Raw genomic sequence first — 72,089 nt, forward strand, 5'->3', positions numbered from 1 at the left:
TGTGTATAAAAATGCATTGGATTTCTGAGCATTGATCTTGTAACCTGCTACTTTACTGAATTCACTTATGAGTTCTAAAAGTTTTCTGGTGGAATTTCTAGGTTCCTCTAAATATATAATCATGTCACAGCAAACAGGGATAGTTTGAGTTCTTCTTTTCCAATTCGTATCCTTTAATTTCTTTGGTTTGTCTAATTGCTCTGGCTAGAATCTCAAGGACGATGTTGAATAGAAGTGGTGAAAGAGGGCATCCCTGCCTTGTTCTAGTTTTTAGGGAGAATGCTTTCAGTTTTTCACCATTTAGAATGATATTAGCCATGGGCTTAGCATAGATGGCCTTTACAAAGTTAAGGAATGTTCCCACTATCCCTATTTTTCCTAGTGTTTTGAGCATGAAGGGATGCTGTATTTTATCGAATGCTTTTTCTGCATCTATTGAAATAATCATGTGATTCTTAACTTTAAGTCTATTGACATGGTGAATTACATTTATTGATTTCCTGATGTTGAACCAACCTTGCATCCCTGGGATAAAACCCACTTGATCGTGGTGCACTATCGTTTTAATATATTTTTGTATGCGATTTGCTAAAATTTTGTTGAGAATTTTTGCTTCAATGTTCATTAAGGATATTGGTCTGAAATTTTCTTTCCTCGATGTGTCTCTGTCTGGTTTAGGTATCAGGGTGATATTGGCTTCATAGAATGAGTTTGGGAGGGTTCCCTCCTCTTCCATTTTATGGAATACTTTGAAGAGTATTGGAATGAGCTCTTCTTTAAAGGTTTTGTAGAACTCGGTTGAGAACCCATCTGGTCCCAGACTTTTCTTTGTTGGTAGACTTTTGATGACCTCTTCTATTTCATTGCTTGAAATTGATTTATTTAAGTCGTGTATATCCTCCTCGTTCAGTTTAGGTAATTCATAAGCCTCCAGAAACTTGTTGATGTCTTCGAGGTTTTCTGTTTTGTTGGAGTATAGATTTTCAAAATAACTTCTAATTATGTTTTGTATTTCACTAGTGTCTGTTGTGATATTTCCTTGTTCATTCCGAATTTTAGTAATTTGAGTTCTCCCTCTTTCTCTTTGTTAGTGTGGCTAAGGTCTTATCAATTTTGTTTAATTTTTCAAAGAACCAACTATTTATTTTGTTAATTTTTCCTATTGTTTCTTTTGTTTCAATTTCATTGATTTCGGCTCTGTTTTTAACTATTTCCTGTCTTCTACTACTTTTGGTGTTGCTCTGCTCTTCTTTTTCTAGGGCTTTGAGCTGTAGTGTTAAGTCGTTTATTTGTGGATTGCTACTTCTTTTGTTGAATGCGCCCCATGAAATAAATCTTCCTCTAAGTACTGTTTTCATAGTGTCCCAGAGATTTTGATATGATGTGTGTTTGTTCTTGTTTACTTCTAAGAATGTTTTTATTTCTTTCCTGATGTCTTCTGTTATCCATTTATCATATAATAGTGTATTATTTAATCTCCAGGTATTGGAGAAGTTTCTGTTTTTTATTCTGTCATTTATTTCTAATTTCAATCCATTATGATCTGATAGAGTACAAGGTAGTATCTCTACTTCTTGTATTTGCTAGCAGTAGCTTTGTGGCATAAAATATGGTCTATTTTAGAGAAAGATCCATGTGCTGCTGAGAAGAAAGTGTATTCTTTCTTTGTTGGATAGTATATTCTACAAATGTCAGTTAAGTCTAAATTGTTGATTGTGTCATTAAGATCTATGGTTTCTTTATTCAATTTTTGTTTGGAAGATCTGTCCAGTGGTGAAAGAGGTGTGTTAAAATCGCCTAGTATTATTGTGTTGTGGTCTATTTGATTTCTGGAATTGAGAAGGATTTGTTTGACGTACGTGGATGAGCCAATGTTCGGGGCATAGATATTTATGATTGTTATGTCTTGCTGATTTATGCCTCCCTTATGCAATACGTAATATCCTTCTTTATCCCTTCTGACTAGTTTTGGCTTGACATCCATATTATCTGAAATGAGGATGGATACTCCTGCTTTTTTGCTGTGTCCGTGTGCATGGTATGTTTTTTCCCATCCTTTCACCTTTAGTCTATGGGTATCTCTTTCTATGAGATGAGTCTCTTGCAGGCAGCATATTGTTGGAGTTTTCTTTTTAATCCAATCTGCCAGTCTATGTCTTTTTTGATGAGTTCAGGCCATTAACATATGGGTTATTATTGTGATATGATTTGCATTCCCAGTCATTTGACTCATTTTTGTTTTTTGACATGATTTGGCTTCTCCTTTATTTGGCTATTCCTTTCGGCTAGTTCCTCCCGTTGCTGATTTGCATCATTGTTTTTCATCTCTTCCTCATGGAATATTTTGCTGAGAATGTTCTGTAATGCGGCTTTCTTTTTGTAATTTCCTTTACCTTTTGTTTATCATGGAAGGATTTTATTTCGTCATCAAATCTGAAAGTAAGTTTTGCTGGGTATAAGATTCTTGGTTGGCATCCATTTTCTTTCAGGGCTTGGTAATGTTGTTCCAGGCCCTTCTAGTTTTTAGGGTCTGAATTGAAAAATCTGCTGATATTCTTATTGGTTTCCCTCTGAATGTAATTTGATTCTTTTCTCTCGCGGCCTTTAAAATTCTGTCTTTATTTTGTATGTTAGGTATTTTCATAATAATGTGCCTTGGTGTGGGTCTGTTGTAATTTTGTATATTTGGAGTCCTATAAGCCTCTTGTACCTGGTTTTCCATTTCATTCTTCAGATTTGGGAAATTTTCTGATATTATTTCATTGAATAGATTGTTCATTCCTTTGGTTTGTTTCTCTGTGCCTTCCTCAATCCCAATAATTCTTAAATTTGGCCTTTTCATGATATCCCATAATTCTTGTAGATTCTTTTCATGATTTCTTATCATCTTCTCTGTTTGGTCAACTTTATTTTCAAGATTAAATATTTTGTCTTCAATGTCTGAGGTTCTGTCTTCCAGGTGTTCTATCCTATTGGTTATGCTTTCTATGGAGTTTTTAACTTGGTTTATTGTTTCCTTCATTTCAAGGATTTTTTTTTTTCAGTATCTCTAACTCTTTATTGAAATGAATTTGCTTCCTGTATTTGCTCCTTTAACTGTTGATTGGTGCGATCATTTAATGCCTGCATTTGCTCTTTCATCTCCTCCTTCAATGCCTGCATTTGCTCTTTCATCTCCTCGTTTGCTTCTCTGATTGTTTTAATTATGTACATTCTGAACTCCCTTTCTGACATTTCTTCTGCTGTGCTGTCATTTGATTTTATTGATATAGTATCTAGGTGTGTTTGGGACATTTTCTTCCCTTGTTTTCTCTTATTGGTCAGATGTCAATGGGACTCTGAGATATTGCAGATTTCCTCTATTGGCTTATAGTGTCCCTGTAGTTTTCCAGTTGTCACCTCCCAGCCTTCAGTAGCCTGAATTCTTGGAGGAACTTGAAAATGCAGTGCTTCTGAACAAAGCTGCCCCTATCCCGCTACTGGTTCCAGGGCTTGGAGCTGGCTCTGTGCAGAAAGGCTCTCACTGGGGAGCCTGCTCCAAGAAACTGACCCTGTGGGAGGACCCCACCACTGGAGTGAGCAGGGCTACCTGGGTAAGTCTCTAGCTGCCCTGTCCTACTCTGATAAGCTGCCCCTATCCGTGCCTGCCACCCAGGCCAAGCTTCATCTGGTGGGGGAGACTCACCCCATGGCTCTATTTTAGTCTGTGTCTCTCAGTGCCTCCCCTTCTTGAATCCTGGGTTCTGGAGCAACTGGAGATGCAGTCACCCTCTGGTCCGCCATCTTGGATTGCCCTGTGGAAAGATCCCCTCTAAGAATTTTTAATCTCCTCCCTGATGTTTTTTGTTATCTATGTTTCATTCAATAGCATATTATTTAGTCTCCAGGTGTCGGAGTAATTTCTCTTTTTTATTTTGTCATTGATTTCCACTCTCAGTCCATTATGATCTGTTAGAACACAAGGCCATATCTGTATGGCGGTTCTTTATCAGGTATATCTCTGCATATTCTTGACTTTGTCACACAAAGCAGGTATTAATTTTAATGGATTTTAGTTTGCCAATTTTATTTTTAGCAAGTTGTAATTTTATGTTATCTCTAAAACTTCATATCCATACCCAGTGTCATCTGGGTTTACTCTATATCATCTTGTAGAGTTTCATAGTCTTGTATTTTACCTTTAGTTCTGTGATTGATTTAAGTTAATTTCAAGTAAAGGTGTACAGTTTCAGTGTAGATTCATTATTTTGTGCACAGACGTCTAGTGGTACCAGCTCCATTTGTTAGAAATATTAACTTTTTTTCTTTGTATTGCCTTTGTTTCTTTGTCAAAGATCTGTTGGCTGTATTCATATTTCATTTGGGTTGTTTGAAGTAATTTCCACTATCAATGATGCACTATCTACATTTGCAAGGCCTTTCTGTGGATCAAAGACAATAATGGACTTGTTTTACAAATATGATAGCACACTAAGTCTCAGTGCCTACAGTTGTTTTTAAGAAAAAATATATTTATTTATTTTTGTTCCTTTTAGTTATACTTGACAGTCATGTATGATTTGACTTATTTATATAAATGTGGAGTATATCTTATTCTAATTAGGATTCCAGTCTTGTGGTTTTACATGATGTAGAGATTCACTGTGGTGCATTTATATATGTACATAGGAAAGTTATGTCAGGATCATTCCTTTTCCTTTTTCCTTTCCTATTCCTTTCCTCCCTCCCTTTCCTTCCCCTTTGTCTAATCTACTGAACTTATATAGTCCCCTCCTCCCCTTGCTGTATATTAGCATCCACATATCAGAGAGAACATTCAACCTGTGGTTTGGGGGAATTGGTTTATTTGTCTTAGCTTTATAGCCTCCAGATCCATCCATTTATTGGCAGATGTCATAAAGTCATTATTTTTTATGGCTGAGTAATATTATATTGTGTATGTATAGCACATATTTCTTTATCGATTCATCTCTTGTAGGTTACCTTGGTTGGTTCCATAGCTTAGTTATTGAGAAGTGAATTGCTATAAACATTGATGTAGCTGTGTCACTGTAGTATGCTGATTTTAAGTCCTTTGGGTATATACCAAGGACTGGGATAACGGGTCAAATGGTTCCATATGTTCTGAGGAATCTCCATACTAATTTCCAGAGTAGTTGTACCAATTTGCAGTCCAAACAGCAATGTATAAATGTACTCTTTTCTCCATATCCTTGCTAACATTTCTTGTTATTTGTATTCTTTATTGTTGCCATTCTTACTGGAAGGAGATTAAATCTCAGTGTAGTTTTAATTTGCATTTCTCTAATTACTAGAGATGTTGAACATTATTTCATATATTTGTTGATCATTTGTATTTATTCTTTTGAGAGGGTCTGTTCAGTTTTTTTGGCTATTTATTAATTGGGTTATTTATTTTTTTGATGTTAAGTGTTTTGATTTCTTTACATATACTAGAGTTTTTAATGCTTTATCTGAGGTGCAGGTAGCAAAGATTTTCTTCCAAGTAGCAAGATATAAAATTAACATTCAGAATATGTCAATTGCATTCCTATACACCAATGATGAATTAGCTGAAAGAGAAATTAAGAAAACTATGCCATTCACAGTAGCCTGTCCCAAAAAAATAAAACCCAAGTATCAATCTAAAGAAAAGAGCACATACAGTTCTAAGACTCCAGTTGAATCTCAAAATTTGCTAAGTGAAATAAGCCAAACCCAAAAAAAGAAAGGCCAAATGCTTTCTCTGATACGTGCATGCTAATTCACAATAAGGCAGGTGTGGGGGGATGCTAGGGATCAAGACTTGCATAAGCAGTTACCAACCTTTTTGGCAGATTACAGGTTGATAACAGAAAGTGAAAAATTAACTGTGTGAACACAGAAGGTGACAGTTTCTCAGACAGCAGAACTGTCTTAGAGACCACAGAAGAACATCCTGTTCACAGAGCAGAGGAAAGGAGGATGGGGCCCCAGAACCCAAGTGGCCTGAAAGGTGCACAACATGCAGGCCTCCTCCAGGGGGCAGGGCAGAGCCCTAGTCCCTGAGTGACCTGTTTGGAGTGTCTGTCTCTGCAGAGAATGCCACATAGGCCTCCCTCCAGGAGATAGGGTCCAGAGGTATCACTCTAATAAAAGAGGTGAAAGACCTCTACAGTGAAAACCACAGAACACTAAAGAAAGAAACCAAAGAAGACCTTGGAAGACAGAAAGATCTCCCATGACTGCATGACTGATGCAATCCTACAATACGTATAATCAGAAAAATGAGAAATTATACTCCATTTACGTATGATTTATCAATAAATGCACTCTACTGTCACTATAACTAACTAGAACAAATTTAAAGAAAATTTTTAAAACATTCAAAATATCCAAGTGCAGATATATGTAGTTAGACTTTATTTTCCAGTTACAGAAATAGGACTTTCTTCAGTCATTCTCTCTTGTTGGTCAACCTCATTATGGTGTGTCTTTGCCAGCTGCTTTTGCTGCTGTGATCAAAAGATGTGACAAGAACAATTTTAGAGAGAACAATTTATTTGGTCCTCAAGATTTCAGAGGTCTCAGTTCATAGATTTCCAAATCCAGCTCCATTGTTAAGGACCCAAGTGAAGCGGCACATCATGGGAAGCAGGTCGGAAAATCATACCAGGAAGCTGAAGGAAACTCTGCTCACTAGAGACAAAATATATACCCAAAGGCACACTCCCTGGGGCACACCTCCTCCAGGCGCCCCCTACCTGCCTGCAGTTACACCTGGTAAAGCCCTATCAAGGGATTAATACATTGATTAGGTTAAAATTATTATAACCCAATAATTCACCTCCAAATTTCTTGCATTTTCTCACACATGAGATTTTTGGGGAAACATATCTAACCAGAGTTCAGTGTGATCAAAATGTGTCTAAAAAATTATGTAATGTTTAAAATGTATTTGTCTCCTAAGATACTTTACCTGTTACCTCCTACCCTTTTCTATTTCTAGTCTTTTCCTATTTCTATTCCTAGTCTTCACACCCAATGGGATGGGACTCCATTTTGCCAGTGCTTTGGTCTCAGCTGGTTGTCATTGAACTAAGGGGTCAATAACTCACTAATGGTGTGATATGCATGTCTAAAAGAAAAGTCAAATATGTAACCAATCATAAATCTGTATATTTAAGTAATGTATTTATTTTAAAAACTTGACACCAAAAATATAAAGAACCCAATCAATAAATGGGCTAAGGAACGGGGCAGACACTTCACGGAAGAAGATATACAAGTGATCAACAAATATATGAAAAAATGCTCATCATCCCTAGTAATTAGATAAATACAAATTAAAACCACCCTAACATTTCATCTAACTCCAATTAGAATGGCTATTATCAAGAACACAAGCAATCATAAGTGTTGGTGTGGATGTGGGGGAAAAGGTATACTCATACCTTGCCGGTGGAGTTGCAAATTGGTTCAGTCACTCTGGAAAGCAGTATGGAGATTCCTCTGAAAACTTGGAATGGACCCACCATTTGACCCAGGTATCCCACTCCCCGGTTTATACCCAAAGGACTTAAAATCAGCATACTACAGTGATGCAGCCACATCAATGTTCATAGCATCACAATTCACAATAGTTAGTGTCGGGGGCTGCAGACCCCATCCTAGCCTGGCTTGAGGATTTCAGTGTGGCCCTGATGCAGGACATCAGTGTAGCCCTGATGCTGAGACAAAGAATTGCAACAAACAGCTGACATTGCTTGAAGAAGGAGCCCTGGTGCTGAGCCAGTAGGCTGACACTGATCAAGGACTGTACCCTGGCATTAAGCCGGGGCAACATAGATTGCAACAAGGACTGTACCCTGGCATTGAGCCGGGGCAACACAGACTGCAACATCAAGAACTGGCATTGAGCCGGGGCAGCATGATCTGCAACATTAAGGACTGGCACTAAGCCGGGGCAGCCTGGTTTGCAACATATGACTGATACTGCTGTAAGAACTGGCCCCGGCACTAAGCCAGCAGCTGATGCTATCTAAGAAAGTGGCCCCGGCATTGAGCCAGGGCCAAAAAGAACTACTTTGATTTAGACAAAAGTGACTCGTGCTTGCATGCGCCCTTTAGTTGCTCTGATTGTATTATATTGTAATCTTGCTCTCCCCACATATTCTATAACTGATTGTTCTTCTGTACCTTCTTGTATCTGTGCCCACTATGTACCTTTTTGATATGTAATACTGTAATCTTACTATTATACTCTGTAACCTGATTGTCTCACAATTCATATATATATAACTGTAACTGCCTTGTAAAATCATCATCATCATCATCATCAGAGAACCAGAGGATGATCAGAGGAGAAAGAGAGAAGAATAAAGAGCTCTGATGAACAATTGAGGTGTCGTGTTTCTCTCTGCGGGCAGAAGGAACGCGACAAGTTAGATTGTGGGACCAACCGAGATGTCCTTCAATTGATGAATGGATAAAGAAACTGTGGTATATATACATAATGAAATAGTACTCAGCCATAAAGAAAAAAAAATATGGCATTTGCTTTTCAATGGATGAAGTTGGAAAATATCATGCTAGGTGAGATAGGCCTCACCCAATAAAACAAAGGAAAAATGTTTTCTCTGATTAGTGGATGATTATACATAATGAGGTGGGGGTGGCAGGGAGGGAAGAGAAGAATGGAGGAAATTGGGATGGTGTAGAGGAAAATGGGGTGGGAAGGGGTGAGGGACAGAAAGATAGTAGAATGAAACAGACAGCATTACCCTCTGTACATGTATGATTACATGAATGGGGTGAATCTTCATCATGCACAACCATAGAAATAAAAAGTTGTACCCCATTTCTGTAATGAATCAAAATGCAGTCTGTAAAAGCAAAAAAAAAAAAAATTTAATAAAAAATAAGGATTTTTTCACTAAAGGAATGACCAATTGTAATATAATTGGATATAATGTGGCAATCTACACCGAATTACGATTTTAGGCAAGGGATTCCTCTGAGCACAACTCCATTTCACTAAATGTGAGCACATTTGTGTGCAGCTCTGTACAAAGCTTGCATTTTGCTTTCTCCTCTGACAGGAGGGTCTCTGCTCTGGGCCTGTGAGCGCTCCAATGCTTGTGGGCTTCTTTCCTACTCTGTGAGTCTAGTGGCGAAGAATCCAGGAAATCTTTTATTACAGGTTTTTAATTATTTTTTAAGATATTTATCTTCTGACTGGGAGGAAAGTGGTGCAGGCATTGAGGTGTTTCTGCTTATAGTGTAATTAAAGCATATTCCTATCTCTTAGGAAGCTGCTATATCAGGAATTTCTCTCGTTCACAAAATTGTGATTGATTTGCTCTTCTTTTTTTTTTTTTTTTTTTTTTTTTTCTTTTTATTGTAAACAAATGGGATACATGTTGTTTCTCTGTCTGTACATGGCGTAAAGGCATACCATTTGTGTAATCATAAATTTACATAGGGTAATGTTGTTTGATTCATTCTGCCATTTTTTCCCTTCCCCCCCTCCCCTCCCACCCTTCCCCTCCATCTATACAGTCCTTCCTTCCTCCATTCCTGCCCCCCTCCCTAAACCCTACTCCAACCCCAACACTAACCCTTCCCACCCCCATTATGTGTCATCATCCACTTATTAGCGATATCATTCTTCCTTTGGTTTTTTGAGATTGGCTTATCTCACTTAGCATGATATTCTCCAGTTTCATCCATTTGCCTGCAAATGCCATAATTTTATCATTCTTTATGGCTGAGTAATATTCCATTGTATATATATACCACATTTTCTTTATCCATTCATCAATTGAAGGACATCTAGGTTGGTTCCACAATCTGGCTATTGTGAACTGAGCAGCTATGAACATTGATGTGGCTGTATCTCTGTAATATGCTGATTTTAAGTCCTTTGGGTATAGGCCAAGGAGTGGGATAGCTGGGTCAAATGGTGGTTCCATTCCAAGTTTTCTAAGGAATCTCCACACTGCTTTCCAGAGTGGCTGCACTAATTTGCAGCCCCACCAGCAATGTAAGAGTGTACCTTTCTCCCCACATCCTCGCCAACACCTATTGTTGCTTGTATTCTTGATAATTGCCATTCTAATTGGGGTGAGATGGAATCTTAGGGTGGTTTTGATTTGCATTTCTCTTATTACCAGAGATGTTGAACATTTTTCCATATGTTTGTTGATTGCTTGTAGATCTTCTTCTGTGAAGTGTCTATTCATTTCCTTAGCCCATTTGTCAATTGGATTATTTACATTCTTGGTGTAGAGTTTTTTGAGTTCTTTATAGATTCTGGAGATTAGCGCTCTATCTGAAGTATGATTGGCAAAGATTTTCTCCCACTCTGTAGGCTCTTTCTTTGCATTGCTGATAGTTTCCTTTGCTGAGAGAAAGCTTTTTAGTTTGAATCTATCCCAGTTATTAATTCTTGCTTTTATTTCTTGTGCTATGGGAGTCCTGTTGAGGAAGTCTGGTCCTAAGCCGACATGTTGAAGCTCTGGACCTACTTTTTCTTCTATAAGATGCAAGGTCTCTGGTCTGATTCCGAGATCCTTAATCCATTTTGAGTTTAGTTTTGTGCATGGTGAGAGATATGGGTTTAGTTTCATTCTGTTGCATATGGATTTCCAATTCTCCCAGCACCATTTGTTGAAGAGGCTATCTTTTCTCCATTGCATATTTTTGGCCCCTTTATCTAGTATGAGAAAATTGTATTTATTTGGGTTAGTGTCCGTGTCCTCTATTCTGTACCATTGATCCACCTTTCTATTTTGGTACCAATACCATGCCGTTTTTGTTACTATTGCTTTGTAGTAGAGTTGAAGATCTGGTATTGCAATACCCCCTGCTTCGCTCTTTCTGCCAAGGATTGCTTTAGCTATTCTGGGTTTTTTATTCTTCCAGATGAATTTCATAATTGCTTGCTCTATTTCTGTAAGGTACATCATTGGGATTTTAATTGGAATTGCATTGAATCTGTATAGCACTTTTGGTAGTATGGCCATTTTGACAATATTAATTCTTCCTATCCAAGAACATGGGAGATCTTTCCATCTTCTAAGGTTTTCTTGAATTTCTTTCTTTAGTGTTCTGTAGTTCTCATTGTAGAGGTCTTTCACCTCTTTTGTGAGATTGATTCCCAAATACTTTATTTTTTTCGAAGCTATTGTGAATTGGGTAGTTTTCCTAATTTCTCTTTCTGAAGATTCATCGCTTATATATAAAAATGCCTTCGATTTATGTGCATTGATCTTATATCCCGCTACTTTACTGAATTCACTTATGAGATCTAAAAGTTTTCTGGTGGAATTTCCTGGTTCCTCTAAGTATACAATCATATCATCAGCAAATAGGGATAGTTTGAGTTCTTCTTTTCCTATTCGTATCCCTTTAATTTCTTTGGTCTGTCTAATTGCTCTGGCTAGAGTTTCAAGGACGATATTGAATAGAAGTGGTGAAAGAGGGCATCCCTGCCTTGTTCCAGTTTTTAGAGGGAATGCTTTCAGTTTTTCACCATTAAGAATGATATTAGCCATGGGTTTAGCATAGATGGCCTTTACAATGTTAAGGAATGTTCCCACTATCCCTATTTTTTCTAGTGTTTTGAGCATGAAGGGGTGCTGTATTTTATCAAATGCTTTTTCTGCATCTATCGAAATAATCATGTGATTCTTGACTTTAAGTCTATTGATATGGTGAATGACATTTATTGATTTCCTGATGTTGAACCAACCTTGCATCCCTGGGATGAAACCCACTTGATCATGGTGCACTATCTTTTTAATATGTTTTTGTATGCGATTTGCTAAAATTTTGTTGAGAATTTTTGCGTCGATGTTCATTAAGGATATTGGTCTGAAATTTTCTTTCCTCGATGTGTCTCTGTCTGGTTTAGGAATCAGGGTAATATTGGCTTCATAGAATGAGTTTGGGAGAGTTCCCTCCTCTTCTATTTTCTGGAATACTTTGAGAAGTATTGGAATGAGTTCTTCTTTAAAAGTTTTGTAGAACTCGGCTGAGAACCCATCTGGTCCTGGACTTTTCTTTGTTGGAAGGCTTTTGATGACTTCTTCTATTTCATTACTTGAAATTGGTCTATTTAAATTGTGTATGTCCTCCTCGTTCAGTTTAGGCAATTCATATGTCTCTAGAAACCTGTTGATGTCTTCGAAATTTTCTATTTTGTTGGAGTATAGATTTTCAAAATAGCTTCTAATTATGTTTTGTATTTCGGTCGTGTCTGTTGTGATATTTCCTTGTTCATTCCGAATTTTAGTGATTTGGGTTTTCTCTCGTCTTCTCTTTGTTAGTGTGGCTAAAGGTTTATCAATTTTGTTTATTTTTTCGAAGAACCAACTATTTATTTTGTCAATTTTTTGTATTGTTTCTTTCGTTTCAATTTCGTTGATTTCAGCTCTCAGTTTAACTATTTCCTGTCTTCTACTACTTTTGGGGTTGGTCTGTTCTTCTTTTTCTAGGGCTTTGAGCTGTAGTGTTAGGTCATTTATTTTTTGAGTTTTACTTCTTTTATTAAATGCGCTCCATGAAATAAATCTTCCTCTAAGTACCGCTTTCATAGTGTCCCAGAGATTTTGATATGTTGTTTCTTTGTTCTCGTTTACCTCTAAGAATTTTTTAATTTCCTTCCTAATATCTTCTGTTATCCATTCATCATATAGTAGCATATTGTTTAATCTCCAGGTGTTGGAGTAGTTTCTGTTTTTTACTCTGTCATTAATTTGTAACTTCAATCCATTATGATCTGATAGAATACAAGGTAGTGTCTCTATCTTCTTGTATTTGCTGACATTAGCTTTGTGGCATAATATATGGTCTATTTTAGAGAAGGATCCATGTGCTGCTGAGAAGAAAGTGTATTCGCTCTTGGTTGGATGGTATATTCTATAAATGTCTGTTAAGTCTAAATTATTGATTGTGTTATTGAGATCTATGGTTTCTTTGTTCAATTTTTGTTTGGAAGATCTGTCCAGTGGTGAAAGAGGCGTGTTAAAATCACCTAGTATTATTGTGTTATGGTCTATTTGGTTTCTAAAATTGAGAAGGATTTGTTTAACATACATGGATGAGCCACTGTTTGGGGCATAGATGTTTATGATTGTTATATCTTGCTGATTTATGCTTCCCTTAAGCAGTATGAAATGTCCTTCTTTATCCCTTCTAACTAACATTGGCTTGAAGTCCACTTTATCTGAAATGAGGATGGATACTCCAGCTTTTTTGCTGAGTCCATGTGCATGGTATGTTTTTCCCCATCCTTTCACCTTTAGTCTATGGGTATCTCTTTCTATGAGGTGAGTCTCTTGCAGGCAACATATTGTTGGATCTTTCTTTTTAATCCAATCTGCCAGTCTATGTCTTTTGATTGATGAATTCAGGCCATTAACATTCAGGGTTATTATTGAGATATGATTTGTATTCCCAGTCATTTGGTTCATATTTAAAATTTTTGACACATCTTGGTTCCTCCTTTATTTGACAGTTCCTTTAGGATAATTCCTCCCTTTGCTGATTTGCTTCTTTGTTTTTTATCTCTTCCTCATGGAATATTTTGCTGAGAATGTTCTGTAATGCTGGCTTTCTTTTTGTAAATTCTTTTAGCTTTTGTTTATCATGGAATGATCTTATTTCATCGTCAAATTTGAAGGTAAGTTTTGCTGGGTATAAGATTCTTGGTTGGCATCCATTTTCTTTCAGAGCTTGAAAAATGTTGTTCCAGGCCCTTCTAGCTTTTAGTGTCTGGATTGAAAAATCTGCTGATATCCGTATTGGTTTCCCCCTGAATGTAATTTGGTTCTTTTCTCTCACAGCCTTTAAAATTCTGTCTTTATTTTGTATGTTAGGTATTTTCATTATAATGTGCCTTGGTGTGGGTCTGTTGTAATTTTGTGTATTTGGAGTCCTATAAGCCTCTTGGACTTGATTTTCCATTTCATTCTTCAGATTTGGGAAATTTTCTGATATTATTTCTTCAAATAGATTGTTCATTCCCTTGGTTTGTTTCTCTAAGCCTTCCTCAATCCCAATAATTCTCAAATTTGGCCTTTTCATGATATCCCATAGTTCTTGGAGATTCTGTTCATGATTTCTCACCATCTTCTCTGTTTGTTCAACTTTGTTTTCAAGGTTAAATATTTTGTCTTCAATATCTGAAGTTCTGTCTTCCAGCTGTTCTATCCTATTGGTTGTGCTTTCTATGGAGTTCTTAATTTGGTTTATTGTTTCCTTCATTTCAAGGATTTCTGTTTGGTTTTTTTTCAATATCTCTAACTCTTTATTGAAATGATCTTTTGCTTCCTGAATTTGCTCTGTTAACTGTCGATTGGTGCGATCATTCAATGCCTGCATTTGCTCTTTCATCTCATCATTTGCTTCCCTAATCATTTTAATTATGTACATTCTGAACTCCCTTTCTGTCATTTCTTCTGCCATGCTGTCGTTGGATTTTATTGATGTAACATCTAGATTTGTTTGGGGCATTTTCTTCCCTTGTTTTCTCATATTGTTCAGGGATCAGTGGGTCATTAAGATATTGCAGATTTCCTCTATCAACTTATAATGTCCCTGAAGATTGTTAGTATATCCCCTCTTATCCTTCAGTAGCCTGAAGTCTTGGAGGAGGTTGATAATGCAGAGCTCCACGAAGAAGCTGCCTCTCTAGGGTGGTGACCCTCAGGTGGCGTATATTCCCTGCTAGTGGGCAGAGGTGTCTCCACTTGTTGACCAATGGTCATCCAACGGGGAAGTAGGCTGCGGGCTGAGGCAAGGCCTGTTTGTGCCTATGTCTCTGACTTTACTGTCCCTGTGGGAAAACCTCCCCTGGCCGGGAAGAGTCACTCGGTGGGGACGTCTCGCTAGTCAGTTGCCCTCCTAGAAGTTCCCCTCAATCTACAACTACCCCCTGGGCTGGGCTGTCTTCTTCTGCAACGATCCCAGGGGCCCGGACCTACGTCCTGGGCCTGGGAGCCTCACCCTTCGCGGGCGAGTCTCCTTAGGCTGCCTCTCCCAGAGAGTCTGCCTGCCGCCCTGGAAACTTCGCTCCGCCCCTAGGCGTGTCTCTGTGCGGCTCTTCCAGCAAGAAGCCACCTAGCTCCTGGGACCCTGCTCTGCACCAATCACCTGGCTATGGAGCCCCTCCCCTGAGCCACCACCTGGAGCCCCGTACAATAGCTTGGAGACACAGAGACCCGCCACACACCTCCTCCTCCGGACAGCCGCCCGGTTTCCGATGCAGTCACTAGGAATCCAAACAACTCACTTTGGGTCTCCTCCTCCCACCAACCACCCGTAGCCCTAGGCAGTCACTCCAAGTCCAAGTGACCCGCCCTGTTCCTCCTCCTCCTCCTTGGGGTAGCCGCCCGGGTGTTCAGGAGCGGTGGCTCCGAGACCAGGTGACTCACCACGCTCCTTCTCCAGGCAGGCCACCGGTGTTCCGGAGCGGTTGCTTTTAGTCCAATCAACTCACCACTCGCCTCCTCCTCTGGCAACCGCCTGTGGTTCTGATGCAGTCACTCCCAGACTAAGCGTCCCACCGCTCTCCTCCTCCAGGCAGGCCACCAGTGTTCTGGAGCAGCTGCTCCGAGTTCAAACAGCTCGTCACACAGCTCCTCCTTCGGCAACCGCCCACAGCTCTGATGCAGCCACTCCCAGGTCAAACAACAAGCCACGCTCCTCCTCTTCCTCCGGGCAACCTCCCGGCACTCAGGAGCGCCCACTCTCAGTTCAAACAGTTCACCACGCAACTCCTCCTCTGGCAACCGCCTGTGGTTCTGATGCAGTCATTCCCAGACCAAGCGTCCCGCCGTGCTCCTCCTCTTCCTCCAGGCAGTCCCCCGGTGCTCAGGAGCGCCCACTCTGAGTTCAAACAGCTCACCACGCAGCTCCTCCTCTGGCAACCGCCCGTGGCTCTGATGCAGTCACTCCTAGACCCAAGCGACCCGCCGGGCCTCTCCTCCTCCTCCGGGCAACCCCCCGGTGTTCGGAAGCGGTCACTCTGGGTCCAAACAGCTCACCACACAGCTCCTCCCCAGGCAGCCGCCCGGAGCCCCAGCGGCTGCTCGAGTCCAAGCGCTATGCTGAGCCGCCTCCTCTACGATGATCCCAGTTGTCCGTGTTTACCGCTCCAGTGGGGGGAGGGGCGTCTCGCCGAGCAACTCCACTTCACAAATTCCCTGCGTTCCGGGGCTACCGCCCCATCCGGGACGCCTCCCCAACAGGAGAGACTCACCCGGCAGCTTTGAGTTGGTCCCAAGTCTCTCACTATCTCCTCTTCTGAATCCTGCGTCCTGGAGCAGCGCGAAATGCAGCCGCCCTCTAGTCCGCCATCTTGGCCCCGCTCCTGATTTGCTCTTCTGACTTGGGAGATATATTTTGTTTTCCCTCAATGGAGCATGAGGAAGTAATCCTTGAAGAATGAGGAATTTATCAGACTTGTTCTGAGGTAATCAGACCATAATAAACATACTTATCCTGAAAGCTTATTTATTAACTTTTGTCATCTTTGAAGTGAAATAAAACGCACTAATTATTGTTATTTGGCTCACTTGTCTCCATTGATTGAATATAGACAACTATTTTCCTATTTTGTTTTGTCTCTGTTCACACATTGCTACCACTACTGGGAATGTTTTGTAAGATTTCAGTCTTCTTTTAAATTAGCATCTTGATTATGAACAAATGATATACAAAAGTGGAGAAAATATGCTACCATTAATATGTATTGGTGTTCTTTTGTTGTCAGTATTTCACTAAGGCTACCATTAAACTTATTAAAAATATGAAACAAAACTCTCTATAATTGCTAACGTTCATGTCATATACAAAGAAATATATTACAGAGGGAAATTCATAAAAAGTTGTGAATGAACATGCTGAAGGAAGTGCAGAGAATCATGATTTATTAGTGAAATTAGTAATGCTACAATGGGACTTGAATGTTGCTAAATTAATTCCCTAGAAAACAGTAATATATGATGCCATTTATTATTACAGATGACATTTCAAAATCTACTTAACTGAAGGTAAAAATAAGTATCTTTCCTTAACATGTAAGCTCTTGGGGTGGGGTACTGGGGATAGAATCTTGTGCCTCATACATACTAGGAAAGTGCTTTGCTCTGTGTAAACTTATTTTTGAAGTCATGAGCATAATTACTTTATATTGAGATTTTTGGGGGCAGAAAGTTGAGAGCAACATTTGATAATCTAGCACGTGCAAGAACATCCTGAATAACTTTCATTTTGAGTCAACAAGACACATGAGTGTTCTTTAATGGTGCAGGTAGATTATGAAACACAGTTACTGTTTTCTTAGGTGGTACCACATGTATGTGCTGATACAGTGCTGAAAAGACAGAAAACCAAACTTTTGTTCACAAAATAAAGGTCAAATCATCCTTCTTACACAGACAAAAAAAGGGACAGACTTCCTAAAGATGCAGTTTATTTTCATTTAAATCAATGTCATTTTAATACCTTAATAAAATATATGTGTACCAACTTCTCTGAAGAATAGATGAGCAGAGATCATGGAGAACTTATCTTTCTGATTAATTTACAAATAATAAGTTTGAATAGCATAACAGAAAGTGATTAAAATATTTCAGTTTAATATATGAACTACTTGGATATTGTTCTGCCAAGTCAGATTAAAGTATAACAGAAGCTGTGTTTTTTATTCTTATGCCCTTTAAGATTCATGAAATTTATAAAATGTACTCATCTATCAAGTCTACCTAAGGCATATATAGATATGAAGATACCTAGCATTCTAGGTAGGAACAAAGTTATTTAAAACATACAATAATTCCAACTAAGTGATTAAATACGTATACTCATGTGGAAGAATTGAGGTTATAAGTAAGCTAGAAAGTCAAATACATGACTTGTAGCCCTTTAATGTTGTGTGTGCATTGGCATATGCTCAGGTTACAATTCAGAGAGTATGAGCCAAATTGTTCAGAACCTACACTGTATAATCAAACAAAATTAATATTAAAATTAAAAACAAATATTATGAATATAACATTTCCAACAATTATCTTTTTATTTTGTTTACTCAATAGGGACTTCTTGGGATTTTATTATTTGCATGGGTTACTTTTATAATTTTGATAAAAAATAAGTTTTATCATGCTGTGCAATGTCATATAATAAATGAAGAGTCTTAGAATCAAGTCATCTTCTGAAGCCTTCTTTAAACCTGTATTTTCATAAAGAATTTTATTACATATCTGATCTAAGTCTTCTTCAGTTATTCACAATTTGGAGACAATAAGCAAAGCATTTAAAAGAATAATATATATAAGATGTTCAAACAGAATAGGCAGTCAAGCATGACAAATGCATTAATTATATCATTTAGTTATAGTTTGGTTTTTTTAAAAGAGAAAAATGACCTGTTTATTCTCCATCTTTCTGTTTTAGAACTTTTGTTGTTTTATGACAATTTCAACCCATTTAATGTATAATCCTGGGAGAAATAAAATAATTATGTATATACTTGACACTTTTAAAAATATTTAAAATGCTGAAATGTATATTTCAATATTCTTGAGAAATAAATGATATAAGTAGTTGAATGGAACAACAGGACTGCACTGATTTTTTTTGAAATATGTTTGTTGTCTGTTATGTGTTAGCCACTGTGTTTTATATTGTATTTGAAGTAATTAATATGCTGAGCTCACTTTCCTGAGATTATATTCCAGAACTTTACACAAACGGTAAATAGTAATTTAAAAAATATGTTTTAGTCCTTGGGACAGAGATAACTTGAAAAGATAGCATTTGGTTTTATTTATATATTAATTTATTTTATTATTTTATTTTAATTAAATTAATGAAACCTAAACCAGTTATTCCCTATGAAGTTGATAACTTTTATTTTAACCTTTCTTCATTTTTTCTGGTTTTTTTTCCCCCATGAGCATTTTGCTGGAAAGCTAGGATAAGGAAAAAGTAAGAATGAAGTTGCCATTTGACAAAGTGTTAAGAGGAATATTTGAGGTGAGGTGTTGAGGCAAAGAATAAATTTTTAAAAGTGGCATTATGATAATACTCAAAGGAAGGTTGAAATGTTACTGATTGGGATGGACATGTGAGTTAGTTGAACCAGTTTTAGGGTCTTCTTCATATTATTAGTGACATAGGAAGATTGGTACAATAATTTCCCCCCAAAGAAGGATCTTTCATATATCGATTTTAGGGAAATAAGTCACAGTATTTCTGTTGGATCAGTAAACATTTAATTCCTTGAATTATGTTGAATTTATAATTGCATCTGGAGACTAGAATAAATTGTAGACAAAAAAAAAAAAAATCCCTGAATTAAAACCTATTTTATAGGATTTTCAATGTGAAGTATATGCAGTGAGTTTTGGGGCATTAAGTCTTTCCCTGGGAACTCATGTAATAGCGCCCGAGTCTCTTCATAGCAATTTTCATCTCTTTATTTCTCATTGTATAAATGGCTGGATTGAGGAGAGGTGTATAAACAGAGTAAAATACAGCAAGAAATTTGTCCAACCAAGTAATGTTGAGTGGACACACATAAATGAAGATGCAGGGCACAAAAAAGATCACTACCACTGTGACATGGGCACTGCAGGTGGACAGGGCCTTAGATGCACCAGTTCTAGAGCTCTGGAGAACACTGAGAAGAATATACATGTAGGATATCAGCAAGAGGATAAAGCAGGTTATGCCCACAACCCCACATTCAACATTCATTAACATGTCTAAATTTTTGGAATCCATGCAGGCCAACTTGATTACCAGAGGCATATCACAGAACAAGCTATCTATTTCCCTGAGGCCACAGAAAGGCAGCTGTGCAATCACAAATAGGTGACTCATGGCGTGCACAAAGCCTATAGTCCAGGAAGAAACCACCAGCCCAGTGCACCTTTGCAGGCTCATAATGGAGGAGTAGTGGAGTGGTTTACAGATGGCCACATAGCGGTCATAGGCCATGACCACCAGAAGCACCATCTCATTTGCTGCAATGAAATGGGCAAAGAAGATCTGGCACATGCAACCTGCAAAGGAAATGATCTTGTTCTCCCTGAGAAAGTCTGAGATCATTTTAGGCGTGGTGACTGTGGAAAGCCACATATCAACAAAGGACAGGTTGGCCAGAAAGAAGTACATGGGGGAATGGAGATGAGGGTCAGTGATGATTAAGGTTACAATGACAATATTTCCAGATACAATGATCAGGTAAAGTATCAAAAATATCATGAAGAGTAAGACCTGCATACTCCATGAGTGGCCAAGTCCCAGAAGCACAAATTCTGACACTGTGGACTGATTTCCTCCATCCATTTCATTCAGTGTGCCCTCTGAAATAACCTAGAGAGGAGGATTGATTATTAAATAGTAGAATGAGGAAGGGTATTTAACTTTTAGAATTTTATATGCACATGGAAATGTATCACATCTGAAATTAGAAAGTATAATTGCAAGGCGAAATCTTGGTTAAATAGGAATTGCATTATGCTCTAAAGAGAAGCTAATTATAACTTTCTAGGACAAGAAGAAGGATTGTCATGCAAATGATTTACTGGGCAAGCACTCTCCCAAGAAGCCAGTAAAGAAAGCAGAACAGCATTATGAAAGGATTAAAAAATGATGGTAATTACCTGAAAAATAGGTCCATCCCCCAGTACAGAGAAAAAAATTCTGAGTGTGGCACCAGCAATACTATATAACAAAAATTAAGTCATATACTTGGGAAAGTGATGGGAAACTGACTTTGAAATTCATTAGAAATTATATGATAGAATCTTACCCTTTCTTGTAATCTGTGTAACAACTATTTTAAGCCTCAATGGAACCTCTACTGTGGCATCATAAAATTAAATTTTTAGTTGTTCCCTCAAAAATAAATGTTGGGTCGACGGGAAACTCTAGTAGTAAATACCTCCAAGGCCGAGTAATCAACACCCTGGCATGATGATCTGGATGCAAACCCAGGTGCATAATTTATCATTAATAAAATTTTTAATAGAGTTTAGTGAGCTGAATGGATTAGAAAAATATTACTATAGATGCAGAAATGTTTTAACCAAAGTGAAGGCATTTCAGACTTGGGTTCTAGCTTGATGGACTCTGCAAGTTCCATATAACTTAAGGTTATCAGTAGAAAACCTTTGTCTTCAATTATGTCAATGAATTCTATGAAATTCCTACACTTTGAAATATTAGTCTTCTGAACATGAAAGTTAAAAATATCATGTATCTGGCTGGCTGTCTATCATCTATCATCTATATTTTATTTGTAAGTTAGGGGTAAATTACATACATATGTAAGTTAAGTACATTTTTGGTAGAGCTGAGTGAATGTGAAGTCATACCAGTGAATACCAAAATTCATCACTAAATATTTCTTACATTGATGTCTGAGTAAAATGAAAACTGTTTTCAAGCTGAATAGTGGAAAAATAATCACCTCTTTTCTTTTCCCCTTCTTTCATCTCTTTATTATTATTTAATTTGTGTGTCTTATCTTCTTTTATCCCTGGAAATCTCCAGGATGGGGCTGAGGACAGCATGAATAATAGAAACCATTACCTTTTCATGAGAGTTATTATCCCTTCCCTGTTTACAGAGGACTTAGAAGAACAAGGATAGAAAGAAGAATGAACAGAGGAAGATGGAAGAAGAGCACATAGAAGGAAGAAAGGCCATTCACCTAAAGGAAATAGGAACACAACGTTTGCCAGGGAAAAGGAGATGTAGCATACTAGTTTCATGACTTTTAAACAAACATTTTCAGTAATATTCACTCAAATTCTAAAGACAACCAACTGATATTTTCACCAAATACATTTATGCCTCCTGAAATACTTGAACAATCTGATCTCTTTATCAAACTTAATTTCTTGTCAACAATAAATTTTCCAGTATACATTTTCAAAACTAATTCTATCCCTGTTGTAGTAAGTCACTTATGTGATAATTAATGGAAAAAGTATAATTTCAAATGTGTTTGAGAGAATAATTTGCTAAAGGCTGACCATATTTTTTTAAAAAAATATTTTAAAGAAAATTAGCTTTCTAATTGTTATATCCAAAATATTGGTGGACAAATTATATTACTATATTAATATTAACTAATATTTGGTAGATTTAATAGAATAACCTTAGATTTTTATGATAGATACTACTGAAATCTCTGTCCCTTACTTGTTGACCTTACAGCCTGTAGCAAACCTACTTCTGTTTCCATTTTCTTACCCATAAAATGATCACAGTCAACCTAATATGTTTCATAAAGTTAAAGGAAATATGTACAGAAAACAATCTCAAGTACTCACTATGTTAATAAATATTAGTTATTTCCTTTAACTTTCCTTGATAGTGGATGTCGAAACCATTCTGTTTCCAGAGATATGGGCAACACTTTTATAGCTCTGCTGAACTCTGTTAGTAAAATATATACCGTCACCTTTCTTGAAAAGACATACTCCTGTTATTTCCTCTAATCTCACATTCTTTTATTCAGTAAGTGTAAGGTATACAAATGTGATGGGTGTATTAGACATGCTGCTGACTTTCCAGGAGCATAATAACTGCTTCACCTTTCACTTTTTTTTTTTTGGTCCAGAAGGGGCTTTTAATATTTTAGAGAAGCTAAAGGCAATTGGACATTCTATTAAAGCATCTTTGGAATTCTTGTCTTTAATTTAGAAACAATATTTATGAAAGGGACTAACAGCTCTGGGGTTAATAAAATTGAACATTGGGAAAGGAGACAGTTTGAGTTATTCTTTGGGGAGTGTTCAAATATAGCAACAGAAAAAAAATGCAACAACAAAGTATTTGTTTCTCATTAGATGTAATAAAGTTTTTTTTTAATTGGTCCATAAAGTTTTTTAACTATGAAAACTGTAAACTCTGTGATATTCTCAATATTTGTATTTTTACAAGAATATATTAGGACTTAGAAAATTTAGTAGGTTGCCTGAAATATATGCTCATGAGGTACACAGAACTACTCCAGTGGCTCATAATGCTGTCCTTTGTTCTAAGGTTATGACTTTTAATCCTATGACTTCAGTTTTATATCATTTCTGATTAGGTTTACAATCCGTTTTACTTTTCTCTCTCAGCTAAATGTTATCTTACCTACTATGCACTCTCTAATATTAAACAAACAAACAAAATCTTTACCCTTCGAAAAGGCAGGGACCATTTGAGCAAGAGTAGCAGGAAGCTGCTCATGTTGATTAGCAAGCAGATAACAGTGATCTCCTTAGGTAGATCTGAACATCTGTGAGGTAGTGCATTTTAATGGTGTGTGCACTGTTAATATCAGTAGGAACAGAATACTAGGAGAAAACCCATAATTTGTTTACTGAAAATATCAGAAACTAAAGAAGGTATTTTCAACTCAAGGTATAGTGTGCATCTTTAAAGAAATGCATAGAAATGTTTTAAGAATTAGAGCACAAAATCAGAGACATGAGATGACTTACTAAACCCCAATTTTTGCTTCTATCAGATTCTCTTTTCTTCTTCTCTTCTGAGGTGTACTTGTGATGACATTCATTGCTGGGTGGAGACTGTGGAAGTGCTCTTCCTCAGCATGACCTATATTCACCACTTGAAGCTGTCCCTTGGGTGAAATTTATCTATTCGGTGCTCTGAACAAAACAAAATGATGGAAATAATTATCTTGAACTTCTCCTGGGGATTTCATGGTTAAGAGTGATAATGAAATGTTGCATACTCTTGAAGTCAGAACAGGAGGCAAGTTAAACCCCATGTAAATCAGTCCAATGCTAAACACATTAGTGAAGCTTTAAAACTATGCAGTCAATCAATAAATACTAAGGAGATATCTTCTGCAATCTTGATCTCTAACTCTACCTATATAATAATATTTAATTCAGCTTTTATTTCTAATTGCAAGGGAGATCATATGCTGGAGAGTGTAATACGTGACAACAAACAGAAAACCATGATATGATGCAGTGTCCTCTTACATGTCAGGATTTTCTCAGTAGATTCCCAGGGAATCTTGGTCAAATGTCTGGTATCTTTTAATTTAATCTGTGATTATGTGAGATATTGATTGTTACAAATTGGATGTAAACTTATTAGGATATCTTAAGGTTTTAAAAAGGACATTCATGTGAGTTTAAAATTCATTTATTTTAGCCTATTAGTAATAACTACTTTATCACAGTACATTCACTATAATAAACTGCTCATGTTTAACATATTTAGTTTGGTAGGTGTGGACACATGTACAACCAGGAAAAGATCATCACATTCTAAATGGTGACATGGCCTCAGCCCCAAAGCTCCCTTTGCAGCCCCTCCACTCATCCTCCCTCCACAGAAAACCTCTTACCTGTACCCTATTACTATTTTTGCATATTCTGAAGTTTTATGTAAATGAAATCAAGTAGAATGTCTTCTCTTTTGAATCTGACTTCTTTCACCCATCATACTAATTTGGAAATTTGTCATGTATTGTTTGTATCAAGAGAATATTCTTTTTTTTTTTTTTTATTGCCGAATGCTCTTGCACTTAAAAACCATAATTTTGTTACCCATTCATATGTTGCAGGACATTTGTGTGGTTACCAGTTTAGAGATTTTTGCAAATACAGTGCTATCTGGATTTGTGTACAATTTGAATACTTTGTAAAATTACTTGAGACTTGGTTTATTTGACCATAAAAATAATTTTCAAATAGCTGTGCACTTGAAAGAGTAAGAGTATTGTGACATTTTGGTCACACTGGCATGTCTACATTGATTTTTATCAAATTGGTTGATCAGAGATGAATCTTTATCTACATAAATCAATTATCGAGTGGGTGATTTTAGTTCTTTTTTTTTTAATACAAAATTTTGTGTGTGCCTCTTTCTCTTTGTAGTTCTAAACGTTCGCCACATACTTTGAAGCTCCATCATTAGAGACAAACATGATTACATCTGATATGTCATCCTGAGTAACTGACTGCTATGCCCATGTGAGTTGAGTTGCTTTGTCTCCGGTAATATTCCTTTACATGAAATATACTTTACATGTTATTAAAATAGTCACTGTTTTTAAAAATATTTTAATAGTATAGGTTTTTTCTTTCTTTCATGCATTCCTTTGTTATTTTTTTCCTTTTCTCCAAAGGCTGTCCTTTCCCCATTGTTTGTTGTAGGTATCTTTGTTGAAAATAAAATAACCAAAAATGCATGGAAATCTTTTTGTGCTCATTATTCGGTTCTGCTGATCTATGTGTATGTTTTTATGCCAGCACCATGCTTTTTTGATCATCACAGATTTTGAAATTCAGTAATGTGATACCTCCTGCTTTGTCAATTTGATTAAGATTGTTGTGGTTCTTCAAGGTCATTTTGGATCCAAACAAATTTTAGGAAGTTTTTACCTATTTCTTTGAAAAAAAATATTTTTTTGGAATTTTGATGTGGATTATATTTAATCTGTAGGTTTCTATCAAGAATGTGGACATTTTAGTAAGATTATTGCTTAAAAGTATGAATACTAGATATCTTTCTCTTCATATGTATTTTCAACACAATCTTTAGCTCCTTAGTTAAATTTATTCCCTAAGCATTTTATTTTGTAGCTATTAAAATTGAGGTTGTTTCCTGACTTCCTTTCCAATTTATGTGGTTAGTATATAGAAATAACACTAATATATATTGATTTTGTATCCCGCAATTTTATTAATTTCAGTTATAAGATCTGACATTTTTTTCAAATAAACTCTGTAGGATATTATATGTGATTTCATGTCATCTGTAGAGACAATTTAGCTTATTTCTTCCCATTATTGGTATGTTTTATTTCTTTCTCTTGCCTAATTGCACTTGCTCAGACTTTAGTACTATTATATGTGAATAGAAATGGTAAGACTGGGAATCCTTTTTGCTTCTTAGTCTTAGCAGAAATACTTTACACTTTCTATCAAGCTAAGAGCTTATGATATATGGCTTACTTTTTGCGTTTTTATCATGAAAGAATATTGAATTTTGTTAAATGCTTTTTCTTCATGTATTTATATGATTATGTTATTTCTCTCCTATATTGTTATTGTGCTGAATCTTTTATAGGTTTGCAGATGTTGAACTATCTGTGCTTTCTTAGGATAAATCCCTTTGTTCAGGTGAATGATCAGTTCAGTGTACTGTTAAATTCAGTTTGCTAATATTTTGCTGGTTTTTAAGAGATATAGTTTCGTCAGGATTATTATTCTGTAATATTATTTTCTTTTAGTGGCTTTGGTATCACTGTAATGCTTGCCTCAAAAATGAATTTGAAAACACTCCTTTTTAACAATTTTTTGGAAAGGTTGACCAAGATTGATATTATTCCTTCTTTAAAATCTCCAGTAGTGTAACCATCAGGTTCAAGGTTTTGTTTGAAGGAAGACGTTTTATTACTAACCTAATCTCCTTGCTCACTATTGGTCTTGACAGATGAACCTGCTTAGGTGTTCATTGACAGATGAATGGATTAATAAAATGGGGTATATATACACAATGGAGTATTACTCAGCCATCAAAAGAATGAAATTATGGCATTTTCTAGAAAATGAAGTATTATTTGTTTCAATAATTTTATGAAACTTTATTGATTAATTTTAATAATTTTGGTGGAATATTTTTGATTTTACATAAGAATATCATCTCAAGAAGTGACAATTCGACTTCCTTTTTCAATTATGCTTTTGTTATGCAAAATTACTCTGGGCATGATAGATTTTCAATCATTGCCTAATATTACTCTGAGAAAACCTCAAATTCAGATCAATGTTAGACTCAATATCAGGTTAGTCCATTGACTTATTATATATGTTTTCTTTAAGTGTTGAGGAATGCCTCTTCTATACCTAATTTATTCATAGGGTTTTTCATGAAGGGATGAATTTTTTCAAATGCATTTTTGTACATGTCGAGATGATTGTACAATCTGGCCTTCATTCTGTTGATGTGGTGTATCACGTTTATTTATTGTGTAGGTGGAAACCTACTTAAATCCTTGGGGTAAGTCCCATTTCGTCATGGCAAATAATTTTTAATGTGCTATTGAATTCAGTTTGTTAGTATTTTGTTGATGATACTTACTCACAACTATATTCATCAAGAATAATGGCCTATAATTTTTGTTGTTGTTGCCTTATCTGGTTATAGTCATTAATTGAAGCCCAAACCAATAATGGCAAAGAAATGAGAAGAAAATGAACTTGAAAAACTATAAAAAATATCCAGAATAATCTTTGACCAAATAACTGTGTGTATGCCATGGGTCAAATGAGTTGACATTAAAATAAACTATTGTGTATATTTATTTATATATACATATAATTTTATATGTATATAATTTTATGAGTACACATACATATCTATATTTATATATATCAATGCATTCAAATATATTATGTCTCTATTATATATCTTTATATATACATAAATCATATCAAATAATATTTATATCAGATCATAGAAAAACATTAATTATGGTGAAAGAGGATCTGAATCACATGTGCCAAAATGTTATAAATTTGAAAAGGATAAATATTTATCAATATCTACATTTAATTCTATAATCAAAATTGATCTTAAGGAATAGATACTCTTATGCCCAGTGTTCCCCAGGGGCTCTGTTCCCAGGTTCCTCAATTCATTTTTTTGAGAAAAGAATTTAGTTTACAATATACCATGTACATGTGGCTACGAATACATCTTTAGCTGTAGTTACTGTGGCTCACATATTGCATAAGACACAACGGCAATGAAGTATTGATGAAGCCTCTAAGGGATTATCAGGTCTTTAGCGAAAAATGGACATTTTGAATTTGATATCAATAGGCCTAGAAAGTCAGTTATAATATCCATGAACTACAGGTCTAAATTTATTAATTTAGTATACTTTATTACTTCATGAATTTCTTTATGCATCTTAACCAGCTCGAATCTTCCTATTTTGTTGAGAGGTGGATGCCTGAAATGCACTGAAGCTTCTTCATTAATTTTTATTCACAGGATGGATTAACCCAAAAGTAATGTTCTTATTTTCAGAGAGAAATATGAGAACAAATATGAGTATAAATTTAATAGAAATATGAATAAAAGAATAACCCAAATTGTGTTATGTAGAATTTTCTAGGTGGAATTTCTTAAAGAAAGGAGTGTGTGCTTCATGTCAGTGGATGACAGGTGCTTTATGGATTCTTACCACACCTAAAACTTGTCTGCTTGCCTTGTTAAAAAAATAAGCTTATCACAATTAATGAACACAAAAATCTAAATAAATGTGTACATGCCTACAAGTTCAGAAGAATCTATGCAACTTTAATTACTTTTAGTAATCTAGAGAATTTAATTGCAAGATCCATAATTAAAAGTGGACAATTTTATATTTAATTTTTATGTGAAGAAAATTAGTATTAGACACTTCTAGACTAAATATATTTAATGAACCAGTTTTTCTACTTTATTCTTTATTCCAATTAAAGAAATAATTTACTAATTTATTGATAAATTTGAATTTGTTAAAATTCAATCTGAGTTGAAATTTTAATGGGAACATTTATTCTTTCAATAAAACCAAATATCATAAAAATACAATAATGGAACATCATATTAAATAATTTCAGTGTTCAATATGACTGTTAAAAAATTACAAATAAGACAAATAAATACCAAGCTATGCTGAAGTGTAATTTACATGAGTTTTCCACTAATACCATTCATTTTCATGGTTGTTGTCTAGAAAGTGTGTCTGAAGTTGATGCCCTGGGTCCTCATTCTGCTCATGGCTGATTTCATCTCCCGATTCCTCAGAGTGTAAATAATAGGGTTCAGTAAGGGTGTAATAACTGAATAAAACACAGAAAGAAATTTATCCATTGAAAGACTGCTAAACGGCCAAGTGTAAATGAAGATGCAGGGCCCAAAGAACAGAGTTACCACGGTGATGTGAGCAGACAGTGTGGACAGGGCTCTGGAGAGCCCACCTGAGGATCCACGTGGCACAGTTACCAGAATGACAGTGTAGGAAATGAGCAAGAGTGTGAAGCAGGTGAAGGACAGGAGGCCACTGTCAGCAATTACCAGCAACTCCAGAACATAGGTCTCAGTGCAGGCAAGCTTTATTACCAGGGGAAGGTCACAAAATATATCATCCACCACATTGGGGCCACAGAAGGGCAGGGTGACAGTGAAGACCATCTGGCTCATGGTGTGCACAAAGCCAACAGCCCAGGACAGCAGCACAGAGCCCACCAGCACCCTGCGGCTCATGATGGCTGTGTAGTGAAGAGGCTTGCAGATGGCGATGTAGCGATCAACAGCCATAACTATGAGAAGAGTCATCTCGCTGCCCCCCAAGAAGTGGAGGAAGAACATCTGAGCCATGCAGCCACACAAGGAGATAGTTTTCTTCTCCCTGAGGAAGTCTGTGATCATCTTAGGGGTCGTAATTGTGGAAAGGGACATGTCCAGAAAGGAGAGGTTTCCAAGGAGGAAGTACATTGGTTAGGAATGAAGGTGAGAGTCACAGGTCACCGTGATCACAATGAGAAGGTTTCCTGCCATGATTGCTGCATAGGCCAGCAAAAATATGCAAAAGAAGAAAATTTCCTGTTCCCAAGTGTTGGTGAGCCCTAGCAGAACAAACTCAGATATCATGGAGCTGTTCTTCACATCCATGCAGGGGAGTTTTCAGGAAGCCTTTAAGAGGAAAATCATCTGAAAAAAAACTGATAATTTAATCTGGGATAGTTTTCAGCAAATGAATATATAAGAAGTAAATATTGGTTTTCTATAGGAAGTGAGAAAATGGATATTTATAAAAAAATATTTTTAATTAATACAAGTGCTATTGATGTTATTTTCAGCCAGAGAGGCATAAAATATGAGAAATTTATTTAAAAATTCCATACATCTTGTTTGCAGACATAGATTGTCTCTACACATTTATCATTTCTATTGTGAGTTCATGTGTTCATGCTCCATGGGTGCAGTTTGGTTGATGATGAAAAGAAGACAAATGGCTAATGGTCAAATAAGTGATTTTGAGTTGCTAAGAGCATAATCATTGAGCTTCTTGAAACCCAAGTGTTTACTCTTTTTCCTCTGTCTAATGTATCCAGATATGTACATATGAGTTGAATTACATACCCAACTCAGCAAATTATTTCAATTTAGTTTCCTCTCTTGGTGATCCTATATTCCCACCTCTCTCTTTCATTGTACAAAGATAGACCAATCATTTCACTTATTTCTGAAGATTTAAACTGAGGCATTCTGTCATATGCTCTTGCCCTTCTCTAAATAATTACACATCTCTCCTAGGAAGTCCCTATATAATAACATTAATCTTTTCAGGATTCAAGTCTGGTGTTTGTTTTTTGTTTTTGTTATCTTATGGAGCAGGTGTGTGACTACTGCTTTGGTATGAGCAAAACTCCTGACCTCTCCTTCCAGTCCTCTTGCTTATTTTCATGAATCAGTTGTACTGGACTCCTGAGTGGGTTTTTTCATTTCTGGTACCTTTGTGCGCCCTGTGTGGGCAATCTCTGGATGACCTCCAGGCATTTTCCAAGTAGTGTTTCTTTCTTTTTTTTCTCCTAAAAGCTGATCTTCTCTTCTTTGTAGCCAGTCCTTTCCCCTAGTGCTTCACACCTGAGTGAGCTGACTCTGGAGTAGTACTCTGGTTCATTAATCCTGACATTCACATTCTCTGTTTCCACAACAATCTATATTGTCAGTTCACTTCTATCTTACTTTTCAATTTTGATAGGGATCTTTTTGTTAGTTAGATGTAAAGGTGGCAGTTTTGGTTGGTCGATAACTCCCAGAAAAGACGCTCTGCAGATCCAGGTCTCACACGAGGAACTTTTATTCAAGCGGACAAAACGTGTCCGCTCGGGGGAAAGGGGAAAGAGAAAAGGAAGGACAAGATGGTGCACGGTTCTTTGTATTGGAATTTCACGGGCTGGGAGGAACCAATCACGGAGGAGGATTATTATAGACTGACTGATGGACCAATGACATATTGGAACGTAATGTGGGAGGCAGGAAGGTTACAGCGATGTAAGCCGGAAATTCCTGTAACGGGAAAGGTGGGCTTAACGGCAGATTGACAGGTGGATTTGGGAAGCTGGATTACCTAACATTCCCCCATTTCCTTTTTTATAAAGAAAATAAAATTTTTTGGGTACATGGATGAAGGTCAGTCTTCTGTAATTACTTCCTGCTGGGGTGTGGACGTAGAGCTGGTATCATTGTGACAGGGAGAACTGGAGACTTGATAGTTTCTCTGGAGGCACATCTGCAGCCAGGCTCCAATTTTTGTGAGATCCTGATATTTCTGCAATACAGGTTGATTAATTGACATGGAAGTAAAAGACAGGGGGTGGAAGAACTGAGAAGTTGTTCCCATAACAAGGCTTAGCAAAGGCTGGAGAGGACAGGCCTTCATTTGGGAGTTTTAACATTGTCTAGGTCATCAGGAATGTGAACACAACTTTTAGTACTAGCAAACATAGATTAAGCCTATTTGTGTCTGTAGGCCTTAAACTGACTAAAAACTTCAGATTCTAGCAGTTTCTCTTGATAGTTACTATTATTTTTAAATGCCCAAGAATGGCTATACTTTGGTTTTAACTGATTTGCTAGGTGTTTAAGATCAAACTGGTCAAAGTGACCTGTTCCTGTCTGTTAAAGAGTCAGCTAAGTTTCCACAGGGGTCACTCATAGAGAACTTAAGAGCAGTTTCTTAGCTCTATTAGTGCAATGGTTAGGCAGGGTCTTTTCGATGACGTGACTTTCCTTGAAAGCACCAGGGATGTCTCCCTTTTTCTATGACCCTCCTCTGCAGCAGATGCACTGAGTCGCTTTTTCTCTAGCAGTCTCATCAATCTCCTTGCTCAGGAGGTTGTGTGACCCAGAGTTGCAAAGCTCTTTGGAGAAGTCCTCTTGTTTCCTGGGTTCAGGCTGACTTTGAGGGCAAGACCCAAATATGGAGTTTTTTTCTTGGCCTCTGTATTTAATTTCTATCTTTAAGTTTGATCTTAACCACCAAGCAAGTCAAGTCTCACCAGTCATAAAGTAAGAGTACTGGGCTTTAGCTTTAATGTCTATAACTTTACAGTTATTTACCCCCTTTTATCTAATTGGGGTTTACATTATCTGTTCTATGGGTGATGGCTTACTATTCCAAGTTAATTTACGGTGTTCACTCTTGAAGCAGTACTTCTGAAAAATACTGATCAGGCAACAATTAGAGTTTACAAGGAAAATACAAAATAGAATTACCAACAGTAAAACATTCAGTTTGTGCAATAGCTATCTTGAATTTTGGCTGAGTCCCATTTTTTGCTATTGCATATTACACTCTCTTAAATGTCATTTTACATATACCCTATTGTTGACAGATCCTATAACAGAATATTAAATGATAGGGTTACCATTACAGACAAGTTTCATTTGGAGAACAGCAGCTTGATAAATTTTCTGCTTTAAAGGCTTGCATACCTGGAAAATATGAACATATTTAATATACAAAGAATAATCTTTTTAAGTATGTTACTCCATGGAGTAACCTTATAAATTAATCAGATGTCTCTAACAAACACATTTGAGTAATCCCATACATGTTGACTCCAATTCACTCATCTTATTGTAGAAAAACCAAGATATTAGACAAGTGTACCAATAGTATTTGATGTCTCTTTTCTGTTGAAGAAAATTTCTAGAAAAGTTGATGTTAGACATTTTATAAATATTAATATTTTATTAGTTTGATCACTTAGAGACTTGTGAGTTAATTTTAAGGACATTTTACTTTTATTAGTATACCCAATTTAAATTGAACCTCATTAAATCACGTGACTTAAAAATATTTGGATCCATTTTTAAAAATTTAATTTTTATGCGCGCTTATTTTAACACAAAAGTAAAGGCCTTGTAATATTTATCTCCATTCAATGTAGCAGATGTTCAAAAATAACTCAAGTTGGATAAAAAGAACTGATCAAAAATCATTAACCTAGGTCTGTAGGATCAAAATTGTGAGCTCAAAAATATAGCATTTAAGAAAAACAAAGTCCTGGAAGAAAAATGATAATGGTTATTAATTAAAGCATGAGAAAATGAGAAGGAAAGTAAAGGTGAAAGGGAGAAAAGTATTCTGAGTTGTAGCCCAGGAGAAATTTAAAATGGACACTTTTTTTTCCTTGGGTTTGAAACTGGTCTCCTACTGAGCCTTTCTTCATTTACATTTCAATGTAACCCTTGACTGAGATCTGAATCTGAAAGGGGCTAATATGTTCTAGCAGAAACTTGATGTTTAGGACCTTTTAATTTCTTGAGTCTGTAGGGAGAGCTAAGATAAGAAAGTAAAGATTTGAAAATAAGGAATTAGCCAAGAGAATGTGTTCAGGTTTTACTCCCTCCATGTCAGCCTCCTCCAGTAAAGGAGCTAGAAAGTGTGTACGAGACCGCATGGTTGGGGAACTTGGAGGGCTGAATGAAGAAGCGGAAGGAGAAACAGAATGAGGTGAACTCGGAAGGGAAAGAAGGGTTAAGAGGTGGGGGAGAAGCCAAGAGAGGTTTAGCAAGAAAGAAAGGAAAAACAAGAAGGGGAAAAGTTCCTTTCCATTCACCGGGTTGCCCATATATGTACTTAGTTATAACTAGCATAATTAGGCATACAATTTTACTTAGTATAAAGCTAGAATTTAGGGTGTCATAAATAGACCATTCTGACTTACTATCTAAAGGACAATTTAGCTCTGATTCAGGGAATAGGTAAAGGGGTTTGAGATGGTTTAATAAACATCTCAGGGGCGAGTTTGCTGGGTTGGATGTTTTGAACTTCATGGTAAGCTGAGACCCACCTGGGTAGTGGATTTGGCGTCCCAGAATCCACGGTACCAGGCAACGAGAGGTTAAAAACAATGATTAGGTCGTCACCCGAAATCACTGTTTAACCGGGCAAAAAGCCGAGAGAGAGTTTGAAGACCTGGCCAGGGTTTCGGGAGGGAGCCGCGAGAGGAGGGGGAGAAAAGCCGCAGAGTGGCGAGAGGGACTAGCAGCGGCAGAAGTGAGTAAACTTCAAACTCGAGAAAGAATCACAGCACCATAAAATTCAGACATCCACCCAACAACTAAGACCAATTATGAGGACCAAGGAGGTACCCCCACACCTCGGCGATTGAGTGGCAGGAGCCACGAGGGGTGAAGCCGCAGGGCGGCGAGAGATGAAGCCGCTGGGCGGGCAGCGAAAGGCTGCGAGCCGGTGGAAGGAGCTGGGGATTGGCTGCTTTATAATAAGGAGGGGGCTGCAGCGGACTGCAGGTGGAGGTGAGGGTAGCCGAGATGTGTTTTAAATGGTCAGGGGCCTGCCTAAGGGGAACTCACCAATTTTGGAGTCCAGTGTTGTATGCAGAAAACTGGGCATCCAGGTAAATGGAAGGTGAGCCTGAATCTGTGGGCGCAGGAGAAATCTGATGGGGTTCCGCTTGCTTAGTCAGCGGAAAAAAACACCCATCCCGGGTTTCGGCACCAGATGTTAGTTAGATGTAAAGGTGGCAGTTTTGGTTCGTCGATAACTCCCAGAAAAGACGCTCCGCAGATCCAGGTCTCACACGAGGAACTTTTATTCAAGCGGACAAAACGTGTCCGCTCGGGGGAAAGGGGAAAGAGAAAAGGAAGGACAAGATGGCGCACGGTTCTTTGTATTGGAATTTCGCGGGCTGGGAGGAACCAATCACGGAGGAGGATTATTATAGACTGACTGATGGACCAATGACATATTGGAACGTAATGTGGGAGGCAGGAAGGTTACGGCGATGTAAGCCGGAAATTCCTGTAAGAGGAAAGGTGGGCTTAACGGCAGATTGACAGGTGGATTTGGGAAGCTGGATTACCTAACACTTTTAGTCTCTGATTTCTTTTTCTTTTTATTTCTTATTCCTTTAGAACTATTACTAATACCACACACAGACAAAAATACAAGCACACCCAAACACAGGTGCAAATGCACATACTTGTGCCACGTCGTGATTCTGGAGAACCAGAACAGAAGGCAGAAATTTATTCTTACTGTTCATTTTTTGGCTTAGTAGTTCATCAACTATTCAGAAAACATTGTTTAGCTTAAATTTCAGAATGAAAAACAATTTAAATCTCAGTCCTGGCCTCAGCATTTACAAGGGAAATGTACTTTTAACTCTTTTGAACATTGATTAATTTTTCCATATAATGAATATAATATCCACACTTTAAATGCAGATTATTAAGAAGCTATAAAGCTAACATTGATTATCTTTTTATACTTCATTGAATATATATAAGCATGTGTATTCATGATATTCACATCAATGAATGAATCACAAAAATAAATTTTTAGTTTAATGTGTAAAACTGGAAAATCATGAAAACAGTACTTATTACTCCAGTCTTTTAAAATTGTTAATAATCATATTTGTATATTTTATGGGCAAAAACTTTATAAACATTTAAGAAGTATGTTGTAAAAGCATATTTTAAAATCTTCAGAGCTCATACTAACTCTAAAAGTAGATGAACTCAAATCATTAATTATTCATTATAAAAATTTGCACATATTATCAGGGATGAAATATTTTCAAAAGTATTTGCATTTTTCACTCATTCATAGATAAAGTAGAAAAACAAAACAAACAAAAAAACCCAGACCTTCCTGTTGTAGTATGTGTTATAAAGATATCAGTAAACTGAAAAGGTGTGAAATGCATAAAATTGGGTCAGAAAATGTTTGGCTTTGCTCTGGCAGAAGCTACTTCTAAAAATAGGATGAATGGCCTGTTAGGGTAAGATGGGGGCTAGCTCATTGAATGCTTTTCTTGTGGATATAAAAGAACAATCACCCAGCACCGCAAAAAAAAAAAAAAAAAAAAAAAAAAAAAGAACAATCACCTCACTGTTTTAAACTGTAGTCTCTTGCTTACAGAACAAAAGCTATGGGATCTCCATTACTGCGTGTCTATGTTCAGTAGCCAATACATTTCCACAGAAGCACTTACGTAGCACAATTAGTGTACAAGGAAATGTGCAATGGGCAATTTTTAAATTAGAATATGTATTACATGTTTTCTATTGATCATGTGATTTTGCTATGTTCCCTTTTCATGAAATTGTTAAGTCATAAATGAATGAGATAATACTAAGGTAATATTCATTTAATATTAATAAAATTTGGGGAAATTGAAAAATCAAATATACTGAGAAATTATTGCTATGAATATTTTTCCTTTAAAATAAAACAGTTGTATATTCATTTACTAGACGAGGCTCCATATTACAAGTGCAGAAAGACTTCATTCTCAAATATTGATAAAATCAAAAAAGCAAGAAGATAACTGTTTTAAAATGGATGTATTAGCAGTAGAATTGGACATTCGTATTTATGGAAATATTATATGACCAATAATGAAAGGAAGTGTAGACTTGAGAAAATAAGAAGAAACTGATTTGGATTAATTAGCTCACATATACCTATAACTTTTTAAAATTAAAATAAATACTCAGTGAAGGAAACTAAAACACAGATAAATAAATGAGTCTTGATTTTCTTGATGAAATGTTAGATTTATCATATATGGTAACTTAGCCAAGAAAGAACCTAATTTGCCATTATTTTACTGTGTTAAAAATTATTTTGCCCCTTTTGTCTCCTGTAGAGTAAACTGACACAAGTTTATATTCTGAAAATTCAAGCTCAAACTATAAAATGATCCCAAGGACTGGGAGGCTCCTTACCAGAGAGACTAGAGGTTTTTAACTTCCTTTTGCAACTAGATACCCTTGTCCAGATACTAGTGGATCTAACTTGCCTTTTACTGTTTCCCTTGTGAACAGAATAATATGGTTTTCATTCAGTTGCAAGCTCTACGTAAAATGTCTTATCTTTTATTAAAGCCCATAATTGTAAGGTGTTTTCAGCACTGCTATTTAAACCTACCAATTATTGCTGAGGAGCTGCTTCTTCAAAGACGTGTAGACACAAAGAAGTTCTGAAGAAATATTGGCTATCATTTTTTTCCCTCAAGAAAATATATGGCAATTGTTTGCAGCTTAAAAATGTTTTTAAGAAGGAGACAGGAAGGATGTACATAAAAAGGCAGACTGGTGGCCCACCCCCAGGGGAAATATGAAATAAACATGTTGGTTTTCCCTTGAGTTCAGAGCAAGGACTTCCTTCTTATTATGTAAGTGGATCATGAATTCACCAAGTTTATCAGTCATGCAAACTTTTTCTAAAAAGTGCTTTCTCTGGGAAGCACTGATTGAAGTTGTTTGGTTAGTGTACCTTGAGAATATGGACAGAAAATAAACCTGTCATAGATGATGGACTTGAGGAAATATAATTCTCTTAATTTTATCTCATAGATATGAAGATTTATAATCAATATAATAATTGCATGCTTTATCTAAGTAAAATTAAAATATATATATAGTATCTACACTGAGTAAAACTTATAAAAAATTCATAAAGTTGACCGTTTTTTAACATAGAGAAAAATCTCTTTTTGCCATTCAAGGGAATTGGGAGTGGGGAGAAGTTCATAATTTTGAATAACTTGTATTGACTGACCTTTATTAATTAGTAATAATCAATAAATTAGTAGATGTCAGCAGTCAACCATTGCAAAAATTTGTAACTTTCATAAGTTCTTTACAATTATGTTGAATTTCATAGTGCCTTGATGATATTAGAATATCATGGAAGGTGAGTCTAGTATAACTTTATCATACAACTAAGTAATTAACAGACAAAATTCTAAAGGCTAATGATACATGAATCAAGATGAGTTCATTTGTTAAATGAATTGTTCAGTTTATTTTTATAGGCAATTCTGCTATGATTTTCCAATAACTATAGCTTTTGGAAAATAATAGAAAAAATTATGGTGGAAAACATTACAAAAACACATTCTGCATTCAATTTTAAAACTCACAGCAGACACTGCTAACAAATTTCTCACTCTGGTCAAGTCTCAGAGTATTTTTATTAATCATTAATTGTCACACAAAATTATATATATATTTATGGGGTACATGGATGTATTAATACATGTATGCATTGTGTAATGTTCAAATCAAGATAACATATTTTTCTCCTCAAACACCATTTACCTGTGGTGAAAACATTAAAAATCCTTTATTCCAGCTTTTAGAAATTTATTACACATTTTTGTTATGCCTGGTCACTTAGTATACAATAGCACCCTGGAACTTATGTTTCTTATTTAACTATAACTTTTACCAGTTAGACTACCTTTCCCCATTTCTCCATTTCGATAACCTCCCTAGACTCTGTTAAGTACCATTTTAGGCTCAACTTCTATGAGATCAACATTTTTTGAATTAATATATGAGTGAGATCATGCAGCACTTTTTCTGTGCCTGACTTATTTCACTTAACATAAAATCCATATTGCTGCAAATCAGAGATTGCATTATTTTTATGTCTGATTAGTATTCCATTATGTATGTTGTTCACATTCTCTTTATTCATTCTTCCATTAATGGACATGTAATTTGATTCCATGTCTTTGGTATCATAAATAGTGCTTTAATGAGCATGGGCACAGCTGTCTTCATAACATACTGATATCATTTCCTTTGGATGTATACCTGGTAGAGGGATCCCTGAATCATCTAACAGACTTATTTTTAGTGTTTTGAGGAAACTCCACACTGTTTTCCTTATGGACGTGCCCATGAACAATGTGGAAATGTTCCCGGTTCTCAACATCTTCACCAGGACCTGTTATCTTTTGCCTTTTTGACAATAGTCATTCTTACTGAAATGAATGGTATCTCACTTGACTTGAACTAGGTCCATAATGAAAATCATATAACATTAATTAAAAAAAATTAGAGAAGACTTACAAAATGGAACAACATTCTGTGTTTATGGATTGGAAGAATCAATATTGTTAAAATGTCCATACTATTCCAAGCAATCTACAGATTCATTGTAACTCTTATCAAAATATCAGTGAAATCCTTCAAAAAACTAGAAAAACAATCCTAAAGTTCATATGGAACCACAAAAATTCTAAACAGACAAAACAATCAAGAAAAATAACAAATTGAGACATCACAATAACTGACTTTAAAATATACTATATATACCTTTGTAATCAAAACAGCATGATTTGGACATAAAAACAGACACATAAACCAATGGTCTGAGAAACTAAAACTAAGAAAACTGAGAAACTAAAAGTAAGCCCACACATCTACAGCCATCTGGTCTTTGACAAAGGTGTTAAAAACACTGGCAAAAGTTCTCTTCAATTAATGATGCTGCGAAGATTGGATATCTTTTTGCCAAAGAAGGAAACTAGTGTAAGGGAAATCCCACGGAACCACGCTGGACACAGGAAATCACATAAGGGAGTTTATTAAGCAAACAAAGTGTCTCCCTGCAGGGTAAGAGAGAAAATGAGAGGAAAAGAGAAAGGAAAGAGAAAGGGCACACACTAGAGAGAGTGGAAAGCCAGGAGGATAGAGAAAAGTGAGTAGGACAGACAGAAGGACGGGAAAAGATGGCGGGGAAGCTATAGTAAACAGTTGAATTCCGCTGGGCTAACAGGGGACCAATATCGGAGAAGGATACTTGCAAGCTGACTGATGAACCAATAGCTAGCTAGGATGTTCACAGATTGACAAGTGGTTGGGAGGCGGGGAAAATGACTGCAACTGAATGAGCGGGGGAGCAGCTTTATACATTACAACTAGACCACTGTCTTTCATCATTATATAACTCAAAATGGATTAAAGATTTAAATGTAGGACCTAAACCTAAAAAAGTATGTGAAGAAGAAAAAATAAAAAATGGGAAATGCTTCAGGACATTGAAATGAAGAGGAATTTTTTTTTTTTTTTTTTTTTTTGGATAAGATCCCCGAAGTTAAAAAAAAAAAAAAAAATGGAACAAAAAGTACTTGTCATGTAAATCTGCAAGCCCCTCCTCCAACTGGGTGTAAAGTTCAAAGAATTTCCAGATTCTTTGTGGAGAGAATGTTTTAGACCATAGCCGCTCTCTGGACCCTGCAATCAAGAAACCTGCTTCCTGAAAATTCTTTGGATGTCGTCTTTTCTATCCTACTTCAAACAACCAAGCTCTGGAATAGGATAAAGTATTTCTAAGCTACAATCTGACAAGAGGTTACATTCAGAATATATGAGAAACCAAACACCTCAATAGCAACAAAACCAAATAATCCCATTTAAAAAATGGCCTATAGACCTTACTAGACATTTCTCAAAAGAAGACACACAAATAGCCAACAGTCCTATTGTTAGCACAAAAGGACTGGGCCAAATGCAACTTCATAGATCATCTCAGCTGTTTACTCAGGAACGCAGTTTCATGCCTCTGATGGATCCACTTTCCTGGTGAAAAATGAGCCACTGAACAAAGGAGGGGACTGGGCTTATACTGGTTACACTAAGAAGTGACTTAATTAATGAGCATGTTAGTTTAGACACTCAGGAATTTGGGGTCTGTTTTACTGGACAAAATGGGAGGGAGGCTGGGGTCAGCAGTCAGTCTCTGGGATTTCTCTTGCTGGGCCTAATGGAGGGCTACGACCAGTGGTTGGTATCTAGAAAAGGATTTGTTTATGGAGGAATTAATGCTTTGGCCTCTTCCAGAGACTGCCTTTCTAGGTTTGACGGACACCTCCTCCCAGGTTTTGTTTTGTCACTGGGAAGGAATGTATTGGAAAAGGAGTACTGCAATCAATGCATGGCTTTCTTTTTCACTCTCCTTTCCCAGGTCTCACTATTTTGGGATTTCTCATTTTCCATATCCAATATGTATGAGAAAATATTCAATATTGCTAAATGTCAACAAAACTAGTTGTACTAAACTAGCCATTAGCAATTAGTATTGCTATGAAAAATATCGTATTTAAATTTTTATTTGCTTTGAATATATATGCCATTTTTAGTGTCACATTTCCATTTGAATAGGTCATTCTAAGAAAGAATAAATTGCTTAATAAAGAAGTTAGAAATATAGTGTGTGCAGAAATTAGTTGTCTAGAGTTGATTGCCCAAGTCAGTTATCAAACATGGCATTTTTTCCAAAATAAAGCTGATTTTTTTTCATATTGTGTTTGGAGTTATTTATTTGCTTATTTCTTTTATGTTGACAAATTATAGTTGTATGGGCTTATGGGTTAGAAAGTAAGGTTATGATTATTTAATTCAACATGGAGTGATTAAATCAAGTTAATTAATATATCCATTGCTCTAAGTATTTAACATACCTTATGATGAGAACATTAAAAATTCATTCTCATAATTATAATGAGATGTGTGAAATCTAGTTATTAACTATATTTGCCAAGCTATGTAGTAGATATCAAAAGAAAAATGTCTACCATTCCTCTGATCTTCCTGAGGTTGTGTGCATTTTGATTATCAACTCCCCATTTCTTCCACCCTACCTCAACCTAGGTAGCCATTATTCTAAACTCTGCTTCTAAAGGATCAGTTGTTTTAGAGTCTACATACAACTGATAATAATTGCTATTTGTCTTTCTGTGTTTGGCTTTTTCAATCAGCATAAAAGGTATAGTCTATGGCCAAACTAAAGTAAAGTAAAATACTCAAAAGGAAGAGGATAAGGAAGGAATATATATAAGTTGGAATTTAGAAGTACATTATTCTGTCAAATAAAAGATGTCACCCCAGAAAAGACTCTGGAGGAGTTTTACCTAATTTTAGGTTTTTTACTTGCCTTTATAAGTACTCATTGTAAAGTTTCAGTAAATTTACTATTCATCTCACTTCATAAATTCAAGTCCAGGCTGATTAACTGAAATGACCAATGACCTATTCTCTCTGCTTTGACTTTTGTCACATTTATTTCATTTTCTGCTTAAGTGGATAGAGTTATATCAAACTTAAAATTATATGGAGTCCTTTATTTATTTATTTTTTGGGTACCAGGTTTTGAATCCGGGGCACTTAACCACTGAGCCACATCCCCAGCCCTTTTTATATTTTATTTTGAGACAAGGTCTGGCTAAGTTGCCTAGGGTCTTGCTAAATTGCTGAGACTGGCTTTGAACTTGTGATATTCCTGCCTCAACCTCCAGAAATGTTGGGATTACTGACATGCAGGTACAAGCATACGGAGTTTGGTGGCATACACCTGTAATCCCAGTGGCTACTGAGACTGAGGTAGGATCGCAAGTTCAAAGTCAGTCTCAGCAATTTAACAAGGACCTGTTTCAAATAAAATAAATAAACAGATAAAATGGCTGATGATGTGGCTCAGTGGTTAAATACTTGAATCTCATTCTCAAGACCCATTTGTATGTTTACGTTTCTGATGTTGAAAATGCATCCACTAGAATTGCCTGTTTTGGTGTCTTTCCTTCCATATGGTATCTCAGCAGCAATCTTTCTAACTTTTATTTATCAGTCTCCTTCATAGACCCCTGTCTTGAAGAAATACCTACAAGCTATTTCTCACTCTACAATTCGAGTATAGACAGGTCCTTCTGCTTGGAATGCTTTTTTTCCTCTTGGAGGAGGCACTGAAGGGGTGCTGCAGAGGGTGATGAACATGATGATGTAGAAAATGGCAAGAGAGTGAAGCAGACCAGGGACAGAACCCAGTGTCTAATTCTGCAGGTTTCATATGCCTAGGGCTTATCCATCTCCTCTCTGGGTTCACTATACAGGTAACTCTGCCCTTATCATCTTCCACAGGGCAGGACCAGAAATATATGATTAACAATGTACCTATTGCTTAGAAAACAGTGTGGTACATAGTAAATATTTTAAAGCAAAATGTTTCACGAATGACTGAATTGAGTTAAAAAAATTTAAAAAACGTCATTTTGGGGTATAAGAAGAAAGGGTAAAAAGGACATCATTTTAAATTTTAATTGATTATGTATTCTTAGAGAACTATTTGTGCAACAAAGCAAATGTTTGAATTTTAGGTTTTTTTTTTTTTTTTTTTTTTTTTTTTGTTTTTTTTTTTTTTGCTTAAGACCTCTCTAAATTGCTGAGTCTAGCTTTGAATTTGTGATCCTGCTGCTTCCACCTCCTAAGCAACTGGGATCACAGGTGCCTGCCACAATGAGCAAATGTTTGGCATATTTATTTCTAAATAAGTTTGTATGTCTATTAGAACCACAGAGTAAAAAAAATTCCACAAATCTTAATTTAATGCTGAACTTTACCAAATAAAGTTTGGAGGTTTCCACAAAGTTAACAGAGTGTTAAAAATATCTTTTTAAGCTTGCACAAGGTAAAAAACATAACTTTAAAAAATATTTGAAAAACATCATCTTCTGTGTTATATTAAAAGTGTTCTAGTTTTACATATTGGTTCTTTGAAACATTATACAATTTTTATATGGAGACATTATGTTTATACATTGCAAGTATTTTAAGTCAAGCAGGTACATGACAAATGCATTCATATTGAGGCATTTTGTCTGCATTATGAACATTTCCATTAAAATCTTAAATAAAAATATCTTAATTCCAGTAATTTGAAGGCAATAATATTGATGACATTTTACATTTTCATTTTAATTATTTGAACATATATTCAAGAATAAAAACCTGAAAACAGCAGAAGAAATACACAAAATTTAGAGATCACAAGCAGTATTTAAGTGTCCAGACAGGAAATAATATTCCGACTACATAATCTCTTAATGGCTCCCTTCATCTCCTGATTCCTCAAAGTATAAATAATTGGATTAAGGAAGGGGGTGATGATAGTGTAAAACACAGACAGAAACTTATCTACAGAATAACTATTGAATGGAAAAACGTAGATTAATATTGCTGGGCCAAATGAAAGAATGACCACAGTGATGTGAGCAGAGAGTGTGGACACAGCCTTGGAGGAGGCACTGGAGGAGCGCTGCCCCAGGGTGACGAACATGATGATGTAGGATATGGCCAAGAGAATGAAGCAGACCAGGGACAGGAGCCCACTGTCTGCAATCACCAGCAGCTCCAGGTTATAGGTGTCAGTGCAGGCCAGCTTGATGACCAGGGGAGGTCGCAGAAGATGCTGTCCACAACATTGGGACCACAGAAAGGCAAACCCACCGTGAAAACCATCTGGCTGGTGGTATGAATGAATCCCACTGCCCATGAGAGCACCAGAAACCCAATGAGCATCCTGTGGTTCATGATGGTCTGGTAATGCAAGGGCTTGCATATGGCCACATACCTGTCAATGGCCATGGCTATCAAGAGAGACATCTCACCACCCCCAAAGAAGTGCATAAAGTACATCTGTACCATGCAGCCCCACAATGAGATGGTCTTGCGTTTTCTGAGGAAGTCTGCAATCACTTTGGGAGTTGCTGCAGAGGAAAAACATAAGTCAAAAAATGATAGATTTGCCAGAAAGAAATACATTGGTGAGTGAAGATGGTTATCGAATATCACAGAGATTATAATGAGGAGGTTTCCCACTATAATGGCTACATAGACAAGAATGAAGATAGCAAAAAAGAGTAACTGAAGTTCTTGAGAACTGGAAAGTCCCAGCAGGATGAACTCAGAAACATTTGAGTTTTTGTTTAAGATAGCCATTTATCCATTTTCATGAGTTTCTTAGATGTTATCTGGAAGGTGGAAAAAGCATAAAAAAATGACAGGGACTAACAAGACACCAAGAGTAATCTTTATTTAACCATCTTATTTGTTATTTAGGAAGCCAACCCTTCTGGTAATGTGACTGCTTTGTAGATATTCCTTGGTATTTTGTAGTCTGAGTTATTTCACAGGACAGAAGGCTAGCAGAACTGGTGGATATGGTTCCACTTAGATCACATTTGCCCTCTGGTTAATATGAGATAAAGTCAGTAGGACATGTGAATAAACCTTGTCTGTTTTCATGTTCTGCTCCAGGCAGACTGTGGATGAATGCTTAAGTTTACTAGAATGACAGAGAAAGTCTTTGAAAAGAATCAGAGGAATAAATTTTCATATATGAACTCCTACAATATGCACTATGGTTCCCTGAAGGAAACTAATAAGATGCTATGCCCATATTGTTGATATAAAGTTAACAGTTGATACAGTTATAGTGAATTGAGATCAAACCTAATTGCTATGAAAGGTTAAAGTTTTAGAGCCAAATGACTCAGATTGATTCTCGAAAGTATATTAGCTTATCCCACATATTCCTAGCTCTTTAGTTTGTGTATCTGATAAGATAAATGTGTTATCTGTGTATAACACAGATAAATGTATTATATGTGTATTCTTATGCAATTGTGAAATTGGATTAAAGATCATTTGTGTCTGATATCACTGTTTAATACATTTTTTACCATGTCCTGTTTGCATAGAAAAAAACAAAATCATGGTCATTAAAACCAGGATGTAGTGAAGTTGACTCCTAGAGTCATGTTCAAAATTCCCCCTCAGGGAGATTAAGGAGTGAGGCAAATCATTAAACTTTGCTAAGGTAAACTAAAAAGGAAATAAAGTGTATGTGTTGTTTGACCCGTGTGACATCTGTTGCTGCTTGTCCTCTTTGTACCAAGTATCTGCACAATGATTTTATTTTAAGTTTGTTTAACTTTTAACGTTTTCTGGCATGGATATAAATCATAAACCTTGTGTTAGTAACTGAGGAGGACTCAGCTAAGCTAATCTAATTTAAAAAATATATAGACACTCACATTTAAGAGACTAGGTCAGTAAACAATCTACATCAGTCCAATTAGTTCAGTGCATCCCCAGTTTGGACCCTGGTTGCTCCGATTTCTGAGTTGTGTTCTTATTGTCGCTCAGTTCTATGCCTTTATTGCCTTTGTCAGGGTCTAAACACAAACATAATGTAAAATCATAAGAAATGAAATCAAGCACATATATAAGTTTATACATTTTAACCGTTTAAACACAGTTTAAATTTTTAAAGTATCATATTTCTAGCTACTATAATGAACATTAAACTATGTGCATCATTCTATGGATAGTTAACGTAATGAGGCAAACATTTTATCATTAAAAATAACCTACATTCTAACCATTGTTTAACCATGTTTGTGAAACCACCATTTGGAGTAGCTTGAGAACTTCTAAGGTAATAGAGTTTGAGAACAGAAAGCTTTCAATAGTTCTTTCTCGCAGCTGGGAATTTTCACTCTGCTTTGTACTCTTACAGTAAGGCAACTGTGCTCTTTCAACTATATCTTCTGGACTTTTTTTTTTTTTAATTAAGTATGCACATAAGTAAATTTGTAGGCACACATGAATCTGGCAAAGATGGAGTACCTGATAAGTATTTCTGTCATATTCTTCACAGCTTAATAGGTTTGTTTGTTTTTTCTTTTTAATTTAGTTGTAGATGGGCACAATACCTTAATTTTATTTATTTATTGTTTTTATGTGGGGCTGAGGATAGAACACAGTGTCTCACATGTGCTATGCAAGTGCTCTACCACTGAAATACAACCCCAGCCCCTTAATATGTTTTTAAATTTGGGGCATTTTTAGATTGTTGTCACAGGGAAATAAAAGCTTTTCATATATCCCTCTCTGTAATTATTTTTAACATTTTTTAAAAAAATCTGTGCTTTGTAATTATACATAATAGTGTTATTCATTATGCCATAGCATATAACACAATTTAATAAATGTAATGATAGCATCAATATTTTATGAGGCAACATATTATGATTTTCCAAGCCATGGGTCAGGCATTTTATCTTTGAAGTTTTATTATTGATCCCTCTTAAAATGATGTCAACCCAAGAGACAACAAAGTTACTTTCTCTATATCATGTAATCATCCAAAGAATAAAATAATTCTGTCTAATCAGTATTGCTGAATAAGTCAAACTAACATAGATCTCTCATCTCTAAAAGAAAGACTTATTTGATCTGAATTGCTAGACTATTTTCTCAACTCCCATACACATCGTTATGATTTTCATATTTTTCACCTGATTTTAACAAGATCAAATTATTTTAATTTTAATTTCCTCATTCCATCTCTTATATCTGTTCTGATTTGAGCATTGTATCTTTATTATTTATGGACACATTTAATACTGTAAATGCATGTAGTGTGATAGATGTAGTAAGTAGTTTGAGTCACATATATGAGGATTTTGTAACCTACCAGTTTGAACTTGGACTTGGAAAGTAAAACCATTAGGAAATCCTGGATGCTCAATCTTCATCATCCAGTGAGTTTATTTTCTATTCTGGACTTGCAAAGGGCAACAGTATATAAATGTATCCCTGGATAGAAGGCATGACGGAGAAATCTCATTTGATTGCTATTAGATTCCTCAGAGAATGGCAGCAAAAAAGCAATGGGGATTGTTAAAATAGACCATTTGACATTACAGAAAATGAGACACCATTTCTCCCCTATCAAATTGGTAACTCATTAAAGGCAAAAATTAGTACTCAGGGGGTGTTGGAATAGTGTCACTTGAGGCAAATAATACGATTTTTGTATGGTGGGTATTATTTTATTTTTTACAATAAGTATCAATAATTGTTACACTCATACAAGATAAGTGATTTATTCTAGATTATTTTAATTCTGAATGTTACTGAAAGTGAGCTTTTTCATATTTAAACTAATCTTTCTGAGATTGATAAATAACAAACTAATAAATTTTCATTATCGTAATTAAATAATAATTGATTCCTCTAAAATTGTGCAATGTTTCCTTTATCAATTTTTAAATTTACTGACAGATAAGGTTCTTCTTTGAGTTTATCCACTTTCTTCTATTTTTGTCTGTTATTTTTTGATAAGCTACCATATATTTCATTCTCAGTCATTGCATTTTTTTTTTTTTTTTTTTTTTGCGGTGCTGGGGATTGAACCCAGGACCTTGTGCTTGCGAGGCAGGCACTCTACCAACTGAGCCATATCCTCAGCCCCAAAGTCATTGTATTTTATAGCACATTTTAATGTCTGGAAAGACCAGCTCACATACTGATCTAGTCATTTAAATTTTTCTTAGATATCTCAATATTTCTCAATGAATAATTATTTTTACATGTAATTTCTTAAGATTTTCAATCATTACAACATTAGACTTACAATAAGTGTAAAATGAAATGAACAACTGCAAAACTGAGTTTTTACATCCAGAAAAGATTTCACTGGTCTTTAAATATTAATCTTCTTTATACTTCATGGAAGATTTGTCATTTTAATTTTCTTATAAATACTATGTGGTATATTTCATATTTTGTTGTTATATTTAATGTTATTTCTTAATTTATATTACTTGCAAATGTTATTATACATATATTTAAGTATTCAATGAAAAAATTATTAGATTATTAATTAAAATCTCTCTCTTTTTTTGAGTGGATGTGATGGGGGAATGGATTTTCACTATGTTGCCCAGGCTGCTCTAGAACTCCTTGGCTCAAGTGATCCTCTTGCTGGTAGAGTGGCTGGAATTTCAGGCACATGCTACCATGTGACTGAATCTTGAGCACATTTTGTCCAGTAGGTCACTTGTGTTTTTAGGTTAAAGATAAAGCAATCTACAAATATTAAAATAGCTTTCATATTATTGTATCATTGCCTTATTCAATTAACTAGAAATTTTTAGAAAATATTGAATAGCAGTGATGATTAATTCTCTATGGTAGAAATTGCTAGCTTTCCAATCATGATTTGTCCTTCTTCCTTGATAAATGAAACCAGTTTATTTGGAATCAATGAACTATTTACTTCAGTGGAGTCCCAAACCCTGCCCCAAAGAGCCCTATCTTACCCAGTCAGGTCAATAGCACTTCCACTTTCTCACAAGAGACCAGGTTAGCAATGTGCATAGACCATGTGTCAGAGTCTGTTACAGAGTGTCTCCTGACCACTCTCCCTTTTGCCTTAGTAACAGACATCTGAATTCATTTAGAGCATATTTTATCACCTTCTTTGCAATTAGAAATGGCAAGTTACCTGAAAACAATATTATTGAGTGACTATGTGCTGAAAATTCAGTATAGGACCTGGCTTAGTAGAGACTTACAGAGACTTAGATCCTTTACCTCCCTCCAGCTCCATATTCTCTCTGACTTAGTGAAAGCAAGTTCACTGTAAGTATTTAAAATGAAGAAATATTGTTACTCAACTGGTAGAATGACTAAGATTATCAACAGGGTATGTACCGGGTGTCCAAAGTTTATCATCTGATAGCCACTACCATATCTAAATTGCAGAGGCAAGAGAAGTAGTTTTAACATAACCCACACTGAAGATATGTGATTACACTGGGTCTACTATGCTATTCCAGGATAATCTCCTTAGTTTATAAACTCAATCACATCAGAAAATTATTTTTGTAATAATTTTTGTAAAATATCCACAGGTGTGGGGATTAGAATATGAACTTTTTTGTGAGGTTATTATTCTGCTTAATTCAGTTTATGTGAAAAGTTGAAAACACAGTGATTCTTTCCACCACAAGAATTGGAGCCCTGGATCTGATACAACTGCTTCTTCAGAGACAGTGTGTTCCAGTGGAGGTGAGAGGGGCAGGGAATAGAGATACTCCTTTCTCACTTCCTATCACCCTTCATTTATCTGTCTGTGACTCCCAATTGTGACTCTCAGGAAGCTAGGGACCATCTGGGCACTGGAAATTCAGTCTTCATGGATTAAAGCTTCTTGTAACAGAGCAAAGCTGATGGAATGAAAATTGAAAATAACAGGCTGGAAGGCAAATGATTTCAAGATGTTAAACAGTTCTTTTATTTTTCACTATATCTAGAATATAAATGAAAGATGTGGAATTCCTACAGACATTTTGTGACATTGAGAATAGAAGATACATGCTATGAGAAAAACAAATAAAAGGAGTTTTCAGTCTTTGATGACTCTCTGGGTCTATAATACAAATATTGGACTTACCTGAATTCGTGAAACTATGGATTTGCTTCACACTAGGAAATAAATCTAGTTTATTTATTACTCTAATCAGAGTTGATTAATAGCAGTATAACATTTATGAATACTATGTGCTATGTGGGTTATGGATGTGTGAGGTACAGTCACCTAAGATGTAGGTAAGTAGAGTTTTCAATACTCCCATACATGAGATGGAAGAAAAGCAGTATTTTCTCTTCCAACATTAGGTAACTGTAAATGGTCAAGTTTGAGGACAAAACCCTCATTTTTTAATAAAATGCAGGGTATTTCCACATTTATGAAGTTTTTTGCAGTCCATTCACATCAAGTATGCCCTAAAATTTAAGGGCAAAGTATCACAATTTGCACCTCAATCGATCCACCATTAAGAAGGCATGATGTCTGGTGACCTCCTCATGACCTGAAGGCAGTATATTCCAGCCTGGGAATATTGCTCTTGACCCTTTTATTGAATTGGAGGGCCAGGTTTTATTGGAAATTAGTTCAGGAAAGGAATCTTAGAAGTTTTACTACACAGTAAATTAACCTTACCAGTATAGCCACATGTCTAGGCAAAATCTATGGTACTAAAGTTATTTTTACTAAGAAATGCACCATTTGTAAATTTTGACTAATCCTAGAAGGATAATCCCAATGTAGATCCATGGGATTATGCACCCTGACAGTGCTATGTACAGCAAAGAACTATACATGACTTGACAATCAGCTCCTGGGTTTCTGTTATGCTCTAGTACCCCTACCATTTGACTATGGATTATCAATGGATCATAGGCTCAGAGCTTACCGACATGATGTAGGTTCTGTGATAGTAGTATCCGCTAGAGAGCATCACAAAAGAGCTACCAAATAGCCAAGGAGACACAGAGATTAAGCCACTTGACACCACCTGCTCTCTTTATAACAGCCATAGTGACAGAAAGAGAAGATAAGCAAAATCCCTACTGATCATGACTGATCTTGCTTTTGGTCCAACAAGCATTCAACTGATTACCAGCAAACACCAACCCACACCACCTGTCTGGCACCATTCCTTGAAAAGACTGACAAACCACTGAAGAACAAGTAGGTTAGACTGGTCCATTGCATTCTAGTCGAGACAATGATTTATCTTCACAAAAATCAGGTTATAACTGGTTATGTTTATCTTTTGTGTCTATAGTGTTTTTGTTATAATCAATATCTAAGGGCATATGTTGAAAGAGAGTCCTTCTATTACCATCAAATCAAATCAACCTATTTGCAGGAAAGGAAATTCAACAGTGGGTCAGTTATCATGGATGTACTTGTCCTTTCACTTTCTAAGTAACAGAATATACTGATGTAATAGCACGTTAGAATAGTCATTTATAGACACAGGTAAAATATCATGTTTTACATAATATCCTGCTATACTGGAATGCCATCATCTAGGATTGGGTGTAAACTCAATCAGTGGTAATTATATATTACTGTGTTCTCACAAAGATTCTATGGGCTTTGGAACAAGCTCAATTATCATCACTCTCTATAACCCACTTAGGTTTCAGCTATTTACACCTCTGTCCACAAACACATTTACACCTCTCTCCACAAATACAGAACTTCAGGTCTTATGGCATTACAAATTCTAGTTCTCATACTTTCACTAGTACACATAGTAAATTGTGTATAAACTTCAAATTATTGCTTACACTTCATGTTTTCTATCATATATACACACACACAAACATAGCTGCTGTAATAATAGAGGCAGGGCTGGAGATATAGCTCAGTTGGTAGAGGCAACACAACTCTCAGATTTCAAGTGTTGCATGGGGATGGGAATGCTAAGGTGGTCCAAGTAGACAACATTCTGTGCTCCTGACAGTAGGATTGAGCATTTTTCAGTTTCCGATGGCTATGCAATAACTGAGCTGCATGAGAGAAAAGAAACAGTGTTACTCTACCTGAAAGTTAGAGTGCAGGGGTGCAGTGGGGATATCAGAGAAATGCCACAGAGTGGCATGCATAGAGACCTAGCATGGGCTTATAAAGGAGGTAATGATGCACATGGTACCTACCATCCCATCTTCCATATTAAGACCAACCATAAACCAAGGAGGACATCCAATGGCAAGGAAAGAGTAAGTAAGAATGCCCCACTATTTCCCACTATTTCCAAGGAAAAATAAAGAATTTACTGTAGAGAAAGATGTGACCCTTACAACGCTTAGCCCAGTTTTGGAAGCTGCTGCATTATCCCATGAAAGATCCCAGTTCACATGGTGCCACCCCATTCAGTATCTGGCTACACAGAACCATCTTGAGACCACACTGATCTGAAGAAATTGTTAGATGAACCCACCCACCTTCCTGTCCCTCCCCAGTAAACAGCTGAAGTTACTTCCCACCCACTCACATCCGCAGGGAGCAGCTGGACAGCCTACCGTGAATGTATTGAGCTATTGAGTTTCACAAAAGTGTCTGCACAGTCCTTAGACACAGATGGATACTCCACCTGGGTACATTTATGCAGCTCAGTTATTGCATAGCCATCGGAAACTGAAAAATGCTCAATCCTACTGTCAGGAGCACAGAACTTTGTCTACTTGGACCACCTTAGCATTCCCATCCCCACGCAACACTTGAAATCTGAGAGCTGTGTTGCCTCTACCAACTGAGCTATATCTCCAGCCCTGCCTCTATTATTACAGCAGCTGTTCCTTGCCTGCTGGGGCCTGAGAGAGTGGCCATAATACCAAATGAACCAGGGAAATTGTTGAATGCTCCCTACCCACAACTATCTCATGCTGCACACAGAGATGAATTCATTTTGCATAAAAAATCTGCTTCTGACCCTAGTCCACTGAGATGCTTACTGTTATCATAAATAATGATTTCAGATGGAGAAACTACATGGAAATCACCGTTTTGTTCACACCTGGAACCAAAGCTTACATCACTTCCCAGTTGATATTACAGAATTCATCACCAGGGTAAAGTGTTTTACTATAAAAGTCACTGTATAGAATTAGTAAAGGCAAATATCAATATAGATAAACAAGAAGCATGAAAAAGAAAGGTAATATGACACCTGCATGGAATCACAATAATAGTCTAGTTACAGACCCAAAAGAAAAGGAAATCAATGAATTGCTTAACACTTGAAAATATTCATTTTAAGAAAACTCAATGATGTACACAAGAATATGGAGACATAATTCAAAGAAATTAGGAAAATAATTAATGATTAGAATGAACTAGTAATTATAAGACAGAATCCAAAATTCTTGGAAGTGAAGAATAAATAAAATAAAATAAAAATAGAGTTGTGAACTTAAACAACAGACTAGATCAAACAGAATAAAGAATTTTTAAATTTAAAGACAGGATTTTTAAAAAAATAATGTAGTCAGACAAAAAATTAATGAGAAGGGGAATTCAGATTTGGGGGACATGAGACTTGATGAACAAACATTTGCATTATGGAGATTCTAAAAGTGGAAGAGAAGAAATGAAAACATATTTAATTAAAAATCTAAAATATTCCTGAATCTTAAAAAAGATAGAGATATCCAGATGCAGATAACTTACAGGATCCCAATTAGATTTGACCACAAAGATTGTCCCCAAGGCATAGTATAATCATACTGTCAAAAATTAAAAGCAAAGGCAGAATTCTAAAAATAGAGAAAACTGTCAAGTGAATTCTAATGGAATCTTCATTAGACTAAGATGAGCTTTCTCTGTGGAAACATTACAGTCTAGAAGAGAATGCCATGGTATATTAAAAATTCTGAAAGAAGTAACTCAACCAAAAATATTATACCCAACAAAGTTAACCTTTTGACATCAAGGAGAAATAAATTATAACTCACATATGTGTAACTGGAGAGAATTCACCACCAGACTGTCCTTACACCAAACTTAAGAACATTCTATTGCTGTCTATAAAAAATACTTCACCAGTAAAGACACACATAAACTAAAACAAAAGAATATAAAAAGGGATTCCATGCAAGTGGAAATAAAAAGTTAGCAGGAATAGCTATACTTCTACCAAACAATACAGATCTGTAGTCAAAAAATGACAAAAGAGAATTCCTATATAATGATAGGGAATCAATACAAAAAAGGAAACAATAATGTAAATATACATATATCCAATACTGGAGTACCCAATTTTATGAAGAAAAGATTATTAGATGTAAGAGAACAGATATGTTTCAACACAATTAATAGTTATACATTCATAATGGAAAGATCATTCAGAAAAAAATCAACAAAGGAACATCAGAGATAAACTATATGGTAGACCAAGTGGACTTAACATATATTTGCAGAATATTTCACCAGTAGCTGCAGAATATATATTCTGGTCAGCAACTGAGACATTCTCCAGCATGACCAATATGTTAGGTCACAAAACTAATTTTAATAAATTAAAAAGTGTTGAAATCATATGTCTTCTCTGACCACAACAGAATCTGTACAATTAGACATTAACGAGACATGATTTACAAATAGTACAAGTACCTGGAAATTAAATAATGTGCTCTTGAATGAACAAAGACACAATAAAGAAATTGTTAAAAGTTAAGAATTTTCTTAAAAAAACAAATAAAAGGAAGTACAGCATATCAAAACATATGAGAATGCAAATGCAGTACTAAGAAAAACTTTCAAAGCAATAAACATGCATGTCAAAAAATGGAAATAGTTCAATTAAACAACCTAATGATGAAACCCAAGGGATTAGAAAAGCAGAAAAAAAAATTCACAGAAAGAAAATAAATTAACAAAGATCAGAGCAGAAATATAAAAATCCATAAAGAATATAAAAGATATCAAAGTGGAAAGTTCTTTTAGAACAAATAAACAAACTTTAGTTAGATGAATCAAGAAAAAAAGAGATTACCTAAAAACGAAAATACTAAAACAAATGCAAATAAATACAAAGGAGAATTATGGACTGCTATGAACAGCTATTTGTCAATACATTTGAAAACCCAGAAGAAATGTATGAATTTACATACATATAACATAGTGATATTGAACTGTAAGGACATAGAAAATGAACAGAGCCAATAATGAGTACCAAAATTGAATTAGTAACAAAGAGACAACAATGAAAAACCTAGAACTGGATGCTTTCACTGCTGAATTGTACAAAAACTTCAGAGAAGAACTGATATCAATTGTCTCAAACTATAAGCAAAAAAAAAAAAAAAAGAAAAAGAAGAAACTCTTCTAAGCTAATTCTATAAGCCTATCCTCCCTTGATAGCAATACCAAGAAAAAAATATAACAAAAAGAAAACTATAGACCAATATCTCTAATAAATATAGATACAAAAATTCTCAAGAAAATTCCAGTAAACAGAATCCAATAGCACATCCAAATCCATGATGCTGTTGTATTTTCCTTGAACATTCATGGTAGAACATACAAAATTCTATGAAGGTATCACAGACTTAAGGAAAAAGTCATATTATTTAAGAAAAAAAGCCATTTATTAAGGAAAAAACCATATTATCTCATAGATGCAGAAAAAGCATTTGGTAAAATTCAACATGATAAAAATAAACCTTCAAAAATGTTATATCTAGAAGGAATATACCTCAACACCATAAAGGCTATATATCTCAAACCCACAGTCAACATCATGCTGACTGGAGGAAACACTGAAAAAAATTTTTTTTCTAACATCAGGAACAAGACAAGGGTAGAATGGTGGTTACCAGAGGCCGTGGAGAGTAGGGGTAAGAGGCATGGGGCAAGGTTGATATAGCATAGGAAGCTACAGTGAGATAGGAGCAAGACGTTCTGTTGTGCTATTGAATAGTAGTAGTATGACTCTAGACAACAATAATGTATTCTACACTTTTTGAAGTGTAGAGGAAATTGTTTTGAAAGTTTTACTATGAAGAAATGATAAATGAGAATATGAATGTCTTTACCCTGAGTTAAAAATTGCACAATGTATACATGTATCAAACCATCCCATGATACCTTCTTAATATGTACTATCAGTTTTTATGTATCAGAGAAAAGATAATTTAATTACAAATCTCATCAGTGAAAAATGGTAAAAATTAATGACATAAATAGAAAACTGCAAGAAGAAATAGACAAATGCCACAAAAGCAGTTAAATAGCACAGTTAGGGTAGGTGACATATGTAATTGAAAGTTTCTTTGATAATGAGTTGTAGTTTCTGTTGAGCCTGATTTGTGTTGTTTCCTTTGATGCATGTTAAGTCATGTATGTATTACAAAATTTGCAAGTAACATTGTCATAAAAAAAAGTCTTTATCTAAACCTCATTTAAATATTTTTTTTAAAAATCTCTTAAAAATATGTAGTTGGGTATTATATTCTTTCAGCAACCGAAAGATGCCACCCCATCTCTGGTTTTCATGTTCCTATTGTGGATAAAGTTGTCAATCTTGCTGTTGCTTCTTTGGGTTTCCTCATCACAGTATTTCCTGGAATTCTCTCTTTTTTTGAAGGGGCCGTACCAGGGATTGAACTCAGGGGCACTCAACCACTGAGCCACATCCCCAGCTCTATTGTATTTTATTTAGAGACAGGGTCTCTCTGAGCTGCTTATCACCCTGCTTTTGCTGAGGCTGGCTTTGAACTCTCCATCCTCCTGCCTGGGCCTCTTGAGCTTCTGGGATTTCAGGTGTGTGCCACATGCCTGAGATTCTCTCTTTATTTTGATTTTTATGTGTCTTACATTGATTTGTCTGGGTCTCTTTTTGTTGTTTATTCTGTTTTTGTTTCAGTGTTTTTTTTTTTTTAAATCTGAGTTGATGTCTTTACCAGTTAGTCAAAATCATTGGTGATTATCTCTTCAGGTATTGTTCTTTCCCATTCTCTCTTTTACCTATTTACTTGGACTTCAATTACACATAGGTTTCAGTCTCATTGTTCTTCTAGCATTTTTATTAAATTATGAATATTGTTTATTAAAAACTATTAATTATACATGCTCCAGTTTATGCTACACTCCCCAGAAAGGGTTCATTCATCTTACTACAAGATCAACACAGTGGAAGTAAATACCCTAATGCTATGTTTCTCATTGAGGAAAAGATTCCCTTTATGGAACATTTGGTGGTATGCAGAGATAATTTTGTCGTTACAATGAAGAAGATACTAGAAGTACCAAGTAAGTAGACATCAAGTTTACTGCAAAAGAATTTACAGATCACATGAAATTAGGTGGCCTTAAATGATGAGAGTCAAATTGACAAATTCTACCTTACTTTAAACACAGATGTTTGGTGGTTTAAAGCTGAGTTTTAGCATTCATATGATTTAGTCTACTTTGGGTTTATCTATAAACTTCCAGGATTAAAAAAAAAAGACTAAGACATATTCTCAAGACTTCTAATTTACTTATACAAGATTTACATTAAGAAATGAGGGAAGTGGGCCAAGACTACAGAATACAAAATTTCCATTTTGTACCATAATATCTAGTAGTGATATATTAGCTCTAAATTATTTTCCTGATCACAAGCTATGGCTGAGGTTCTGGAATACTGGAGACAGCAGCCAAATGACTTCTGCATTACCGGCATCCATAATTGCTATGAGGATAGTAACTTATTATGACAGTGGCTCCTTAGATAGCTCTCTGATATTATTAATAGTTTTACTTGTCTTGATACACTTGAATGCAACCTCAGGAGACCTAGAATCTTACCTGTCTCATCCATGTGCCTAGAATAGTGTAAGAAAATAGCAAGTGTTTAATAGAGTATTTGCTAAATGACTGATTCAGAGAATAAATGAAGACATGATTTATTTAACTCAAACTGCATTTTCTTCCTTTTGTTTTTCTTATTATATTATTCAGCAAACCACATACTGACTTAACAGCTTTATCATGGAAGCTTTCACTTCCTGGTTGCGAAGTGTATAAATCACAGGGTTCAGCAAAGGAAAGATGACTATGTGGAAGAGAGAAACCACTTTGTCAGCTGGGAAAGCCCTGAAGGGGCGAGTGTAGATAAAAATGGCAGGTCCAAACATGAGGAACACAATGATAATGTGGGTGGTGCATGTGGAGATAGCCCTGCTCTTCCCTTCTGAGGAGTGTCCCTTTACTCTGCAGAGGATGACAGCATAGGAGGCCAGGAGGCCCAGGAAGCACAGGAGGGTGAGCAGGCCACTGTTGGAGACCATCAGGAGCTCCACCACAAAGGTGTCAGTGCAGGCCAGCTTGATGACCTGTGGCACATCACAGAAGAAGTTGTCCAGCTGGTTTGGGCCACAGAAGGGCAAGTTCAGGATAAGGGCCACTTGTACAATGGAGTGGGCAAAGCCCCCAAGCCACAGAGCCAACAACAATGCATAGCAGACCCTGGGGCTCATGACTGTTGCGTAGTGTAGAGGCCGACATATGGCAATGTAGCGGTCAAAGGCCATGACCACAAGAAGGAACATCTCCCCTGCTCCAAGGAAGTGCAAGAAGAAGAGCTGGGTGATGCAGCAACTGTAGGAGATCACCTTCTTCTCAGAGAAGAAGTCCACCAGCATCCTGGGAGCCACAATGAAGGAGTAGGAGGCATCCAGGAAGGCCAAGTTGCCCAGGAAGAAGTAGAGGGGGGCTGCAAGTCCAGGATCTGATTTTATAGTAAGAATGATAAGAAAATTTCCAGGAAGAATTACAAGGTAGAAAACTGAGACTAGCACAAAGACCAGGAGCTGAGCATCTTGAGACTGGGTCAGACCAAGGAGGATGAATTCTGTTACCACTGTGCCGTTCCCTCTCTCCATCACTTCTCATTCTGTGGAATAAAAACAAAAGCAAGTGTCATCTGTTATAGATGACAGATCAGAGGCCCACACCAGATAAAAGCAATATCTGCCACAGCCAACACATCCTAGTTAAATACGGCTTATACCCCAGAACACTTCTCTGTCCGGGATCAGCCCCTCTCTCCTTCCAATTTCTCACCAAGGCACTGTTCTTCTAGTTTCTCACACATTCACCTTTAGTCATGTGCTTCTGTATAACTGTGTTTCTGTAGGATTCTAGGCCATTTTGCTTGGGGTATGTTAGAAATTTCCCATTTAAAGGAAAATTTACCCATTATCTAGGTTGTCCTTTCTGCGGAGAGGTAGGCTTATTGTTGTTTATAGCTGTTCATTGTTTCTAATTGTTAGATTTTGGCCAGGTTTGGGTTCCTTCTATTTATCCTCAAAGAACAAAGTGCTTTTGCACTTGCTTTTCTACTCAGTTACTGTGGAAGCCTGAGTTCCTGCTTGCTCTCTTTCTGTTTGTGTTCTGAATTTGTGTATTGCTGGTTTCCAATCCACGGCTCTGATTTATTGTTCTCGCGCATTCTCCCTCTAGACTGATTATCAGGATCTCAAGCAAGATCTGTATGTGACCTGCCTTAGTTACCCTGGACTGGGTGCCAATCCTGTGTCTGCACTACATCCTATTCTTAAATTCTAATTAATATTCACCCACCATCATTTGCTTAATCCACTTGCCCAAATCTCAGAAAGTTAGTCAAATGGTATCCTTCTCTCTCATGGATACTTTTGTGTAATACAAAAAATCATCAGAATATATAAAATATTTTGTCTATCCCAACTAATAAAATTAAAGCATAGCAGAGTGGAAATTGACCATACAGAAAATAGACTAGAACATACTCATTTGAGAGATAAGAAAAAAATAAAACAGTTATGTTTTAAATTTATGATTAATTTTCTTTTTTATCTCATTAGCAAGTGATAGGCAAAATAATGGGTGTGTATTTTTCCATTTCAACTAATTAGATAATTATTAATTAATGTTTCAGTTATTGGTGCAATTTTATTTAGGTACTTTAACAAATTATTATATTGCTTGTCAAAATATATTTCCCCTTTTCTGGCTTAACTTTTATTCTAAATAAGAGTTATGTTTATGCTAGAGAAATTGGGAATTAAGGTTTAGTCCATATATTAGTCTCTAAGGTAGAATGTTCATGCTAGGGAGGGAGCTCAACATATTTATTTAATTGGGGTGATTAATAATAGTTCACCTTCTCTTTTTGTTACTCTAAGCAATATTTTTTAAAATATTTTATTTGCCATTGTGTTAGAATTTTTGTCTTAGAATAATGGTACAAATATTTTATAACAAATAAATACTCATATATTTTTAGACTGTATGTTTCAGTACTGGAGTGATTGACTTAAAAGATGAATCATTGCTAATTATTACTAATTGCTGTAAAGTGACATACAAATAGTACCTTTGGTTTTTGACTGCATGTAATGCTGACTTTTTGAAAGTGCCCTGAATACAGTGGAATGCAATTTGGCAATGAAAAGCAATGAAATGTACATGCTACAACATGAATGAAAAGAAAGAGCTTTTCACTGTTTTAAAGGGGACAGTCACAAAAACAATATTTAAAAGGCCTAGAAATGGAAAATTTAGAACCAAAGTAGAAGAGTGATTGCCTAGGTTTAAGGGTGGAATGAAGATTGACACAACATATATGAGGACTTTTTAGCCTGATGAAAGGGTTCTAGAATTATACCATGTTGATTCCTGCATGATAAACTATTATTAAATAGTACACTTTAAATGTTGAGTTTTATGATGTGCTGATCATATCAATATGTTACAACAGTACAAGTGAATGTGGGGGAAGGGTACAAATGGAAAGGTGTCATGAATTATTAATGACATCACTATATAGAGGAGATAGGAAGAGAAAAATGAGGGAAAGAATTTAAAAAAAAATCAGGTCCAAAAGACCCTGGAGAACTCTTGCAAACTTAGGCAATGTGTTATATTTTACAGCAGACCTGTGAGGAAATACCCATCATTTATGTGATTAGTAACATTTGTAACTAATAGTTAAATGTTATAGAACAAGTACTTAAAACACAGGAGCACATATTTGTACACACAAACATAGTCCCACATGCATTAGCACACATCTAGTGAGTCTAAGAAATCTGAAATATAACATAATGTCTTTGATATCCTTAGAAGTAGCTGGGGAGCTTTCCTCTCCGTACCTACTTGCACCTCCATATTCACACCTCAAGCTGTCTGCAGAATTTGTTCCCAGGACAGTGTGCCCCTCCTATACTTACATCTGGTGCATTCACAGCTCACCTGGGGTTGATCACCTGTGCTTCTTCAGGTTCACAATTCTAAGACACAGGTAACACCTGAAAATCACAGCTTTTCTCATTCCTCCTTTGTTTGCTTTCTAGTATCCATGTCTATTCTCCGTCACCCAACAGATGGAATTCCATACTATCCAAAGTCTTTGGTCTACTTCTGCCCGCTTCTCTCATTTCTGTTCTTGGGGTTCTCAAATCGTGCTCATCACAAAGATTAGGACAGCTCTGTATGAAATGGACATTCTTCTGCACAAAATGATTTCCTGGGGAAGAGGCTCAAACAGTGGGTGTCGTGGGTTTAAATGAGTTGGGAGAACAAAGAAGTTCCATTAGTGTGGGTTCACCATTTTTAGCCTTCCTTATCATTTCACCTCCTACACGACTCACCTGGCACTGAAGATGCACAGTCAGAGGGGAGCTCCTATCCCTCCCTGTTTCTCAGAGTTCAGTTGCACAAGTGTCTGCAGGCCAGGTCGTGCATAACTAGATTCTAAGTAGATGTCAGCCCATCTCCTAGAGACAGGGATTTGAGGACAGAATCACCATCCTAGTACCTCTCTCCTTCATCATTCCCAATTGATTTCCTTTCTTTCTCATTCTTCCCTCATCCTTCTGCCAATTCTACCTTCATATATTCACAGTATACATTCTTTTATATCACTTTTGATTTTTCTGTTGTTTTTTCCCTTTTATTTTTTTCCTGCAATTTTTCCCCCTAAGTCCTTGTTTACCTCCCCATTTCCTCTCTTGCTTATTTTTTCCTCTTCCTCCCAGTTGTCTACATTACTTGAGTCTTCAGTATTTTTTTTCACTCTCTTCTCTATATACATCACTTCACTGCATTCAATACTCATTTTCCACCAATTCTGAAGTAATAGATTGTTTGGTTAAGTGCAGTAGGGGATCAATCTTCTGCATTAAAATTCAAATTAAGACTTAGTTGGTGAATCTTCCTAATCTACTAGAATTTTCACTTTTTAATAACAGGAGTATTAGCATTAGGTGTGGCAGGATCTTTATTTGAGAGTCAAGGTAGAAAGGGCTATGTATCTGAATTTAGAGCTCACCATTATTCTGGTTTTGCAGCATTATTCTCAGTGAATTCAAGGCAGGAGATATCCCAGATGAATATATTTTTATTTTCTATTTCTTCCTTCTTTCTATTTCTTTTAAATACAAAGGAAAACAGGAAAAATTTCACCTTACAAGGAATTCACTGCTACTCCCAAATAAGTGTCTATGATCTTCCCAGGTACTGAAAGGGAAATTAACAGATCTTTCCAGAAATTTTCTTAAATATATGTTCTCATGTTGAAACATTATGAATTCTGAAATCTGTTCTTCTGATTTATGATGCAAGAGAGAATGTACTTTGGGATTTTATAACTACTTTAAACCTGAAGAGTATTTCCGGTGGGAATTAGTGGAATGCCAACTACAAACAGGCCAAAAGAAAAAAATATATAAAAGAGAACATTTTAATGTTATATACTCAAAGCATATGCTAGTGAAGACCCCATTGGATCATGTTGAATTTGACATTTTATTAGTTGCAGGGATAAGAACAACACTTGTGCTTATTAGGCATAATAAAATCTGTAAGCCTATGGAGGTTATTTTAGATCTTATACAATTCATGGATGTAATGAGAAGTCATTGATCTCTAAGAAGTTAAGTTGTAGGACTAAGGCAATAATCAGTATATTATGTGTATAATTTTGGCACAAAATAGTCAGATGAAATATATTATGCTGAAAAAAACATTTTTCAGGAATAATTGTGCTTAAATAAAAGGCCAGTGTCTTATAGACCATGATGTCTTGTAGACCAGTTCCTCTAGGAACATGTCCTCTCAAATAAATAATCTATTTGTTATTTTTTCTATTCATCATTATTGTTTGGATATGTGGTTCATGTATTCCTTTCTGTTTCTCAATTGAATTTTATGTAGAAGAAAAATATTAATCATAAAAAGCTTCCTATTTCAGTTTTTCTTACATATTAAAATAAAGCGGCATGGCATTGCTTAGTCATTAAAATTAAAGGAAGGCATTTTAATTTTCCAATATAAACACAATACATGGTCGAGTGTACTTTTATTCATTTATACCCAGATTAGCCAGAGTGCAAAAGGAGACAATGAAAAGTGAATGTAAGAGGTAAGGGGAAAATGTTATTAATGTTTGTAGCATTTTCTTTCACTTTTTGCATCTGTTCTACAAACATATAACTTTGAATGAATGTCATTAATCTTTTATAAAAGCCTATCTGTAGAATAAAAATCCAGAAAGACAAAAAGGTAGAAATACAGGATAGCTAGAAATGAAAGAACAGAGGAAAAAGCTGGAAAGACACATGGAAATGTAGACGTGAAAATGAGAAGACAAAGTAACTGTGCCCACAAACGTAGATGTAATCATGAGGTCACGGCGGCAGATACAACAAAATGGGGAGAAGCAGGGAAGGGGAAAAGGAAGGAAGAAAGGAAGAGAGACAGTGACTGAAATCCTTGGAAAGACAATGTTCTTTGCTTTGTTTTAATTTTATTCATTTTTTTAAACTTTACACTTTTAAATATAATTACAGACTTTCCCGGCATCTCACCTCTCAGCATTTACCACAGTTAGCATTAGTCCGAAGTATTAACAGATCTAAACTCGTGCACAATACTATGCCTGATGAGGAAGAGCATCCCACAGATGAGGAAGTTTTTTTTTTTTTCCTTAGGCAATTTTACAACATTAAAACAAAAAAAAAAGGCACTTTTGTGTTTGTGTTCAGGTATGTGTTTTTTCTTTCAACAAATTTAATTATTTTTGAACTTGATACACAAAAGATAAAATTGTGCATATTAATTGGGCATGATGTAATGTATGATACAGGTATACACTGCATAATGCTAAAATTGGGACAAATATATTTATCACCTCAGACATTTATCATTTCTTTATGGTGAACACTTCCAAAAGACATCCAGCTTTTTGAAATGTACAGTACGTTACCTATAGTAAACACGCTGCATTAGCACACCAGAACTCCTTATTCCTTTCTGTTACTTGGTATACGTTTGTTTTAGTTAGCTTTTGTGTTGCTGAAACCAAAATATTCAACAAGAGATAAGAACATCTTAGAGGAGGGAAAGTGTATTTGGGAATCATGGTTTCAGAGGTTCAGCCCATAGATGGCCGGTTTTCTTACTCTGCATCCAATGGAGGCAACATATCATGGGGAAAGAGTGCAGTGGAGGAAAGCTGCTCAGCTCATGGCAGGGTCAGGAAGCAGAGAGAGAGAGAGAGAGAGAGAGAGAGGAAGGGCCACAGGGAAGATCCACCCTTCCAGGGCATACCCAGAGACGCACCTCTTCCAGCTACATGCCACCTGCCTACGGTTATCAACCAGTCAGTCCATTCAAACTAGGAATAACTGATTAGGCCATAGGTTTTATAACATAATCATTTCATCCCCAAACATTTCTGCATTAAAGGGAGATTTTGGGGGACACTTCATATCCAAACCATAACATTCTGCTTCTTGCACCCAAATGTACATCTCACAGTGCAAGATACATTTGGTCAAGAGTCAAGGCTGATGATTGTGAAGATGTATGCTTGGAACATTTCTGACTTTTATTGAGTTATAATTTATGTACAATAACAAAAACAAAGGTTAAATAAATAGCTAATGGACTATTACCATGCATAATCCTATGAACAAAACAAAGATACAGACATTATTACCTCATGTACATGTATGACTGCATGACTGATGTGATCCTACAATATGTATAATCAGAAAAATGAGATTGCACTCTATTTATGTGTGATCTATCAAAATGTATAAATGCATTCTACTGTCATGTACAACTAATTATAACAAATAAAATAAATAATTAAATAGACTATCATGATGTATAATATTTCCATGACATCATATCATAAACTTGTTTAAAAATGACTGAGCCTTATCTTCAAATGCTTGTGTATGTTTTCAGCTGATATATTAATTTAGGTGACAAGAGTGTCAAGACATTGCATTATGACAAAGAAGGTCTTAAGCTTTCCATCTTACAATATAATCTCCTTATTGCTCTACAAAACCCATCAATCATTTCTTCACTAGACTTCTGAAATTTTTTGCTTGTTCTCAAAGCCAATGCCACATATTTTAATTTTTGTTAAAATAGTATCCTTAAACTGTTACTATTTTCATTTCAAATATTTTCAACTCCATGATGATCACAATATATGAGCAGGTCAAAATAATAATTTTTGAATGGGAATGTCACATTGAAAAGAAAAAATTCAGGTAAAGAAAGGAGAGGTTTGTGGTACAAGACATTATTTCTGTTGAATTACACTGGCTAAATTCAAAACTGTCCACAAGCAAGTGTTGGAAAAATGAAATCTACCACTTGATGGGAATAAATTCAAAGACAAATGAACATCTTTTTATCAATTTGCTCCATCTAGATAGTTTATTCTTGATTTCTTCTAAGATATTCCTTGTAAAAAATACTAACTCAATTACTGTACTTTTAAAAAATTGTCTATAATTCTTTAATTTGAGTAGCAAGTATCTTGGTCTGCTTCTGCTATTAGAAGTGAATACCACAGACCTGAGAAATTTTTAAAAAATAAGGAACAATTCAGTTCATGGTTCTGAAGGTTGAAATATTCAAGTTGGGGTGGCAGCACCTAGTGAGGTCCTTCTTGCTGCTGTGGTCAAACAGAACAATCTTGCTAACTTGGGTCTCTCTTACTATTATTATGAAGTCACTAATACATTCTTAGGGACCCCACCCTCATGATACCATCTAATTACCTTTCAAAAGCCCTAATGCAAATTATGCAAACACAAACTTTGGAGATTAAGTTTTGACATAATTTAGGGAGGGTACAAACACCCACACAAAAGCTGGTCATTTTTTCAAATATAAAATACTTGAATTTTGTTTTTCTACCCTGAGAATTTTGAAGGTTTTCTTTAGGGTCACAGCCATTTTTAATGATGGTTACCTATTTTTGGAGCAATACCTGAGTGCCTAACTAACTTGCCATCCAATTAGAACTTAGAGATGCACCTCTCCAAATACTGGTAATAAAAAACTTCTTTCTCTAGAATGGTTTTTACTTTGTAATTCATGATAAATTAATTTTTTCCATTTTTATAAAAGGTATTATCTATTTTGTTCAGGATAGCTAACAAGCCATGAATAGGTGGATAAATAGAGCCTAATATTTTAGATGATTCAGAGAATTCTGGATACCATGACAAGATATCTATTACATCAGGCCACAGCCCTACTATGAAACAGTGTGTGATTAAAAAGTAAAATTCCAGGTATTCTAGAGTTAGAGATGTGATATTATGGTGATAAGACATAAGGCAGAAAATATGATTTATAACTTATTATTTGCATATATAATATATATGCTTTTTTCATCTTTCTTTTTTCTGTTTTCATTTCTTTTTTAGGTGGATATTTGATCATAGTGAAAAAAACTATTATTTCATCATTTCCAAGTAAAGAAAACTCTATTCAAGATCTAAGAATCATAACTTGAAGCGAGTCTTAAGATCTTAAAATAAAAGTCACCTTAGTACTGAAGAAGGGAGCAGAAGATTTTAGGAGAAAATTTAATCTAAGAAACCCAGTCATGTCTACTCCCATTCCACATTAGATCATGAGGTGCAAACTCTACTCTTAATGGAGCATCAGTATATCTTGAGACAAATTGAACCTCTGCTCTTGCTTCTGTTATGCATTTATCTTTGTTCATTCACAATAAAATTGTAGAAACCCACTTATCTGAGCTGTTTGAACACATCAACTAGTCACAGTAAGAGGACTGTGACTTTATTTAGTCACAGGAAAGAACTTCTGTCTTTGATGACTCTCTCAGTTTGGATGGAAATTTGATATACATATACAGACAGATACAAAAGTAATGTGTTTTGAATTGTGGTCTAAATCATAAAGCATAATCATTTATTGACATCTTAGTATTAGGAAAAAGGAAAGGACTAACGAATAAACAATTTATTGTTATATTGAAATTTATTTGACTGCAAAGAAAATAGCAAATTAGAAATCACAATGTAGTATTAGTTTAAATGTAATACATGAAGCAAAAGTGCAGGCAAAGTACAGATGAAGGCAAAAGAGGAGATTAAAAACAAATAAATAACAAGCTCAGCCAATTTTCCCTTCGCCTACATTGACCTTGGAGAATATAATCAGCCACTGGCTATCAGAATGATGAGCTGGTTAGAAACAGCTTAGGGGAGATTTTACAAAAGAGGTGTATGGTAAAGGAATAAAGAAAAACAATGCTTTTTAATAATTAATACTATATCTACCATGGGCTAATTTTTTTTAATGCCTATATGTTTAAAAGATACTGTCCTGAACATTATTTTAAACCATTTCATTTTTTGGTGTTGCTTGTTTTCTTTGTACCAGTCTATTTTTAATTCCTCTTATTGTATGATGATTAATTTACAGACACAAGACGCTCAAATGAATAAATTGAAAGTTTTTTCTCCTATACATACATGTATCTGAAATTACCACATTTATCCAATTACAAAATATTTCTCTCAACCTTAAACATTTCCTTGGAGCTCTTTATAGTTGGTTCTACCTGAGACAATAACTATTCCATTCATACCATTAAATATGTTTCATCTATTCTAAAATTTGTATAAAATAAAATTTCATAGGATTTTTTTTTTCATCTTGTTTTAAGTAACCCCTTCTGAACTTAAATAATGCTTTTGAGATGTCCCTGTTGTTGGTGTATGTGTTCTATTTACCTTGCTGGGTAGCAATTGACTGTGCGAGTATGCTTTCATCCCATGATGGCATCTACTTCTCACATGAGCCAGTGTAACACATCTCATAATGAGAAGAGCCTCGGAAGGCAGGTGGTAAATGTAGAAGACAGGACCCTAGCCCTGGAACCTGACAGGCCTGATTGTTAAGGAATTCACTGATGGTAGGTAGTATGGGAAACATTTCTTCTTTTTCTTGTGTCTTTTTTTTTTTTTTTTTTTTTTTTTTTTTAGTTAGGATCTTGCCAAATTACCCAAGCTGGTTTTAAAGTCACAATCCTCCTGCCTTAGCCTCCCAAGTAGCTGGTGTTATAGGTGTGTGTCACCAAGCTCTGCTAGAAAAACATTCTTTTGGAAAAGAACACAATTGTGGGGAAATAATTCAGGGTTTGAAGATGAGGGAAGAGACTATTCCCACAGTGGGGCTGTTTGCTCATTGCTAATCTGTATTGGCTCCCTGTAGAGCAATAGTGTGTAAAAAGAAGGCCACAAACTAGTAGCTAATGGTCCAGTGTAAGGTTCCAAGAAACTATTTGATAGATATGAAAAGGTACTTATTTCCTATGGTAAAGGGATATTTATTAGCAGTACACTGAATATCTAATGCAATTACATAGCTCCAGAAATACATGTGCACTTGGTCAGGTATGTGTGTTACACTCGGGTCAGGTTCCTGGCAGAGAAAACCTAGACATCCGAAGTGTACTGGTTGGTACACCTGAACGTGTACAGGATCCTGAAGGCTTTGCCCCAGCAGACTTTCTCCTTTCACAGAATTAGAACTTCGCCCTGCTCAAAGAAGCTTCAGGTGACAGAGGACTCTTTTTTTTCTGATCTGGCCTCCTCTCCATGATGACAACTGCAGTTCCAGCAAAACCCCTGGGACCCACTAGGCCTGACAAGAGGGGAAGGGGACTGCGCACTGAAGCAACTGCAAGAAATAGCTTTCATGTGCTGATAGGACCCATGGGAGTATTCTTAGGATTAGGTATTTTTTAAATAATCTTGTTGTGATAAAATTACCTTACCATAAAATTCACCTATCTATGTGTATAAGTCAGCAGTGTTTGATACATTCCCAGACCTATGAGCAAAACATGACAATCTAATTTTAGAATGTTTTCATGTTAAAAGACATTCACACCTTTTTAGCACATTTCTAATGTACTACCCATACACACGAGATTTTATTTGGTGTCCTAACTGACACATGCTTCAATGTGATGAATACCAAAGTCACTAGGCTAAACTAAATGAGGCAGTCACAAAAGATCACATTTTGCCACACTTCCACAGTTCTGGGCAGTCATTCATCTATTTTCTGCCTCTAAGCTTTGCTTATTCTGGACTTTGGATACAAATGGATTTATGTAGTATGTAGTCTTTTGGTCTTTCATGGAGCCTGATATTTTCATGATTTATGTTTTAGTATGTATCAGTATTTGAGTGCTTTTGTGCCAAATAACATTTCTTCGTATAGATATATCACATTTTGATTATCTATCCACCAGGTAATAAACATTTTGAGCTGTTAGTTTTTATGAATAAAGTTGCTATGTCATTCATTGGCAAGTTTGAGCATGGGCATAGGATTTTATTTTGGCAGGGTATATAACTGGTAAGTCTAGGTGACAAATAATGTGGTTTGTATCTGGAACAATAGTCAAAGACTCCGGTGTTGAAGGGTTGGTCACCAATGCCAAGATGTTCAGAGGAAGGTCTTTAGGGAAGGTGATTGGATCATGTGCTCTGACCTCATGGCATTTGGGGAATTATAAGGTTGATTAAAGCAACCAAAAAAAAAAAAAAAAAAAGAATTAACATGCTAAGACATGGCCACTTTTCTCAGGAATCTTACGTTTTAGGATTCTATGCAAATGGCAAATAATAATTGAAAGAATATATATTTAGTCCTCAAGACTGAAAAAAACTAAGAAGAATAGCAGAATATTTTTATTTATTCATTTTTAATTTTATTATTTAATTTTATTTCACTTGAGTTAATGAAACCCAAACCATAGTATAGTCTAATGTCATGTTATAATTGTTATTCAATTTTGTTTCCCTCTTTCTTCATTTTTCTGTGTGTTTTGTTCCCCCCATTAGTATTTTGCAGCAAAAATAATAATGGAGTAGCATTTTCCCAAAGGGTAAAATGAAAGGATGGCAGGGAAATGTCACGGAACCAAATAGTCTTTTAAAATGGAATTAAGACAATATTTGAGACAAGGTCATTAAAATTATTCATTAGGATGAGCACAAGAGTTCACTGAACATATTTTAGGTTCTTCTCACATCATTAGTAGTATAAGAAGAAGGACAAGATAATCTCCCATAATGAAGGATCATTCTTGTTTGAGTTTTAGGGAAATAATTCACAACATTAAGCTATGCAGTGAGCAAATGTAAAAAATCTGTGAGTTGTCTTAAATCTATACTTTTGTTTACAGACTGGAACAATTTGTAGCTATTAAATAAATTATCTAATTTTTAAACTACACTATAAGGCTAGTGTATTTTCAATTGGAAGTATATGCAATGAATTTCTGACAAAAGTCTTTTCCTTACCTGGATCTTCTTAGAGTCTTTTTCATCTCTTTATCTCTCAGAGTATAAAAGGTTAGATTGAGGAGTGGTGTAAAAACAGAGTAAAACACAGCAAGAAATGTATCCAACCAGGTGATGTTGAGTGGCCAACACGTAGATGAAGATGCAGTGCACAAAAAGATCACCACCACTGTGACATGGGCACTGCAGGTGGACAGGACCTTAGATGCACCAGTTCTAGAGCTCTGGAGAACACTGAGAAGAATATATGTGTAGGATATCAGCAAGAGGATAAAGCAGGTTACAGCCACAAGTCCCACAGTCAACATTCATTGATATGCCCAAATCAGAAGAATTCATGCAGGTCAGCTTGATCACCAGTGGCATATCACAGGAGAAGTTGTCTATTTCCCTGGGATCTTAGAAAGGCAGCTGCACTATCACGGCCAGGTGACTCATGGCATGCACAAAGCCAGTAGTCCTGGAAGAATCCACCAGCCCAGTGCACCGTTGCAGGCTCATAATGGAGGAGTAGTGGAGTGGTTGGCAGATGGCCACATAGCGGTCATAGGCCATGACCACCAGAAGCACCATCTCAACTGCTGCAATGAAATGGGCAAAGAAGATCTTGCACATGCAACCTGCAAAAGAAAAGGTCTTGTTCTCCCTGAGAAAGTCTGAGATCGTCTTAGGAGTGGTGACGGAGGAAAACCACATATCAACAAAGGACAAATTGGCCAAATAGTAGTTCATGGGGGATCAGAGTCAGTAATGATTAAGGTCACAATGATAACATTTCAAGATACGATGATCAGGTAAAGTATCAAAAATATCATGAAGAATGCTACCTGCAATAAAGATGTTGATGGAATCGTCTCTGAGTCTCTGCAAACTAAAGTTGTGTGTGTGGTTATTAAGACCATAGAAATTCTACTAGGTATAGAACAGGAGGAGAAAATCTGTGACTTCTCTTTTGAAATTGTCAGAAGTTAATGAAGTCATTCTCATCTCCAGGCAAAGGTCATCATTAAAATAAAGGCATGAAAATACATTAAAGAAGGGACCCATCTTTTGACACAGTTATCCCACTCCTCAGTTTATACCCAAAGAATTTTAAATCAGCATACTACAGTGACACAGCCACATCAATGTTTATAGAATCTCAATTCACAATAACTAGATTGTGGAACCAACCTATATGCCATTCAATAGATGAATGGATAAAGAAAATGTGATATATATATATATATATATATATATATATATATATATATATATATGTGCAATGGAATATTACTCAGCCATAAAGAAAAATAAAATTATGGTATTTTCAGGTAAATGGATAGAATTGGAGAATATCATGCTAAGTGAAATAAGTCAATCCCAAAACCAAAGGTCAAATGTTTTCTCTGATAAGTGGATGATGATACATAATGGGGGTGGCGAGGTAGGGGGTCAGAGAAGAATGGAGTAACTTTATATTATGTAGAGGGAAATGAGAGGGGGAGGGGTGGGGGTGTGAAAGATGGTGGAATGAGATAGACATCATTACCTTATGTACATGTATGATTACACGAATGGTGTGAATTTACATCATGTACAACCAGAGAAATGAAAAGTTGTAC

General features: G+C 35.8%; 3 protein-coding genes and 2 pseudogenes across 3 annotated transcripts; all 5 read right to left on the bottom strand.

Annotated features, from left to right (window-relative positions):
- Positions 1-19,404: 19,404 nt before the first annotated feature.
- LOC124977542 (olfactory receptor 4K3-like) lies at positions 19,405-20,346 on the bottom strand. Its single transcript, XM_047541155.1, has one exon. It carries the CDS (start codon positions 20,341-20,343, stop codon positions 19,405-19,407), a length of 939 nt encoding a protein of 312 aa, XP_047397111.1. The 5' UTR covers positions 20,344-20,346.
- An 8,418-nt stretch (positions 20,347-28,764) lies between these two features.
- LOC124976456 (olfactory receptor 4L1-like) lies at positions 28,765-29,706 on the bottom strand (annotated as a pseudogene).
- Positions 29,707-43,702: 13,996 nt separating this feature from the next.
- On the bottom strand, positions 43,703-44,643 carry LOC124976457 (olfactory receptor 4K13-like). The gene is given in 2 exon segments (XM_047539327.1): positions 43,703-44,100; positions 44,103-44,643. Coding segments are annotated over 2 exon segments (939 nt in total).
- A 13,149-nt stretch (positions 44,644-57,792) lies between these two features.
- On the bottom strand, positions 57,793-58,719 carry LOC124977892 (olfactory receptor 4N5). Its single transcript, XM_047541809.1, has one exon. The coding sequence runs from the start codon at positions 58,717-58,719 to the stop codon at positions 57,793-57,795; it is 927 nt and encodes a 308-aa protein (XP_047397765.1).
- Positions 58,720-70,481: 11,762 nt separating this feature from the next.
- LOC124976458 (olfactory receptor 4K14-like) overlaps positions 70,482-72,089 on the bottom strand; it is a 1,990-nt pseudogene continuing 382 nt past the window's right edge.

This window comes from Sciurus carolinensis, chromosome 2 (genome assembly GCF_902686445.1).
Source record: "Sciurus carolinensis chromosome 2, mSciCar1.2, whole genome shotgun sequence".
Classification (NCBI taxonomy): Eukaryota; Metazoa; Chordata; class Mammalia; order Rodentia; family Sciuridae; genus Sciurus; species Sciurus carolinensis.

What these genes read in the sequence shown, in the direction of transcription:
- LOC124977542 (XM_047541155.1), bottom strand. Translation starts at nt 20,343, where the DNA reads ATGGATGGAGGAAATCAGTCCACAGTGTCAGAATTTGTGCTTCTGGGA.
- LOC124977892 (XM_047541809.1), bottom strand. Translation starts at nt 58,719, where the DNA reads ATGGAGAGAGGGAACGGCACAGTGGTAACAGAATTCATCCTCCTTGGT.